A 72089-nucleotide genomic window follows, 5' to 3' on the forward strand; every position below is an offset into this window, starting at 1 on the left:
TCAGCTTTAAATAATAAATCTAATAGATCCCAATTAATAGGGCTTTTATTTTTGGACCAAACTTTACCTTCATCTGTGTGGTACTCACTCTCTCTTCCTCTCGAGAAAAATAAATATTACCTCAGCCATAATACAGACTGATGTATATCCATCTCTCTCCCTCATCATTAGCTTTAATGTGAAAGTTTCATTCAAATTGGAGGAGTGGAAGAGAGCCTGGCAATTGGTACAAACCTGTCCAGGACAATTGTTAAAAACTTAACCCCATTTACCCGTGTCAATTTAAATGTGTCAATATATAATTATATAGCACCAAATCACAACAAAATTCATCTCAAGGCCCTTTTCACATAGAGCAGGTCTATACTGTACTCTTTAATTTAATTTAAAGAGATCCAACATTCCCACATGAGCAGCACTTGGTGACAGCAGCGAGGAAAAACTCCCTTTTAACAAGAGGAAACCTCGTACAGAACTGGGTTCTGGGTGGGTGACAATATGCCTTGGCTGGTTGGGGTTGAAGGAGAGAAAGAGAAAGGGAAAGGGAGAGAAAGAGAAGAGAGAAAAGAGGATAGGGAGAAAAGGAGAAGAGGGAGAGAGGAGAGTGTGGCACAGTGTCATATGCAGATATAATCCAGATATGATTGAATAAATTATGATTCACATTGTTCCACATATATGAATAAATGAATGAATGAATGAAGTTTTTATTACTGTGTCATGCATGCAATTGTATGCCAAGCCCACATGGGTTCACAAGACACCATGCATTCAAATAAGCCAGCACCAGAGCACAGCATATAAACTGTCAAGTATTAAAGGAAGAAAATAAAGAAACAACTGAAGCATCTTTCACTTTCAGATCAAATGACAACTCACACAGGCTACTCTCCTCTGGAATGTCTTTGAATGGACCAACTTCAATGGCCAGATACCAGCTCTCAACTGTGCAACTACAGATCTTTGGCTTTTGGAGACAAGATGGAACAGCCACAGTTCTGTTTGATATGCACATATGTCCTTAATTTTTGATTTGAAAAATGTTAGTTAAAGCTTATTTTTAATGCAGTCAACATTATAGCACAGATTATTCCTGTAGATATACAGCATATCCGCCTCCTTGAAAATTGAGTAAAGCTCATTTGCCCATGGATAACTTGTGTGATTTGTTCCACATAAATACTTTCTTATTTATTTTGTCCTCTGCCATTTTGATTAGATGGTTACACAGTCGGATCATTTCATATTTTCATTCTATGGACCGTGGTACTCATGCCATGTCTCCCTGAATTGCTGGGATCAGAGTAAATCTATGAACCACAAGACAACATCTTATAGCTCTATTCTGTATGGTGTCTATATTTTTAGATTCTTTTAAACCCTACACCCCTGCAGCATAATTCAGTGTGGGGGAAGAGACATGCATTGTAAAGTTGGGATGTAGAACAGCAAGATTACATACTTTCAGTTTGTCAATAACTGATCCCAAAGCTCTACTAGCAGTCAGCAAGGGCCCCAATATCAACCTCATAGATCATGAATTCCTTAAGAAAGAAACCAAAGTATTTATATACACTAAAATATTCTAAAGTTAATGAATCAAAACATTTGTACTTCTTTTCATACCTTTTTTAAGATATACTGTGTTTTGCTCTAATTGCTAATCTCCACTTACACCCCAAACCATCCACATGTAACATTTTGTAGATAAGGCCCAGTCAGTGAAACTATATCTGTGTATAATAAAACACTTAATACTCATCGAAGCATACGCTTATATTAGCTTCCTTTATCTGTGGAGCTAAATCATTTACAAGTAATGCAAACAGAGTTGGAGAAAGGTTATCACCTTGTTTTATTCAAAAGGTGTAAAAAAAAAAAAAAAAAAAAAAAGTCAGTAAACATGTTGATCTCAGGTAAATACACATGGTCTGGATTTGAAAGCATCTACCTCCACTTTAATTCATTTAAAGGCAAGCAGATATCTCTTAATCCAATCAAACGCTTTTTGAAAATCAAGATATGTGAAAGTGTGTTTGCCTTTGGCAATTCTAGTTTCTTTCTCAGACTAAACGGGTGGAGGTAGAAACCCAGTTGTAGCACAAACACCACAGCTAGACTTGGTAATGACCTTTATTGCAAAATGTGGCAAGCATGAAGGATAACAGGGGGAATGAAGCAAGCTACAGCTCGTAAGACAGATATCAGTTTTTAGGGACAGAATGGGAAGTTCACATATGCAATAGTCTAATGGGGGACAATAAGACTGAAGACTGATATGTTGGCCAGGTAAGTCTCTAATGCACAGGGATCCACAGGTGAGATGACAGGGAAACTCAGTGTTAAGTTGTAGTAGCAGAATACCCAACAGCCAAATGGGGACAGGAAAACAGAAAGCAGGAAGTACTGAGGCAGAACACGTGGTCAGGGACAGGCAGCTGAGGTGTTTTACTGGGAAAACATCAAGGCAGAAGGGACAGAGGCTGGCAGGGTCAGCAAAACTATCTGTCCAAGGAAGAGTGCTGGAGCATCCCATGTAGTGCATGAAAAACAATCTGGCAAAGAGTGAGCAGGCAGTGGGAGTATATATACTGGCTTGATTGCAGATGAGGAGCACCTGAGTGCCCAGATGAACAGAGTTGATTGATGAGGTGGGTGTGGCTGACTGGCAGAGTGGAGCAGAGATGAGGTGAGTGGAAAAATACCAGAAGAGCAGGTAAATAGACAAGATACTGCCCCATTTCTAACTATAATGCCTGAGCCTGTTGTTTTATTATATTAGAATACACTTTGTAAACTGTACTAAGGAGGCCACCGCCCCTATAATTGAGGGGTATTCTGGGTTAATTATTCGATGACTGTGGAACAAGCTTAATAATTGATTCATACCATATTCACAGAATATCTTGAAAAGATAAAAGAGGACCTCTAAGACTTGTGGAGATTTTAAAGCTTCATTTGGGATACCTTCAATTCCAGATGCATTTTTCAATTTAGCTTTGTCCATAGCCCTTTTAACTTCTACAGTAATGCTGTGGTTCAGAAATGTAATTGAGCTATATCTGGTATATTCATAGCTATCTCCACCTTACATTTTGAAAATAAATCGTTCTGCCATTTTCCAAGTATCATTTTCGGTATTATTTCTAATGTAATTTAATGTTATTACCTAGTAAATATACTTCTATACTATAATTCCCAATATAGTATAATTCATGTTCAATGTATACGAATGTATACACTGAATTTACATGATATTCATAATATCATAATATGTACTTGATATACTGTAACTTATGTTACAAAAAGTGAGAACACATAATGCCCAAAATGAAAATATTCAAAACTTTTCACAGAATGGAAAAGGTGGAGACAATTCTTCTAGATTGGACAGAACCTAAGTCAATTCAGAGTTTTGGTCAGTGATACTATTCAGAAGCAAACACCTGTGCATGTGCTGACTGACACTGCCCTTGCCACTCATTTGTACCCCTGTCTTGACCCCATTGACAGGTCATCATTTGCTGTTTTCTGATACTTGCTTTTTCTTCTCAGTTCCAATACATACATTTCATGCTGAGTTTGAAAGAATGGAATATTGAGATACTTCAAAGAAGGTTATTATTGCAATGTTATTCTCAATATGCTTTCAACATTACAATGTCAAAATGTTGAACACAAGACTGCAAAGAAGTTAAAAGTATAAATTGAAAATGACCCATGTACAATAAGGGTCAAAACACTTCCAGTTTTGTTGTTGTGTTCACGGTTTTGTTAATGTGTTTCCTGAAATGTTGTGTCTTCAGCTTTTACTGATTCATTCATGTTTTCTGAAAGGTTGCTGTGCTTTTCAGGTTTGTTGTGGTATTAGTTTTCAGTTTTATTTTTGTGTTTTTGGTTAGTTGTGTTTTGCTGTAAAATATGACATTGGCAATATGCAAGTCAATACCTCAGTTTCCTAAGGTTATTACACCACCACCTTAAGTATAACAACACCAGAGAGGCATGACTAAGCTCTGTGTAACAATGCATTAGTATTGTGTGAGAAATCATTATTATGAGCGTCATCAGACTTATTTTATTTTATAATACTGTATAGCAAATGTTCATGCTGGTGAGCCACCAGGTTTAAGAAAGCTGTTTTCAGTGGTTTCAAACTGACACCAATTGCATCAGTTCTATTACACACATACACACTTAACTAGAAGGCCCACCAGCCCTGCTGACAAAGAGGAGTGTCAGAGAGCTGATAGACAGAACGCGCTGTTTTATTAGGGTGTAATTTTAGAAATGACTTGAAATGGCACATAAGCACATGAGTGATGTAAGTGCTGACACACACACACACACACACACACATACACCGAGACTCTCTTCACTGTAGTGGGTTGTGTAAGAAGATAATGGCTAAGCCAAAATCAGCCCACTTCAGTCCATAATCACACACACAATGTGTGTGTTGTGTGTGTGCATGTCAAAGTTGAGGTGAGTAGAGCATAGAATTTCTTATGTAAGCTTGTCTGTTTAAACATACAAACAAACAGACACTTTTATTCCCTCCTTCTAAAACCCAGGTCAACACTTCATCAGAAAGATAGAAAAACATGTTCTAGACCTTCAACCATTTATATTATGTCTGTTATGACTCTCTTTAAGAAGTGGCTAACTGAATTATCGCTTTCTTTTACGTTCTCCTTTAGCCTGTGACTCTTTTCTATTACCTGTTCGAGATTGAGACTAAACTGAATAAACCACCATTCACAACCTACCAAACTGCCTTTACCTATAATCCCCATAGACATCCACCTAACCATTTGTCATTCATTTAATCTAGCCCACTGAATATCCACCCAAGCCTCTGCTCATCACCTATCTGACCTTAGTTCTTACCGTATCTCACCTAATCATCTATCTCTTATCCTCCTATATCTAATCCCCTTAGCGAATCTACTTAACCTGGTTATAATCACGTATGTCACATACCTGATTTACCCACCTGTTAACCACCTTACCTAAAGTCCAGGCTACTAGTACTTGCGCAGAACTGTGCTTTGAACTAAATGCTTCTGGCATTATGGCAACATGCTCAACCTGACAATGCTAACATGCTGATGTTGAGCTGCTAATACCATGGTCATCTTTTTATCTGAGGATGATGGGAATGTCATTAGCTTTGCAGGTATTTGATGACACACCAAAGAAATTGACAACTTTAAAAATGTTGACCAGATGATGGTGCCAGAGTAAAAGTTAAGGGATCACCCAAATCTTACATTTCATCCTGAAGAAGACTTGGATGTATGTACCACATTTACAGCAGTCCATGAAATATTGGGATTAGATTGATTAAGGCAAACCACAAATGTCAACCTGCTGGTGGCACTAGAGGATAAATCAGGGGATCATCAATGTCTGGAGTATACCAATGACATCATGTAATACAACAGCAATCCATCCAATATTTTTTTTATATATTTCAATCTGGAACCACATGGCAGGCAGATCATGTCCTTCTTAGGGCGAAGCCACTGGCACAGCAACAACTCCCAGTGTGTCCAGGTTGTATGCCATTGCAGAGATTAGAACTTATTCTTTAGTAAAGGCCATATAGCATATGGTGTGTATTTCAGTGTTGAAATCTAGACCCATTTTTCAAATGCAATATTGAAAAGCGAGAATAGAGAATGTCTTTGTTCATGGTATGTATAAATTCCACACTTGCAACAAATGTGTCTGGCAGACAGTGTGCAGTAGCAGCTCCTCTCTTTTTGCTAAGCTTCGTTAACACAACCTCAGGCACAACCAGGGGAATCCTCGAAATGTCTCTGTCTCCCTTGTAATTAGGGACAGTACAAAGTGTACTGGAGAGAAAGTAAGTGTGGGAGTTTGCTTTAGAAATGAGGGAGGGTACTAAAAGTTTTTCTTTTTGATGAATGAAGCATAGTCTCACTTGTTTGGTAGAGCAGAAAAGGTCTTTTATTTTTATGTTTTTACCTCTGATTTAGTCTTATCCCTACTCTGTCCACCGACTGCTCTGCTCACCTAAACCTCTAACCATTACCCATCTCACCTAACCACGTACTTTACCTCAGTTATCCATCCCATTATTTCAGTCATTACAACCTATTTAACTTCTCTAATCGACTTCTCAAATCAAATGGATCTATCATGCTTATTCTTACTTAAATCACTTCCCTAGTCTATCTAAACTCTGCAGATTCAGTGAATAGTGCTTCTACTTTAACATGCTAACATGACTGTGTGGAGCTGGTGTAAATGCTGTTAGTATTGTACCATATTCCTGCCCTTATTTTTTGAGTATTTATATATACTGTATATGCACTGATGTTACAGACTCTTATCCCACCTCACCCTGTTTTTCATTCCTCTGCACTTAGTCCTCCTCCTCTCCTAATTGGATTAATTAACATGTTAGCTTTGAAGTGACAGTAACAGTACACAAGAGTCTACTTTGTGTGTGTCTATGTAAATGGAAATATTTCAGCGCAGTGCAGAGTGGAGGCTGAGAGAGAGGGAGTGTGAGATAGAAAGCATCAAGAAGAGTTGAACAAAACAGAAAATGGAAGCCTTCAGGACTTGAGGCAGGTTGTGTAAGGTGTTATGCATTGACATGCTGACAGTTTGATTCATCAACATAATTTAATACTTGAGATAGACAGTTGGCAATATATTGTCAATTTTGAGTACAAAAACTAATGTGATTTAAGCTCATAATTACTATTTTTTCTTAAAGATGGCTATATTTTATCTTGAAAATGCACTAATATGAACATAGGTATAAATCATTAGTATTACAAACACTATGATGAGATGAGACAATAAAGTTTTTTTTAAAGGCAGGTAGAGTACAGTGATGCCCTGAAGGCAGCAATGCTCTTTGATTTCCTCGTGATTTGCTGGCCCTAAAAGGTATTCAGAATGTTTTAATTTTCTACCCAAAAGGCTTTTCAGGCTGTTTCTGTCTCTCACTCACAGAACCATAGAATAAAAGATTTTAAAAAAGAGACAAATGACTAAGAATAACTGAAATGACTGAATAAGACTTTAGTTTTTGGAGAAGGTGTACTATGGCACCGCTGAGTTCCCACTGGCTGGCTTTCAGCCTCTGACCATTAAATCATTTAATATTTTCAAGCCCCGATCCTTGGAGCAAACAGGTTTGGAAAAATGTATTGTCTGTAATTTATACAAAACTGCAACCTAAGTGTGACATCTTACTGAAAAAGAACAAGTCACTTTTAGAGTGGAAGCATTAGAAGTGGCACTGCAGCGTGCATGCTCTAAATTTTTGTACACACTTGAATCAGAATCACTAATATTTGTCTTATTTGTAACCACAGCCATTCAACAATTTTATGGTGTAACAGCATTCATTGCTTTCAACAGATTTTCTCAAAATTGCCTCTCTGCACAATAATTGCAAGTTTAACAACTCCCTGAGAATAAACAAAAATCTGATTAAAATAATTCAAATCAGGGATGCAGCAGTGAGACTGCCTCCCTTAGCTCATTTCCGATGTCCAGCTTTGATCTGTATTTGGTCTTGATCGAGGCAACTGCAGAAAAACCTCACACAGGCAGACTGTGGCAGCTTAATTGTTGAATTAAAGATGACATCAATGAACTGTTGGTCTTCTGCAGTTCTGAAGCATCAGCTGGTGTTAGACTGGAGGGGCCTCGCATCCAGTCATATTTTGCAGTGTGAAATGTTTTTGTAGGGCAGAGATATGAGTTTTCACACATGGAATCACTGTGTTCTGTAGATTGTGTTACCTCAATGAATGATTTCAAGCTATCAAATGATCACTTAATATATATTCCCCTGTTTCACTCCCTGCTCCCATATCTCAAGGTTTCTTGTGAATTATGTGATTTTATCTGCCAGCTGTGGAAAGTGTGTGTTGGTGCCCTGCATCTGCAGGTTTACTTCATTGAGCTTCTGAAACATGTCACAGAGGTATGCAAGTTTCATGAGGAAGTTGTTATTGTTAAAGAATAATTCAAACACCCTAGATAAAACCTTCCCACATGACAGCTGTTGGGACTCACTGTGAAACAAAACATCTGTGTGATCAGCTCCCATTTCCGTGCAGTGTGGAAAAAATCAGGGCTTTCTGGGGTCTTGGTTTTGCTGTGGCAATGATATCTGTTATTACATGGGGATAGTGTTGTTTGAGAGAGGAGTAGTCTTTGGATTACTGGCTGTTGCTTCATCAATCATGATGGAAACCATATCAATTAAAGGAAGCATTAAGTCCTCAGCTATAATATGCAGGTTTTTACACTTAACAGGAGGTAAGTTGAGCATTTGTATGCGCAGATGCTACTTTAGTAAAGCAGCTGTGGCTCAGGAGGTAGAGCAGTCATCCACCAATCAGAAGATTGGTGGATGACTGCTTCGATTCTCGTCTCTTTCAGTCCACATGTCGAAGTCCTTGGGAAAGATACTTAACCCCAAATTGCTCCTGATGGCTGCGCCAATGGTGTATGACCGTGTGTGAATGGTTAGTCTCCACCTGATGAGCAGGTTGGTACCCTGTGTGGTAGCTCCTGTCATCAGTGTATGAATATGGGTGAATGTGACATGTAGTTTAAAAGTGCTTTGAGTTGTCAAAAAGACTAGAAAGGTGCTATATAAGTATAGTCCATTACAGTCCTTTTATAGCGACTATATTGTTCACAACTGTTAAATAGGTTAACCTGCTCAGCTCCATACTATCAGAAGCTAATATTCTGAGACAAACAACATACTGTGGTCTCTTGATTGTTGATTGTTGGTGGTTCAGGCAAGCCCCCAGAAAGTATGCTGGGCTGTGAACCAATTTGACATAGTGGCCAAACTGTAATGGTAATGGGTTGCATTTATAGCTGCTTTCTAGTTGCCTAGGAGCGAAAGGAGAGAGAGTGTGAGAGAAGGAGACACAAACAGAGAGGCACAACAACAACATCGCTAATAGTAATACAATTATGACTAATGATAATAAGAAAAGCACAATGGTCTTCAGGTAGAGGCTGCCAACCTGCTCACCAGGAGGTCTAATGTTCATTCATACACACACACCGATGGCTGGTTGGGAGTAATTTGGGGTTCAGTATCTTGCTCCATCATGTGATGCACACTGGCCCAAAAAGCATTTTTCCCCACACACAATCATTGGAAATTGAGCAGCTGTAAAACATCACAACCCCATAAATTGGCTCATATTATTATCAGAATTTAATCCATTCAGTAATATTTTTTAAGTCTAGCAATGATTTAACAAATGGATCAATAAGGCAGATCAAAAAGTTACCCTACCCTAAATAAAGTTACCCTAAATGATTTTATCCCCATTCAAGTGAATGTGTCACACTGAAAGTATGTTTTATTTGTATTCTTACATTCATATCTTTATGTTTTGTGGTGGTGTTTATTTTACATGATTTTATATATGTTTTATTTGCATGTGTTTAGTTTGAAAATGTAGCTGCTGGACATGTGACCCATGAATACCTGCACCTGATAGACCCACTCCTTTTAAAAGAAAGACAGCTGGTGGGAAAAACAGAGTGACGGAAAAGAGAAGGAGAAGGAGGACAGAAAGCACAAGAGGTGACAGCAGTGTACAAGCTCCAGAGGGGAGCAGCAGAGATGGGGAGCAGCCTTTAGTCCTGGCTGTGGTCCAGGTCAGCAGCAGGTGTAGGCAGCTCTAGTCAAGGATGACTTGGTTTCTCTCTCTCCCTTCATGTACTTTTGGGTGCACAGTGGACGGACCTCTGGGGGAAGAAGGAGAAAGAGGGAAGATCCAGAAGTTGTCCCTCCCTGGCAACTGGGAGCCACAGGTTAGTAAACGCTTTGCTCATAGAGAAACTATGCAAAAAGTATTACAAAGTTAAAAACTCAGCATTGCAAAACCATTCCAAAATCTTTATGGCAACCCCTCATATTAGGGCAATGACATGCAGTTCACTATGGAGGAAAATTTGGGGGGAGAGCATCATTTCCGGTAAATTGTGTCCTTGACAAAATGTGAGGGCCTGCTCTAGTCTCCCCAAAGCATCATTCTCCTCCAGGCTGCCAGTAGCATGTCATTAACGCACAGGAAAACTAACAAGCTGCAGCACTGTAGAGAGGGCCATGGTGACAACAGGACACAAGGAGCCAAGAGCTGCCTGAATGGAAAAGGGAACAGACCACCAAGGATGTTACAACTTCAAGCATTTGTATTGGACTGGTAGTTCCACTGACTGAGGAACACTAATGGTAATGAGCTTGTAGGGGACTTTTAAGCTTGTTTTTTTATTGAATGGACATTTTATCTGATGACTCTATAAACTTGTGCTCAGTCTTACACTCGTACACAAGTTCGCTATGAGACCATGAAAAGGCTGATAAAGGGATGTAATTTTAAAGTTTCATAAGTTTGAAAAGTTTAAACGTGAGTAAAAGTTTCTGATAACAGAGGGGTTGCTAAGTAGTAGTGTCAGGTTCAGGCAACCTAAAACATCATAAATATCAGACAAAGGAAGACAAGACACAGCGTTAGAGTTATTTACTTGCAAGGAGAACGGACAGAGATACGCTCAAGTTACCTCCAAGCCGCTCTGAAGCGTATCTGTCCGAACCCTCTCTTTTTATTCCACAACAAGGGAGTTTCCTAGTTACATTACAGTTGTTGCTCTAACGAGGGGATTTCACACTGAAACAATGTAGTTATGATAATATGTTTGCATAAACACATGAACATTCTAGCCATGACGTTCTCTTTCTCGACATCGCCCTGGAAACCAGTTATTATCTGGTTTCAGTCAATATTGCGGTTAGGCTGCAGTTTCTCTTTTGATATCGTGGTTGGGCTGTAGTTCCTCTTTTGATTTCGTGGTGTGGCTGTAGTTCCTCTTTTGATATCGTGGTTGGGCTGTAGTTCCTATTTTGATATCGTGGTTGGGCTGTAGTTCCTATTTTGATATCGTGGTTGGGCTGTAGTTCCTATTTTGATATCGTGGTTGGGCTGTAGTTCCTCTTTTGATATCGTGGTTGGGCTGTAGTTCCTATTTTGATATCGTGGTTGGGCTGTAGTTCCTATTTTGATATCGTGGTTGGGCTGTAGTTCCTCTTTTGATATCGTGGTTGGGCTGTAGTTCCTCTTTTGATATCGTGGTTGGGCTGTAGTTCCTCTTTTGATATCGTGGTTGGGCTGTAGTTCCTCTTTTGATATCGTGGTTGGGCTGTAGTTCCTCTTTTGACACTTATAGCGGCTGAGTCATCGACCTGCAGTTACATCAGCCAGGTGTAACTTCCTGAAAAACAACTCGAGCATACAACACTCTTGCACAAGATAATAACATGGTTAGAAAGTATAAAGACACAATATGAGATAACATATATACAATTATTCCAACAAGTAGCTATTGGTAAGACTAGTAAATCAAAGATCCACTGACTTGAAAATCCCTTATAATAATGCTCAAGTTTCACTGTGCAATAGATCTATGTATGTTTTGTGGTTTAATTTTTCATAAAAAATATTCCATATGTTTTAAATATTGTCTAATCGGTTGAGATCCTACATCCTAGAGGGACGTCCTCTTCAAATAGAATATGTCATTGGACATTATAGAATTAGTTAAGCAATGCAGTGAGCTTTATCTGGGTTATGAGTGATGAAGGATTTATTATTAATCCTTCATAACATATCTTCTTCTTTTTTTTTTCATTCATGTTTGATATGAGCGGAGCATTATCCATGCTTGTGGGAATACACAGTTTACCACATGAGTTAAGCATCAGTGCTTAACTCATGTGGTAAACTGTGTATTGTGCAGAGCTGCACTCATTGATTTGGAAATACAACAGGAACAAGACCAGATTGGGTAAATTTGCTTTTAAATGTGTTTTTATGTTTGTTATGTACAGTATATGTGTTGTATAGTGCTGTTGAGGTTAAGTAATTTAGAACTGTCAATATTGAATTGTGTGTTAATGTCTTGTATTAACTAAGATACTTAATTTGCTGATGCCATGTTAGAAAGTAGAGCATATAAAGTTGTTATTCTAGACATATAGAATTTATTTTTAAAAATCAGAGCACACACTGTATGTGTAGTAAAGTAGCTAAAGAGGCCTGTTGATGATGATGATGATGATGATGATGATGATGATGATGATGATGATGATGATGATGATGATGATGATGATGATGATGATGATGATGACATATTATGATACATCCCGCTGACAGCCAGGTAACGTCCTGGATGCAGGCACAACTTTCATATTGGAACTATTTTTTACTATTTTGAACCACTGCACTATAGATTCAACCCCTTGCCTACCCTTTACATTTTCATACACATCATTATTTTTAAGGAACTGTACATAATTGTGATGATGATGCTGTGCATGCTCTGTACATGCACCATCATATTCAGAGAGAGGCTGCCAGTTAAGTAAAGAGGACTGCAATTAAATATTTTTTTTGTACTGAATTTTGTGATTTTATTTTAAAAGAATGTTTTCAAGACGATCAGACAATGTTTATCTCCTCAGTTCTTTAAGGAATAAATGAATATGATGGAACAGTAACAGACTACAGTTAAAATACCTGCACTGTAAAGAAATAAATACCCCAAACGACAGATTCTGTTACTAAGGGTTAGCTGAAGAAAATGACATCACAAGTCCCACCAACACACACACACACACACACACACACCCCCCCACCGCCACCCCACCCCCCAACCCGCTCGCTCGCTCGCTCTCTCTCTCTCTCTCTCTCTCTCTCTCTCTCTCTCTCTCTCTCTCTCTCTCTCTCTCTCTCTCTCTCTCTCTCTCTCTCTCTCTCTCGCTTGCTTGCTCGCCTCAATGAACGGAATCCTCTGTGGAGCGCGCGATAGAGAAAACCAGTAGAAGCTGTGCCACCCAGATTGTTCTTTTCGGGGGATTGGATGAGTAATTAAGAAGTATAAGTGATTAGCTGCTGTTGATCTGTCCTGTATTGTTATTATTATTATTATTATTGTTATTGTTGTTGTTGTTGTTGTTTTTTAATATTATTATTATTATTATTATTATTATTATTATTATTATTATTATATATTCATAATGACAAACCGATTTATTATTATAGCATCTATCCCCACAGAGGAAAATTGCGATATACAAATTGGTTAACACCATACGACAAACCATAACAGAAGCAAGATCAACTACATAGGGGAACTCTCATTCTCCGGTAAAACAGCGGAAGACTACGAGAAGAGGGTTAAAAAGGGGGTACAGAATTAAAGAAGGACTATAGAAGGAATTTTGGTGCGACAGCTGGCGGAAAACTTGGGGAAAGGAAAAAAAAAAAGCAAAAGAGAAGAAGCGGAGAGATAACGGGGAAGAGGTCTCAGGTTGGCTGTCGGTGCTCCGCGCGCCATGCAACATGAGTAACGACAGTAACGGAGTTGGGGCGCTTCAGCCCCTCTGGAACTTAAATGGTGAGTGAAAGGCTTCATTCATTTTCTAAAGTGTTGACTTTGACCACATATGAATGCAGGTAGAGTTAAACAAAAGACGGCCGGTTAACTATGACCCTGAATATAACGGTCACTTAATGTAACGGAATAAGCAAAGACCTATTAATTGATTTTTGCAAACAGTTACATAATGTGATCTGCGTGAAGATTCATTTGAGTCGTTGTAATTTATGCCATCCTAAAAAGTGAGTTGGAATTGGTATCTTGGTAACCTTTCACTGCATACATTTTATATATAATATAATATATATACATATCCCAACAGCGTAAGAGAATTTAAAAATAATAAAAACGCGTAATAGAAATGCTTGAGAGAAAATTAACAAATAAAAACATCATTAAGCAACCAGCAAAATTATTTAGATTTTATAAAGCAACCTTGTGAACCAAATAATGGTCAACATGCTCACATCCTATCTAAACTGACAGGTTGAAGGTGTGGGAAAGTGTTGTTTCATTTATTTTGAATTACAGTTAATTCATAATTAAGGGCTGCATTCATTTTCATTTTATCAGGTAAGTGATCATTTGATATTTGCATCATTTGTCAGCATTGTGTTGAAAATATAAAAGGGGTATGGGGTTTTGTTTTTCTCACTACATGAGATGGTAAATGGTGAGGGGTGTATGTTTTTTTAAACACAAACAATGAGAACAGCAGCTTCTCCTCAGAGCAGAGGAGGAAACAATAACATGAGGAAAAGGGGGTGTAGGAAGACTGGAGGTGGTGAAGAAGGTTTTCAGAAATCAAAAAGGCTGAATAAACTTGTCCTTTCCTCCTTCCACTCCACTCCATCCTTCTCTTTTATGCTTTTCATTTTTTCCTCCTTCGTTCATGTATTCACTGGGATGTTAAAGCAACAAGGCATGAAATGCCAGAGTAATATGAGAGACATCAGTGTCACCGTTTATTTAGCAGTTTGTATACAGTATGTGCATGTGTGTGCACTTATGCATGTTGTCAGTAGGCAGTGCATATTTCACATCCCCCTCGGAGCAGTTGATTGACATGTTGTGAGGATCCACAGCGTTGAGTGTGTGTTGTGAGAGACTCAACAGACTGGAAGGGTAAAATAGTGAGAGACAACTAGTAGGTGGGAGGAGGAGAGAAATATGGGAAATCTGGTTTTGTAAAGCATTTGAAGACTCTCAGTGACCAGAGGCCTTTGTTGTTGGTTTTCTACAGTTCATTTTGAGTCTGTATTTAATGCTGTTTTTTGTATTAAATGGCACTGGGTGACATGTCCCCTTATCTATGAAGATAGTGGTCACTATTTTGTTGAGAAATGGTTACAAAAAAACAGTAAAAAGATTGTAGCCATCAGGAGAGAGCTTCCTTGTAGGGCACACAGCGCTGTGCATGTGCAGCATCACAGTTTTGATTTGTTGACAATAGCAACAATATAACTTTGCCAGCCAAATCATTTACATTTGGTCACTTGGTATATATATGCCATAGTATTGGAATTGTACTTAATGAAACATCTTAAACGTTTGAAAATGTACATGTTGTGCCTGTTTATGCTGCCCCAAACTATTTTAACAAAATGCATGTACAACAGAATGATTGACAGCTCTGAGTTCTGGATAAAACATCAGGGGGTTGATGTAACATTCTCCCTTTTCTCCTTTTTTTCTGATTCCTCCCCCTGTCTCCTCCCCTCCCATCAGCAACTTGTCTATTCCCCTCGCCTCCCTCTCTTCAGCTCGTATGTCTCCTCTCATTCCTCTGCTATCTTAATTCTATCCTATTTACATTTTTGCACTTACATTATTGTGTTTGTGTATAAAGAATTCATGATGTGGGTGTGTATTACATGAATATACTGTTTTGTTTGACTGAGCAGCATTGTGTGGAGCATCCAGTTCGTGTATCTATCTACTGTATGAGGTTTTATTTATCATGATCTTACAATGTTCTATATAATTTCACCTCATCTAATATCAGCCATTTAGTATTTTTTTCACTGCACAGCTTCACTCACTATTGACGCAAAATATTTAACTGGCATTTATATTATTTGTATGGCATAGCATGTTGATTTTGATGAGCTCATTTTCCTTGTTACTTGAGTACTACTGTGGTCAGTTTTGTATTTTTGTTTTTATAATGTTGTCTTTTTTTCATTAGACATGGTACAATATGTTTTAATTAATTGTAGCTTATAGTAAATGTTTTACTGTGTCATCCCTGGTGGCCCCCCGCCCAGGGACCACTCAGAACTCTTATTTTGCAGCAAATTCCATTCAGCCTTTCCTGTTCAGGATTGAAGATGCATGTTTAAGTTAAAGGGGTTCATATCAAACAATGCATACATGTAACTGATCACAAAACGATTGCCAGGCAAACCAGCGGAGACTCCAGGAAGTCATTTTTTTCCTGGGCTATAAATAGTCTGACCCATAACCCCCTGTAAAACCACAAATTGTCATTTTTACACTTTTTGTATGGATTTAATGTCTTATTTTTAAAGGATGGTCTTCTCATCTAATTCTTGGCAAAACAAGAAGTAGTTCCCACATGTTAAAATATTCCCATAAGCACTTATAAAACACACCTTTAGTATAAAACAGTCACACAAGCTTGAACTGTTGCTGTAAAAAGGTTGTACTCAGCTTTGTCTGCTGTGATCACTTTACAATCATGTGGGAAGTCCACTGAGAGATTAGCTTTTAGGTGTATATGCAGAGGTTTTGGTTATTGGGTCCACCCTAACCTCCAGCCCCTTTGTACTGTAATCCTCTTGGCAATTCTGTCTAGCCAAACCTTTGTCCGTCTGCTTAGTGTTCATGCTCATCAGTATTAGTGTTAAGTTGGAAATCCTACAGTTTCTTTAAGATAAACACAATTAAATGCAGTCACTGGATCTGCATATCACACATTGCAATAGTGGCTTAAAACAGAGATAAACATCATAGAAATGCATATTTTGTCATGTTCCTGGCACTGCTCCCTATTAAACTTTGTGTCTGAATCTTCTCTCTGAGAGGTTGACATATTCACTCCCATCTGACTGAGTCTGCAGACAGCTGTCAGAATCCATAGGTCAGTGCTCTGGTCATCTCTGGCAGGTTGTTGTCCTGTACCTTTCACATCATTAAGTAGTGTTAACTGGCTTAGGGCTTCCCTGAATTTTTATTTTGTTTCTATCCATAAAGGTTCAGCTTCTACTGTAGTGTGAGGAAGGTCAGCTGCAAAATTCCCCCATTGTTCAGCATGCTGACAAGAAGCACTTGAAACACTGCTGTGCCGATGTGATGTAGATCACATCATCCATTTGCAGCCTGCTAAATTTTAATTTCTTGCAGAAGGCTCCGTATTTAACAAGTCTCTTGTCTCCATCCACATCATTTAATACAGTGATATGTGCTTACAAAAGCAATACTGCATATTGTACAGTACAATGGCACAAATTCATTTGATTTTGTGCTAACCGTCACATGAAATAGATGTGTAAACACATATAAATGTATAACATATGCTTACAACCACATTATATATTGTAAACAATTTGCTAAATGTGTGTATACTCTTAATTAGTGCTTAATGGGGGGAATTAAAGTAAAGTCTTACCACATTACTCATTTAACAATGGCATCAGAAAACATGACTTTTTGGTTGATAAGGTGCTTGTCAGTGACAATTCCCGCATCCATACATCTATGAATCACTCTGGTTGTGAAAGCATACTAGGACGTGGGGCTTACCTTTTTGTACATATGGATTGCGTGTTTAAAGTGTCTTCCAGATTATGAAACATTTAGGAGGCTTCTGGTGCTTCTTTGATGCCTCTGAAAGGATTTACAGTCAAGTTGTGACACTGCTGCTGGCTATTATAATTTTTATTTCAGTCACTACTCTATTCCTTTTACCTCTCTTATTCTTCTTGACGACTACTATTTGATGTATTCACCTGATGGATTCTGATCCTGTGCCTCCATGCTCCTCACTGGCTTTGACATACACCTTGTTTTCTGTTGCTTGTTTCCTTTTTCTTGGGTAGGTTTTTTATTCATGAAAACTACATATATGAATTAATTGACACCTTAATGAAGCCTTTACTGTGCCATCAGTAACCTTTTGCAACCTGTAGTTCTGCCATCATCTTCTACTCTGTTTCCACCCTGTAATGGCCTAGTTTTTGAGGATACTGTTGCACATCGTTTGTGTGTTGTGTGTGTGTGTGTGTGTGGTGTGTGTGTGTGTGTGTGTGTGTGTGTGTGTGTGTGTTTGTGTGTGTGTGTGTGTGTGTGTGTGTGTGTGTGTGTGTGTGTGTGTGTGTGTGTGTGTCTGAATGTGTATGTGTCAGCCCCAGATGTTGTTGCTGGCACTTGCCCTGTGAGCTGGCACCAAACATAGCAACAGAGGGATGTAAAGTCGTGAGGGAGAGGGTAGGATGCAGAGGGGGCGATAGAGGAATTAGGGGGGTAGTTGTTTGATGAGGAGCAAATGAGTTTATGCAATATAACAGTTCAAAGCTAGAGAGAGAAAACTGATTGTGCTTACATGGCTAAAATTGTATTAATTAATTTGAGCCATCATTAATTAAAAAAGACTATGGTGATCCTTTACAGGTCCCACATGTTTACCTGTTGTTTAGATAAACTCATTCCACAACACTGAATTGATCAACCCATCTGATGTGTTAAGTTTTTCTCAGTAACCTTGCAGTGATGAATTGTAATGGAAAAGAGAAGTAAAGGAAACAGTATTTCGACAGGGGAAGCACGACATAATTCTGATACAGATTAGTGCTATGGACATTTACATTGTGCAAATGTTTTCATTCAAAGTAATTGCTGGTCAAATTATCATTGGCATTATTATTTAGATTCATCATTTGTGATATCCTATATTACACCTGTAAATTATTATTATATTTAGATGTTGTGTATGCTTGGATTATAGTTATGTAAAGCATGTTGTTTTCACTCACTCACAACATTCAGGGTTTCTAATCTAGATGCTGGGGAACATAAGATGGTGCTTAAAAGTTTTCCACTGTATAACTCACAGAAATAAAGACAACAGACAACAGACTCGCTGTTTCTTCTGTATGAGTTTTTTGAGGCCACAGACATGTAATACCCAGCATCGTGCTGATGAAATGCAGATAAGGTCAGTTTCATTGGAAAATCATCTGTGCAAATCTCTTAAGTGACAAAGAGGAATTCAGTGCAAGAAATAATGCAACAAATCTAATTCTGTCCTATTAATAATTTGTACTGATGGAATTATTAGCACTGATGTTAATCACAAAGCCAACACATTAAAAGCATTAAGTGTATCCTGTCAGAATGACTCTGTAGGATGTAGGAACAAAACAGCACCATTGTGGAATGTTTTTTAACATTGTGTATCATGTCTGGTGAACAAGTGTAGGTCCAAAAGTCCGAAAGGCAAGTTTCAGCTGCTGAACTTGTATGAGATGTGGCTTAGCTTTGACGGGTAAAGAAGAAACTTGTATGTAGGCACTGGGTGTTTGAGCCTGGGAGGTATACTGCTAGGAGAATGACTCAGTGATAACTGCAGAAATCATGTAGCCTCTGTGTTGACCAGATTACAGTGCAGCAGTTCTGATTAGCATAGTTTAGATGCTCATGACATGCAGATTGTGGAGGTTAAGACAACATTTAGTTTTTTGTCATCAATAGGAGCAAAAGGGTGCAAAGCATACGAGCAAAAAAAACAAGAATAAGTAAAACCTTTCCATAACATTCTCAACACAATAGATATATGGATAGTCAGTGTTGGGAAACTTTCTACATCAACTAGTTCAAAGTTCAGTTCACAAATTTTAAAATGAACTAGTTCAGTTCATAGTTCATAATTAAACATTTTGAACTAAGTTCACAGTTCCAAAAATGAACTAGTTCATAGTTCTTTTTTTTTCAATATGTTGCTGCGAGGTATTATTTTTTTAAATTATTGCCACGGCCCATATAGAACCACAGACAGCAATTATTTGATCAGTTTTAACACTGAAACTATGCGTCAGATTTCAAAATAGTTTTAAGTAATCATACGAAGATGCCATATTAATGGTGGAGGCAGAATTTGCAGCATTTGTTTTTGCCTCCATGCTTTGCATTTTGATGACAAATGCGGCGGTGCGACTCTGTGGTGGCTGGTGTTGCCAGATTGGGTTTTTTCCCGCTATATATTAAGGCCTGTTTACGTTGTGTCTTAGCTGGGTTTTCGCCTGGAAGGCTCTATGGAAATCTGGCACTCTCTTGAATGTAGTCAAACTGTGAGAGAGCGCCGTTCACAAACGCCAGAATGAATGCGTTCACAATAACATTCATCAGGCAAAAATACAGTACGTTCAGTTCACGTTCGCCCAAAATATGAACGAGTTCATGAGTGATCGTTCATTGAACGCGTTCAGGCACAACATTGTGGAGTTGGGTGCAGGTTCAAATGAAGTATGGCTAGTTGGGTAATAGGTGAACATCTACAATCTCTGTCCTCTCTTGGTGTACTAGTGATGGTGGATGAAGGCAGGATGCATAGAAGAATAGCGGATGGAGTTGTTACATTGAGCTTTGGAAACAAAGTGAGTTGTCCTTTGTAGGAGTAGGAACCTTTTTCTTCTTGAAATTATGTTCATTAACTACTAAATTGCAATTACATTTCCAGCAAATTGTAATGCTGGCTCAATGTAATGAGAAAATGTTTAACATATTTGGTGAGTTGCAAAAATGTTGATACTGAATGTATTAGCAAAATGTTCAGTGATAGTGCAGTTCTTTTTTTCTCAAAAATATCTCATCCAGTTCTGATATGGTTTTGACTCTGGTGAGTTCATCCTTTTTGAATCATCATGACTCTGACAGCAGCTGAGGACATGCTTTCATAGAGTCGGTCCAATACACAGTCTTTCTGATGGGTAAGGTTACCTTATTAGTTTTGCAAGCTGGGCAGCAGTGAATGCAGAAGAGAGCTCCAGCCGAGGAATAGAAGACAAAGATGGCACAACATCGCCTCCCAAAAGGGAGGACTTGCAACTCATATATCTCTGAGGTGGCAGTTCGGTCCTTTCCACACCAAAGGAACCTGAAGAGAGACCTATCGTCATGGAGGAGACCAATCTTATTGAACATTGCTTTTATGCCAACATGGGTGTAGGTATGTTCCCTAAGAAGTCCTCCCAGGAGGGATTGTTCTAAAATGGGTCCAGGCAGCAGGTATGCATTTAGTTCTCACACCCTTGGTCTGGAAAGAGCAACTGAAGACAATGTAATGTTTTCCAGATGTTATTTGTCATGGGGTGGGGAATCTACCATGAATGACTGTCCACTTCTGTCTCTGTCTTGAGCATCACCAAATATCCAGCATTGACCAATTTCTGTATTTCTGCATTGATTTGGCTGCCTTGTATTGCTGTCTGGATAGGCACTGCTTGGTACTCCATAACAAGGGGCATAAAAGTACAACAAGCAAACCACGCAAACAGTTTTTACCCGCAGTAGGTGAAGGGCTGCCTGATCCTGTCTGGATCTAATCATGAGCTTCTCATTGAAGCATGACATTATATCCATCTGCCATAGTTTCAATTTCTTGGTGCAGCTTGACATTGAGTGGATCTGTCAATTTGAGGAGGCAATGCTGATTTGGGCCAAGTTGTTTGTCTAGTCTTGAAGGTCCCTGCAGAGTCCATCTAAGCCTTGTCTTAATGACTGCTGGTCCTCCAAGTAGTCTCAAGTTCAATCAGTGTGATATCCTCTTGAAAAGCATTCTCTTCTCTTCTTCTCAGTCATTTTAGCCAACTATTGACCTATATCCAAACTTCCCTTTCTCTTGTTGTGTTTCTTCATACCGTATAAACCGGTGTATAAGATAAGACCCTGTATCATCTGCCGGAGGGCAGAAGTTTGAAGAGGCCTTGGCCGGGGTGAGATGGGTCAGACAGGATCTTCCTTGCCGTGTTAAGCCCCTGAGAGTCTGCAATGTCCTCCAGGGAGGGCAGGGGGCAGCCGATGATTTTTTGTGCCGACTTAAAGACCCCTTGCAGGGCTTTTCTGACTTTGGCTGTGCAGCCGGCATACCACTCCGTGATGCAGTACGCCAGCACGCTTTCTATCGTGGAGCGATAAAAGGTCTGCACCAGATGCCTCCAGGTGGCATTTTTTCAGTAGTGCAGTCTCTGCTGAGCCTTGCCCACCACTGCTGAAGTGTGTAGCATGTTGGGTCATCAGCCATATGCACACCGAGAAACCTGAATGAGCAGACTCTCTCCACACAGACACTGTCTATCTGTAGTGGGGCGGGGTCTACACTCTTCCTCCTCCATTCCATCACCATCTCCTTGGTTTTGCTGGTTTTCAGCAAAACGGTTGATCGTTGAACACCAGGCTACGAGCCTCTGGACCTCTTCCCTGTACACTTTCTCGTCGCCGTTGGAGATGAGACCCACCACTGTAGTGTCGTCTGCGAACTTGACGATGATGTTTGAGTGATGGGAGGGGACACAGTCATGTGTGTATTAAACAAAAAAGGAAGAGCCTGTGCTGAGTGTTTGGGTGGAGGATGTGTGCGACCCAACCCTCACTGTCTGTGGGCGGTCCGTCAGGAAGCTGTTAATCCAGTCGCAGGTGAGGGGTGGTCAGGTCAGTCAGCTTCTTGACGAGAATGTTCGGCAGGATGGTGTTGAACACTGAACTAAAATCCACTAAAAGCATCCTGACAGTTCCCCAACAAAACTGATGCTGGTCAAAGTTCTAAGGGAGGCAGGACTTGAGGTTGTGTAGGATTAGCCTCTCGAAGCACTTCATGACCACAGAGGTCAGTGCCACCAGTCTGTAGTCATTAAGACTGCTTATGGTGTTTTTTTGGGGGACAGGAACGATGGTGGCTGCTTTCAGGCAGGGTGGGAAAAGTGAAAAACTAAAATACAGATAGAGGTTGGATCTGCATAGGATTATAGGTCTGTAAAAGGCCGTCCACACTAAGAATGATAACTATAACTGTAAAGATAACAATGTGAGTGTCCACACTATGAACTATAACGTCCTATAAACAGCAGTGTCAACCTTGCTCTATGCGCTCCAGCTGTTTCAGCAGCTAATGAAAATAGACCAGTATTGATGACCTGTATGTTGTACAGAAAAAGTTCAAAACAAAACCAGGCGGGTTCACCGGCGGGTGCTGATTCAGTGTGTTGATCAGAAGTATTTCAAACAGTAGTTGCTGTGATGTTTCAGTATTTACAGACCAAACTGACCTGACTGACAGCAGCAGATGTTGAAGCGCGATATGTAAAAGTGAACAGCTGAGCAGCTTTTATTGAGCTGTGGCAGAGACACACAGTATGAGCACAGATCTGAAGCCTAAAAGATTCACTAGATTTGTTGTTTTTCCACTGGATGGAACAGAGGATGATGCTTTGTTTGACTCAGGGACTGACACAAAGTCCGGGGACAGTGGGCTAAGCATACAGATACACACTGTATTAAGTATGTGAAGTTACTGTGTTCTTTTAAAAGGTTTAATTGAAATTTAGCCTAATTGAAATTAACCCTGTCTGAATATACTAGTCCAGTTCAGTTAAGCAAACCATTACCCGACCATTAACCATTAACCTGACACACTGATTCAGGTGTAATATGTGTGTTTTGATTTGGTTTCAAATAAAAGTAAATTCAAACATTTTTGTTAATATATGTGTTTATAAATGAACAGCTACTGGTGCATTAAAATAAACCAGTCTTTAATTTTAAAAAAGCGTTTTTCCCAGCATGAGACCCCTCAAAATAAACTGCGCCTAATACACCAGTGTGACTTATACACCGGTTTTTATGGTTACCCTAGTTGGTAACACTTTACTTGAAGGTATCGTCATGAGAGTGACATGACACTGTCATAACTGTTACGTGACACAGTCATGAATGTGTCATAAACATTATGTCATTAAGTGTCATTCGTTTTTGTAATGACAAGTTGACATTGTTTGGGTTGTCTTGATTATGACAACTTGACATTAATCAAAGTGACATGACCAGAAGTTGTCTTTGTAATGACAACTTGACATTCAATTTGTTTGGGATGTCTTTATTATGACAACTTGATTCTTAACGTTCGAAACGTTTATGACATTTGTAGCCCTGTGGCTCTTATTTCATTTATTTACAGAGATTAAAATGTTTTAAGTTGATAATAAATAACAGTTCATTAGGCATAAATATGTTGGATTATAACATGTAAAACATCATTCTATGTACAGTTAAAAAGTCAGAGATACAAGTGTGTTGTTAGTTTAAAAGCAATTCATAGTTGGTTGTTGGCACAGTGAGCAGGAAAGTGTTTATTTTTGGGGCAGTGGAGCATCTTCTCCTTCTCTCATCTTTGTACGCTCAGTCTTTAGCCAATCCTGTCCTCACCTTGATCAGGTAGGAGGTGTTTAGCGTCAACTACGGCGCATCAAAGATAGTTACGGCAGAGCCATTTTATCGGCGTCAAGCGTAAGAGCTAAGCTGTAAGCTGTATATTAAAAAATAAAGTAAAACACTCTAAGCTCCCAAGACTGACGAAGAGTCGTCGCGTTGTGGAAGTGTGTGTACTCTGAGAAGCTGTCAGAGGTAAATACATGTGTTTTATGTACTCACTTTTATGTGAAATGTGTAAATACGAGCTAAAATGCTAATCGCTGCTAGCCGTTAGCTCAACATGCTCATAGCCTTACACTGCTACTTTTGCATTGCGACTAGCAATTGCTAATTTGTGTAGTTTGTATACTTTGGGGTTTCGCCATGAGTTAGCCTGTAGTTTTGATATTAAAAGGAGTTATTTGATTCAGGACTGGACATTTGCCATAAGGGAGAGAGTGAGGACCGGGAAAGCCCTGGACCGTGAGAGAGACTGTAGCTGCTGTACTTGAGCGTGTGGTTTCTGCATCGTGTTGCCGCTAGCTTCACCCTGGCCGCTGAAACCTCGTGCCCTCTGCCCTTTTCCCCCATCCTCCACTCTGACTGTTGGATCTGTAAGTACTTGTGCACGTGCCTTTTAGTTGTCCTGGTTAAACCCAGTGAAGCGGCCTTTCGTTTTTGGCCTCACCGCTCACGAGCATCGACAGGGCCTGCAACGTGTTAACTTAATTTGCATTTATTTTATAAGCCCGGTGTGAATGTGTGTGTGAGTGTGGGCTGTGGACATTTTAGCTTATGGTCATTTTCACCTTCTTGTGGGTTATAACTGATTGATTGAAGGTCACAACTGTGAGATCAGCATATTGTTTTTGAACATTATTACCAATACACATCTAAAGGTCAACAGTGAATCAGTTAATTGTGTAATAAATAATTGTTATTGTTGAAACTACATCTGTGTTTTAATTATAAGGTTTATACTTTGTGGTCATTTAAAATACAGGTTTGTTGTTTACTTTAAAGGGAAGTACCTAAATTTGTGTTACTTTTTACATATTATTGGAGGCACCGCCAAATTATTTCATATTCATATTTAGTTCTTTACAAGCATACTGCGCCAAAACCAGACGAACTCAGGCCCCGTTCCAGTGTACTACAACACCCCAACAATTGTCAAATAATACTCATTAGCTACCTGGGGCTGGGGTTACACATTGACATAATGTTTATGACACGTTCATGACAGTGTCATGTCACTCTTATGAAAATACCTTCAAGTAAAGTGTTACCCAATAGGGTATTTGAGGCTTTTCAGTCAGGATTTAGAGCACATCATGTCACAGAGACAGTATAAGTGAATTATCTTCTAATTGCATTGTCTTGTTAGATCTTAGTGCTGCTTTTGACCATCAGATCTTATTACACAGACTGCAACATTTAATTGTTATTAAAGGAAGTACATTATGCCAGTTTAAGTCCCATTTATCAGATTGATTTCTGTTTATACACATTCACAATGAATCATCCATGCATGCAAAACTTAGAAATGGAGTTCCACAAAATATATATGCTTCATATAGGTAATATTATAAGGAAACACTTAATACATTTTCGTTGTTAGTCAGATGATACCCAATTATATTTTATTATATTATTTACTTTGGCCTCTAGCACCACTGTAAGGAATCTGGGAGATATCTGATCAGGATATGTCTTTCAACTCATACATAAAACGAATTTCAAGGACGGCCTTTTTTCATTTACATAATATTGCAAAAGTCAGGCATATTCTTGTTTCTAAGAGATGCAGAAAAACTAGTCCACACATTTGTTACTTCCAGGCTGGATTATTGTAATCCATTATTATCAGGCTGTCCTAACAAGTCTCTAAAGACTCTCCAGCTGGTCCAGAATGCAGCTGCGTGGGTACTGACAAAAACTAAGACAAGATATCATATTTCTCCCATTTTAGCTTTGCTACATTGGCTTCCTGTAAAATCCAGAATACAATTTAAAATCCTTCTGCTCACCTACAAAGCCTTAAACATCATATCTAAAAGTGCTCATAGTACCCTAATACCCCATTGGGACCCCACAAAATTCAGACTTACTGTACTTGTGATTCTGAAATGGGTGGCAGAGGCTTCAGCTAGATAACAGCCCATACCAGAACCTCTCCTCTGCCTTGCTGGCACCTGACTTGCAGAGATGCCTCGTGTCCATTATTGATCTAGCCCATCTGTCTGGGCTATGAAGAGTCACCTCTGTTCACCTGTCCATAAAACCTAAAGTCTTTCTGCACCCAATCTCAATGTTTCGAGTTTCGAATTTTATTCAGTGGTGGTCATGTTTCAGCCTTTTTTACATTGGCCATGTCTCTGATCACGTGATACCTTGTTCTTCTGGACACTCCAGGTAGGTTGCAGTTCTGAAATATGGTGGCACTGGTGGATAATGGGTCTTTTGCAGTTCATTTGTACCTTTTCTTCTCCATGTATTTTGTGCAACCCTGTTGATTTTGTGCAACCCTGTTGAACAAAATCTTTGATTGTCTGGTGGTCATGCCTCAATATCTTAGCTATTTAAAACGTGTTGCATCTGTCTAAGAGGAATTTTACACTTTTTTTTGGCATTTACAATTTAGTTAATGAAGCTGTCTTGCACACTTTTATTTAAGGTGTTAATCACTTTAAGCCAGACCCTCCCTCATTACACAAATACATCACCTGAAAATGTTTAAATCCAATAAGCGTTAACGTTTTATTGCAGTATGGTTTCGAGTTAGAAAATGTGCATAGAAATAATGATAAGGTCAGGTCAGAATACTCACTTGCATCATAATTGTGCAAAATTACCAATACTATTACTACACTGCACAACAATATTGAATAAATAAAGGAGAGGCTATTGGAAATTATATGCAACTCATGTTATCCTTGATGTCTGCTTAACTACTTGGTTTAATAGCACAGACATTGATGTTTGAAAGACATTACCCCAACATCTTGCCGCAGTGGTGTTATGGCCTATTGTGCTTATTGGTTCCCTTTTCTTTTTCAGGCCTTTGCAACAGGAAACAAAACAGACTTGGATGTTGTTTTCAATTATGACAGAAATATGTGTGTCATGTGAGTTGGACAATGGACATCTAAAAAATTCAAGAATCACCCTTTAGATTTGCTGGTGACTTGAAGTTGTGGTCACTCACGTCCTAAAAGTCAACTACTTCACTTGTGAAAACAAAAGGGATTTTAACAGTGAAGGTGTCAAATAGAATAGGTAATGTTGCTAGTATTCATACACATACACACACACGTCCTCTTGCAAGTGCAAGCACAACCATACCCACACAAAGCAATACTGGCCCTGCACCATGAAGTATGGATTGGCAACGCTATAATATGCTTGGGGCTGTAAAACAAACTCTATCTCCCTCCCTCCCTTCCTCTGTGGCTCTCTCTCTCTCTAACACACACACACACACACACACACCAACGACAACAACAAACACACAACACTTTTAAATTCAAAGTGGAACAAGAACAAACAAGTGGTGAAAAACAGGGCAAAAGAGAGATGCAGTGATGAGATGAAAAAAGGAAGACGAGTGTCAGAGAGAGACAGAAAGAGAGAAAGAGCATATTCTTGACTCACTCACTTGTTAGACTTCTCTGACCTAAGTCTAACTTAATACAATTGATCATGTTTTAATTACTGTTGAAAAATTATATTCTTAAAACAGGCATCCAGGTGGACAAGTTATGTAAGAGTTATTATTTAAATATCCCCATGTGAAAACGTCATCTGCACTTGACCACCCTGACTTTTTAGAAGCAGTGGACATCCACAGGGACGTTCCTTTCGACCAACTCCAGGTCTAAGGGCCGTGACTTGATCAGTGGCAATGGATGGAGTCTTCTTAACGCTTGTATTTGGGTTGCCACTTATCTATCTAGCCATCCACCCAACTTGCCACCTCAAAACATGGACATTTTTACCTTACATAGACGTATTAGATGGTGTCAGTCATTCAAACATGGTGTAGCCATGAAATATACTTACAATTGAAAGACATTAGTTTCAAAGTCGTGCTGAGTGTCATGAAAGAATTGTAAAATTTGTGTCCATGTACATAAATGTACAGATTAGACTTCACAAGCATTTTACAAATTGGGTTGCAGGAAAACGTGCAAACCCGACAGGAAGGCCCCAGTCAGCTCTAGTGGGTCCAAACACTTAGACTGTAGCAAATGTAGCAATTTTATATGTCAGTGTCAAGTAATACCAATGCCAAGCAATGCAGCGCCAGAATATCGCCAATATCGATACCAATACTTCTGATTATTAAAAAGCATCTTATGTACTTTCATGTATTTTGGAGCAGTGTCATGATTTATGAGGTGAATGCATTATCATGGGCTAAATCCTAAAACATTTTCGTTACAATTAAATGATTGGCCCGTGTTTGATTTCTAAAGATTGTGGTTTCTTTTTTATTTATTTATTCCATTAAAATAATTTATTTAGTTAACATGTTTCAATTGGCTGAATATATTATTTGAATGTCTAAATATAGTCTATTATGATGAGCAATTACAGATTTTGTTTTGTTTTTGTTTTTTACTTTCTTTTTCATTTTTAATTTTCATTTTGAAACAACAAAACAAATACTCATCAAGAGGTCAACATATGATCACAGCTTTCTGCTGTCACAAAAAGATAACATATAATACAAGACCATGCACACATTCAAAAACAAAACACAAAACAAGCAATAAACAAATTAATAAATAAAAAAAAACACAAATTGTGTGTGTGTGGGGGGGGGGGGGGGGGGGGGATTCATTCAGTGAATGCTAATTACAATGCAATTACAGTTTTAAAATGTAACAATAACCAATGCTTAACATTCCATTTGACTTAAGTATTAATTTCCCAACTATACACTATATAGTTGGATATTCTTTGCCTCTCTGAAAAGGCTTTGCCAGTGAAGTCTGTCCCTTGCCTTCTTACCTCTTGCAGTTCTTTTTCTCATGGTTTTTCATGTATTTAAATAAATTGCTTGTGTTGCCACAGTAATGAACAGCCTTTGTAGTTTGCAACATTTTCATTGTTAGCTGGAACAAACTACACAATACTCCTCTTTGGTTCAGTCATCACTTCATTCATGTGTTGGATTGGTGCCTGTAGTTAGGGTGTGTACCGTGATACGCTGCACGCTGCATATGTTTGTTGTTTGAGTGCACACACAGTGGAGAGAATGCATGCACTACGATGTATTCATTGTTCGTGATAATAGAATGTTGCACTGACAGTTCTACTCTTTGATGAAATGGGTGTAATGTAGAATAAAGAAACTGAAACTTGCATTGATCCTATTAAGGCCAGAATCTTCATAAAAAAAACGTAGTATCAGTAGTATTGATATTTTGGGATTCATCCACCCACCCCTAGTGGTTACAGAAGGCAGGTAATGGATAAAAATTGGAGTGTTGCCTCTGTATATTTGTTTTACTTTTCAGGTTGTCGAGTGTTAGGTGTTGCACAACCTTTCAGAACACAAGAGTACAGGACACACTTAGATAAGAGAAGATAAGATAAGATATTCCTTTATTAGTCCCACAATGGGGAAATGTGCAGTGTTACAGCAGCAAGTGGACAGTCAAAATAGAAGAGTATCAATAAGAAAGAATAAAGAAGGTTACATGAAGCTGATCAATTATGAAAATTATGTATTTTACTTTACTTACTGTAGACAATAGAAGTGTTTAAATCAATATGCACCTGACGAAGACCTTTCGGGGTCGAACTCTGCCATGTTCCGTCAGGGTTTTTCTTTATTTTTACTATTTTCTACATTGTAGGACAATATAAAAAAGACAGCAAAACTGTGAAATAACACATTAGGAATTATGTAGTAATTTAAAAAGTGCTAAATAAATAAAATTATGTTTCATATTTTAGATTTCTAAAAGTAACCACTTTTTACTTTAATAACAGCTTTGAACACTGTTGACAATATCTTAACCAGCTTGATTAGGTTGTTGCCTGAAATGGTTTTTGTTAACAAGATTGCTCTGTCACAAGTTAATTTTTGGAATTTTTCAATGTATTCAAGACCATCTGTTGCGTTGTGCTAAGGTTGTGTTGGTATACAGCAAATAGCCACATTCTATTACCGTAGCAATCAATATTATGGCAAGAACTGCTTAATGTAGTAAAAAAAAAAAAAACGACTATCGTCTATCATTAAGACATAATGGTCAGTCATTTTGGAAATTTTTAATAACTTTGAAAAAACCATCAGACACTGTGATGAAACTGGTTGTCATGGAAAGAACGACCAAGAGTTACCTTTGCTGCAGAGGATGCATTACCTGTCACTAGAGCCCACATCAGTGCTTTCCAGAGTTCCAGTAGTAGACACATCTCGACATCAACTGTTTGAAGAAGACAGTGTGAATCAGGCCTTCATGGTCAAATTGCTGCAAAGAAACCACTGCTGAAGGACATCAATAAGAAGAAGAGAATTGCTTCAGTCAGGAAACACAAGGAATGGTCAACAGACCGGTGGAAATCTGTAACTTAGTCTGATGAGTCCAAATGTGAGATGTTTTATTCCAACCGCTGTGTCTTTGTGAGATGCAAATAAGGTGAAGGGATGGTATCTGCGTGGTCCCCACTATGAAGCATGGAAGAGGAGGTGTGATGGTGGAGGTGACTTGGTGGTGAAACAGTAAGAGATTTATTCAGAATTCAAGGCACACTTAACCAGCATTGCTACTACAGTATTCTGCAGTGATACGCCATCCTATCTGGTTTGTATTGAGTGGGACCATCGTTTGTTTTTTCAACAGGACAATGGTTGGAAACACACCTCTAGGCTCTCTAAGAGCTATTTGACCAAGAGGAAGAGTGATGGAGTGCTGGATCAGATAGCCTGGACCACTCAGTCACCCAACCTAAACCTATCTGGGATGGTTTGGGATGAGTTAGACTGCAGAGTAAAGGAAAAGCAGCCAACAAGTGCACAGTTTATGTGAGAACTTCCTCATAAAGCTGGTTAAGATATAGCCTATAGTGTGCAAAGCTGGCAAACAGTGGCTATATTGAAGATATATATTTTGATTTAACACTTTTGTTCACTAAATTATTTCATATTTGTGATTTCATAGTTTTGATGATTGAGGAATTAAAGTCACTCCACCACAGATTATCTGTTGGATACTAATATCTATATATAACTATATATAAGCACATTATATATTCTGTCATATCTTGAAGATTAAAACCAGAAAGTCATAACAGGGGCTATTGCTGGGGAATAGTGTCACTACAACCAGCAGCGTTAAATGTTTCACTACATTTCTCAGTGGTGTGGTGGTAACATCACTGTTTTCTGAATCAAATAGCCTTTCAGAAGCGAAGCTCCTTCATTGAACAAGTAGTACGGTTGTAAGCTACTTTTTCATAAGCATTTCTAAAGCTCAATTGCAGTGGAGATTTTTGCTGCAGTCTGAAATAAAACTAAGGATCAGTACTGGTGCCACCACCATGCATGAATGAATTGTGTATGTGTAGTTGACACAAGGTCTTCTGTGTAATAATGACATCACGCACCAATCTTATGACTGATGCCTAGGATGTCTTTGGCACAGGGGAATACTTTATTGTGCCACTGGTGGAAATTAATTTTGCAGGAATGACAGTACACACAGACAGTACAACAATAAAATCAATAAAATATGGATTTTCAATAGGATATAACATACATAACAATACAGTCAGATCTGTAAAAATATATATATATTGATTTTGTATAGATGTTTTCTTAATGGAAAGAACCTGTAACGTTGAGGACAGAGAGATATCAATCACGAAGGAGTAGCCATGGCCATACTTTCATTGAATATATATGATTTAATGGAAATAACAGAACACTTATGTATTTAGGTGTTTACTGTGCACTAATTAAAGAATACATATTTAGGTGATTCCCGAATAAGCTAAGATAACCATCACCAACCAAGCTGTCCATCACAATTCAGTGCAGCCTCCAAACATAGCTACTCGCTTGCTATAATTTTTTCACTGTCTGGCAGAAAAGGCAAAAAACTAACTAAAATAAACCAATGGAGGGGAAGGTTTAGACTACTCTGAAATATTTCCTTTTGTGGTTTTTAACCGTGATCATCAAATGTTCATTAATCACCATTAATGAACATTTGATGATCATTAATCACCATAATGATTAGATATTCTAATTCAATGATCGATTCCCTCAGTGGGTGTTTCACCTAGGACACCAAAATGTCCGGAAATTACCCTGCCTGCCAGGTCTGGACATTTTTCGGAGTTGCCCTTTCACACATGTAGCACACAGCAGGAGACTGTCCCTTTCAGTCATATTCTCACCTACTTGAAATACCTAACCGACGTCAGGTGTGGCAGGGATTAAAACACCTCACCAACTGTAACACCTCTGTGACTGTCAGTGTTGATGTCTCGCTGGCAAAAGAGTAAACCACTTCTTTGCCCGCTTAGAGACAACAAGATCCCACACAGTCCCACTCCAGGAACATCAAGTGAGCTGTGTGTTCAGGTCTGTGAATACAAGGAAAGCCGCTGGGCCTGATGGAGTACCTGGCAGAGTACTTACAGATTGTGCCAATGAGCTCTCAGCAGTCTTCACTAAGATCTTTAATCTCTCCCTGACACATGCCACCTCAGAACAGGCTCCCCACAATGCTGTGTGCTGAGCCCACTCCTGTATGCCATCTATACTAGGTGAAGTGGTTAGCAGAGACTGCATGGTGAGGGTTCCCACTTTCAAATTCCTGGGGACCCACTTCTCAGAGGATATCCCCCGGTCAGCAAACACAACAGCGGTGGTGAGGAAGACCCAGCAGGGACTCCACTTCCTGAGAGTGCTCAGAAGAAACCGACTGGAGGAGATGCTGCCGGTACGCCAGCACGCTACCATCAAGAGCGTGCTGGCGTACTCCATCACTGTGTGTTACGCTAGCTGCACAGCAGCTGACAAAGAGAAAGCAGCAGAGGGTAATAAAATCAGCTGAAAAGATAATTGGCTACCCTCTGCCTTTCCTGGATGACATTGCCAGCTCTCGATGTCTCTCAAGAACAAAGATGATCTGTGACCACCTCCATCCTGGATACCACCCGCTCAGTCTGATGCCCTCTGGAAGGAGGTACAAAAGTATGTTAAAAAGTAAGTAAGTAAAAAAGCCAAGCCAACAGACTAAAAAACAGCTTCTTTCCATGGCTATCAGGATACTCAAAACCCACATGTGCCATTAACATGTCTTCTGCTCTCTGTGCAATATCATGTGCCGATATCTGCAGTATATTTACTGCCTTACCCGTCTTACTTTATTTATTATTTATTACCTGCACCTATTCTGTGATATAGTGTTATATTTTATTCTTATTTTTTAATGTGTTTTTATCTGTAATTCACTGTCAGTTGCAGCACTCCCAGTTTCGTTGTATAGGCGACTGGACAATGAAAATGAATCTTATCTTATCTAATAGAAAAATATTTTACAAGAAATCACTGGAAGTCCTCTCTCGAATCAGCTGGCCTGCTGCATTTATCCAGCACCAGTCATGTGTAAAGCTAGCTCAGCAGATGATTGACAGAGATTTTGTCAAACATCAGGTTTTGTTGCACTCACGGCAACGAGCAGTTGTAGCCCACTTGCTTGCTAAGAATTCTCCAGAGTATTTACTGCTGTATTCACACATGGGCTCCATTAGATTGTGTGCATGTGTGAAATGTGCTTTTCACACCAGATGATAAGACTGGTGCAAATGGTCACATCTATTTAATTTAATTTTTAGGAGTAAACACTAACAGATGATGTAGGCACATGTGATGGTAAAGGTAAATAATAATAAATAATATTCATATTAAATCCCTGTTTTGCAATGTAATGTGGACATTGATTAATTTGGCAATAAGGTTGGCTTTTACTGCACTATTCCTGCTCATGTGGGAATGTTGGGTAGACCATGTGAAAAGTAATCTTCCAAAAAGGAGGAAAAAAGAGACAATTTCATTTCTGCTGTACAGACACCACAACAGTCAGTAACGAGCACCAGTTAATGCTGTGGAGCAATTTTGCTCTGGCAGTTGCTTCCACCTCCATATGCTGTTGGGTTTAAGGTGGCATTCATGGTAAATGGTAAATGGACTGTACTTATATACAGTAGCGTGCAGTGGTGTTTCAGTCAGGGCCAGCACCAAAATCCAACCCCCCTAAATGTACTTCACAAAGAGAGAGAGAGAGAGATATTAGCCCAATAGCAGCGCGAATCTGGTCCAGAGAAAGTAAAAAAAAAAAAAACTAGCACTCACCGATGACTTGTAGATTAAATCCATTCTGCGATCCTTCATGATGAAAAAGGCACCCGAAGCAGGTCCGCAATAATAGCTTTATCTACCGATCTTGCTGTTAAATCAACCGCCATCACCTTTCCAGAATAACAGACAGTGTGTCATCACGCACCTGCCCATGGGCCAATCAGCCAAGCTCATTTGAAGGACGACGCCCAGACCAGCACTAGAAACTCTGCTTGACTTAGGGCGTTCTGTCAATGACACATCAAAATTTGATTGGCTGATGATACGGTCACTCAACGTTACACATCCAATAGCAGCGTCCAGCTCGATCAGAGGCTAGCAATTCAACTACTGCTGGCCCCAGCAGAGGAAAGGAGCTGTGATGCGTTTATAGGACATAGGAGATTTGAGCTCCACAAAATATAACCATTCGTTTTCTGGATAAAGTTGCATACTGAACAAGTAATTGACTCCAGATACATTTCAGATTGACCTTTTAATTATGGAAAAAAAATGAAAAAATACATTTTTGACAGGGCTAGCAGTGCTAGCCTTGCTGCCCCTGACTGAACACCACTGCTTATATAGCGCCTTTCTAGTCTTTACGACCACTCAAAGCGCTTTACATTACATCTCATTCACCCATTCACACACATTCATACACTGATGGCAGGGGCTACCACGCTGGATCCAACCTGCTCATCAGGGGGAATTTAACCATTCATTCTCATTCACACACCGTTGGCACACGGGAGCAATTTGGGGTTAAGTGTCTTGCCCAAGGAAACATCGACACGTGGACTGGAGGAGCTGGGAATCAAACCGCCAATCAATTTCTTTTAGCTGCTAAACGGTCCACTCTGTTCACCAGAGAACGCTGAGAGCAAACCTAAACAGTAAGGAACCGGACAGCTAAACAATGAGCTGTAACTCACTATAAAGCTCAGAGGGGAGCTGGAGAATTCATAAATAAGATAGTAAAAAACATTTTACCTTATTAAAATGCTTAAATGACATGACCTCATTCTCCCTGTGCTGGACAAAATATGTCTACCACTTCACTGAAAAATCCATTCTTAGTGTTTGTGCACTAAGGTTTCAAGTTTCCACATCACACTTATGTAAGTTGCACACTGGACCCCAATTAGCTTCAAACTAGTTGGCACAAATCATGCTCATAGGTACATATCTTAAACTCAGGTTTAAGGTGAGCTCACAAAGACGTTGCTCCCTTACAAGCTTTCTTGTTATATTGAGTTGGCTTCCATTGCTATAAGAAACACACTGTGTTTCTGTAATGAGATCCAGTTAAAGCCTATAAAGAGAAGACATTGCAGCCAGTGGACATCAGAGAAAGTGTGTGTGTGTTGCTGGAATAATCTGATGTTATTCTGTGGATGTTTTTGTATTTTTCTATGTGTTAATGAGGTTTGCTAGCAGTGATACATTATGATGCACCATGTGGGTGGTACATTATTCACAGTACCATCGACTGGGTTCATATTGTGTTGCCCTTTTACATATAATATCACGTCAACACAGGCAGCCCCGTTGTGTTCTCAGTTGGCTTTTGACTTGTTTTGTAATTTACATTTTCTTGCTACTTTTGGGGATAACACAACATGTTAGGGTTAAAACTCAGAATTGCTGCGCAAACCTGCATTAACAGCAGAAATTCCCTTAAGATTTCTTCATGTTACCAAGTCAGCACTGCTTAGCAGTTGGTACAGCAGCACTTTCAGGGATTATGGATGTCAGAACAGTCAAGTGCACTACACAATGCACACAAAGTGAGGCTAACAGAACACACACACACACACACACACACACACACACACACACACACACACACACACACACACACACACACACACACACACACACACACACACACACACACACACACAGAACGATTAACATTAAGAGAGTAACATTTACATGGCATAGAAAACTTGCAAATTAAAGCAAATAACAGACAACTAGAGGAATGGAGAAATGCAAATGACTGCATGCCACATCAGGCAAGCAGGAAGTTCCACAGCTGAGGAGCAATGGTTATCTTTGAATGAATGAAATGAATTATGTACGGTCATGTCTAACCATGACTACTGTAGCAGTACTATGGTGCAGAGTAGAACCTCTGCAAATGGTCCAAAATGCAGCAACAGGAAGCTGATATATATTTAAAACTGTGTGAAAAATAATGCTTTAGTGGATTTCTGGCCCGATGTTGTGTTTGCCCTGAACATAGCGCTTTGGTTGTTTTTAATTTAAGGCTCTTTGCAGCTCTGTTGTAATTGTATTAACTGTTAGTGAGATTTTAATGGCCACAGGGTCCAGATTTGTCTGCCTCCCTCTCTCGCCATCTCACTGGCTTATCTCTTTTTTCATCTGCTTCACCAAAACTTTAAATCAAAGCCACTGTTCCCGCTGCTAGTACTATATCAGCAATAATAAATCAGTTTCACTTTTCATTTGATGAATATTTACCTTCACATAGCAAACAAATGCCAGATCATTACCAAACCATTCATTGCTTTACAAACCAGCAATCATATTTTAAAATCAATTATTTGACAGACAAGGAACCAGAGTAAAGATCTGAGAACTGGATTGATATGATCCACCTACTAGGTCTGACTGAATACTTAGGCAGCAACATTCTGAATCAGCTGCAATCAGCTGCAACCCTAACCCTAACCCGACTAATAAGGAAAACCTGAAAAGACAGCATTACAGTTGTCAAGTCTAAACCAGCACCTTGGAGAGTCCTAACAACTGTATGGGTTAAAATGATTAAAACTACTTTTTGAACATTATTTAACACATATTCTTGAGATTGCATTGATCAGGTTTCCATTCTTTTTGCAATTAAAACCCTGCCGAGTTTACCTGTTACTCCATGACTGAACAAAACGATTTTAAAGAGAACCAAAACTGTAACAAAAAGATAAACCAACAAAAACAAAGCATCACAATGTCTGTGTGGTGCAGCTGCATGCACGCTGACCTGACGGGAGAAGAAGCGAAACTATGCAGCACAGAGTGAGTTGTTGGTGTTTTTGTTAAGAATGGATCTCAGATCCACGTCTGCTTCTGGAGGAAAGACGCTCCGCTGCCACAAACAGCTTTTTCAATGACTTTACTTAAAAACAGGAGGTTTGATATGGGCCTGTATTTGTGTCTAGATTGTTCTTTTTTAATATTGGCTTGATGTCAGAACTTTTCAGGACCGCTGGGAAGAAACCTGAAACAAGATATGTTTATGTATCTCTTATTGGCTAGGGCATCTGCATCTCCCTAAATTGAGCAATCTTGCCAGAGATGCTTTAAATGCTGATGCAACTACTCAAGAGATTGTGGATGCCATAAAATAATTCCCCAGTGGCAAGGTCCCTGGCCCAGATGGTTCTGGAATTGAATTGTATACAAAATATTCTTGAAAGGTGGCTCCATTCTTTTGAGGATGTTCACCCATTCATTTGAAACTCTGAAATTCCCCTGCACATTTTATGAAACCGATATTTCATTGGTACTAAAAGAAGATGAGACTGATCCTTCATCTTTTCATCCTATTGCATTACTGAACATGACATTTTTCACAAAGTTAGCAAACAAGTTAAATACATATATCTAGTCCATCATTCATGCTGATCAAACTGGCGTTGTCCCAATATGTTTTTATTTTTTAATATAAGAAGACTGATGGATATAATGTTCCATGAGTATAGGAAGGGTTCTAAGGTGGTTGCCCTCTGCCTAGACTCCATATCTGGGCATTTGATCTGATGGAGTGAGCCTTTATGGTGATGATACTGGAGGAGTTTGGGTTTAGTTGCCAATTTGCCGTGTGGATTAGGTTAGTTTAGGAATATTAGGAATCTCCTTTGTATTGAACCTATTCTATTGAGGAATATGGATTATCATCTTCCTATAAACAGATGATATTGTTCATTTCTTATCATAACCTAAGCAGTCTGTTCTGCTGGTGAATTTACATCACTTGGTGCTGATCTTAACACTGAATTGCATAATCTCCCTTTTATGAAAAATGGAGAACCCTTCCTCTTTGTACAGCGGGTCATATAAATCAATCAATCATCAAAATGATCTCCCTCTCAAGATTGGGTTGCCATTTCTGCTAGTATTAGCATCTTAGCTCTTTAGTTGCTAGTCTTCCTCTAATTGACCCACACCATTCATTACACATGCTTTTCACTGAATGGCTGGTGATGCATATTGGCGTGGCTTCTTTGATGTTTGTGATGGTGTGTGAGCAGTGAACTTGTGAAGTGTATAAGTCAGATGCCAATAGCACCTGAATTGTTCCACTGGACCACCATGTGTTCATAGTAGGTCCCTGTGTGGCCTAGTTTCCCCCGCTGTCCAAATTGTTTTGCATGCATAGTGTCACCATACACTCAGTAAAAGGAGTATATAAACGTTGTTTACTTTCATTTATTTGCCTTAAATTTGTTTTCCCTCTAGGTGTGTAAATAATTATTGCAATGGTTTGTTTGTGTGCCAAAATAATAATCATTTGTTTGTGATCTTGACATTATAGGCTTTGTTAGGCTTTCTGTACCTTAGTAAGGTCTGCACATTAAAAAAACCCACAATAGACCAATTATGAGGATGATGCTGTGGGCTGTGAAATGGGACCTCATAGATTTAGTGTAGGTTTGCTCTAGTCCACACTTGCTACAAAAACAAACAATGGCCCCACAGGGGCTTGTTTACTGGAAAACTGCTAGACCAGCTTCCTTCCCATAGGACCATTTTTGATTTCTTCCTCATTTTGAGCTTTTTCCCCTCAAATCTGAACATGCATATTTTGCTTTCAGCATTGAGATCTAAATTCCCCTCATTGTTCACCTGTTCTTTCTCTGGGGATATCCTGGAGAGGAGTTAAGGAAAAGAAAATGAGACTTAGAAAGACCATACAGCATAAATATTCCAAGCACCTCAAACCATGTCCAATCCAAGACAACCACAGCTTCAAACAATAACACACTTTTTAATCAACCTTGCTCTTATGCAGTGTTAAAAATAAAAAGTGTGCCCATTATATATTACTAGATTCATGCATCGTTATAGGTTTTCTATTTTTATACATTCAACTTAAGAGCCATGCTTTGTTATTGAGTATACATTAATTTACTTATATTTCTTTTTCCAGATCTAAAGCTGTAGTATATAAATGAGAGAAACAGATGAACATACAGTTTATTTCAAGAGTGCTAGCTACTAGTTATCTGTTGACTGTGTGTGTGTGTGTGTGTGTGTTTGTGTGTGTGTGTGTGTGTGTGTGTGTTTGTGTGTGTGTGTGTGTGTGTGTGTGTGCGTGTGTGCGTGTGTGCGTGCGTGCGTGTGTGTGTGCGTTAGCATGTGTTTGTGCGTTAGCATGTGTGTGTGTCTGTGTTTGAAACATAAATCTTGCAGCAGTGTGCTTGTTTGAGCCTTGTTGCTGGAATGCTGTTGGTGTACTGTATAGGGGAGATATGTGAGATGATGGTGATGAAATCAATGGTAATGTGCCTCTCATCTGCCTTTGTTGTATATTTCATAGACGATCTGAGCCAGTTCTTGTGAGTGCATCGGTGTGTCCTTGAGATAAAATTAAAATGTATTCCTATTTTTGGCAAGAGCTATTTTACACAGAAACATGCACATAAAGATCCTCGAAATTGTGAGACTTTGTGCGGTCTATTAAGCTAAATACTGTTTTGTGTGAACATTCAATACCTGGACTATATGCTGCACCACAAACTATTATGACATTAGCATCAAACAGACACTCTTTTACATTCAATAATCAATCATCAGGAAAGAAAACAACTAATTGTGTACTTACTGTACTTACTGTAATTTTGAACTATTTTGGCAGCTGGTAAGTGAAATGAAACAAGATATGAACTGGCAACCAGAAATGAAAGCTGCTTCCTCATGTGGTTGTCACTGCTGTTTGTGTAGAGCAGTTAAGAGGCATCTTGTGAGTTGGGGTGGAATTTTACTTCTGTGTACATCAGAGGAAATACTTTTATTTATAGCACAATGCAGAAAATTCTCTTAATGTCCAAAATTATTGAAACTAAAGGAGGAAATTGCATTTGTCAGTGTAATATTATGAAAGCAGGATTATTATATTATATTTGTCTTATGAATTGTGTTAATGATTTCAGTGGTTCTGTAGCTGCAGACTATAAGATTTAAAGCTATAGGATCTCTAAAGCAGCCCCTCTGAATATATCATTGTCAAAGAGCAGTGCGCCTTCCAGAAGCAGGATTCACATACATGATTCAAACACTGCAGATATATTACATACATGTTTAAACACAGTATAGCTGCACTCATTCTCTCAACTGATGCATTAGTATGGTTGCACTCAGGGGGGCTGTGTGTGATATATGTGTGCGTGCATGTGATATATGTGCTGGTCAGCTCCTGAACTGTATGTGTAAATGTGTTTATTTTTGCACTGATGTTGCATTTTTAAATATGAGGCATGCATGTATAAATGAAATTACAGACAATATGAGGTCTATTCAAAATGACAAATACATACATTTTGCTGCATACGGAATTTTTTTGTGTGAATCTATCAAAGAATGAATCAAAGGATTTGATCTTCAACTTTTCCTCTTCCTACATTTACTACTTTTGAGTTGTATTTGTAAGACATAAAACTTGTTGAATTTCATTGATTTACTACTTGTTTGTTAAGTTTCACCACTTGCATATTCCATCTCTGTAGCCATGCCGAACATTGGATATAGAAAGTTTTTATATATCAGGTAACAGAAAAAAAATAAAATAAAAATTCCACCAATAACAAGCAGGCAGAAACAGAATACTGAGATTTAGACTTTAGATTTAGAAGTGTTGGTTAGTGGTTGAAGTACACTATGAATCCTTTTCACAGCCCTGATATTCCTTCCTGAGGCTTTCTCTAAAAATCCTCTTAATATAAAATATACTAGTTTATTCACATTTAATACGATACAATATAAATAAAATACAACTCTGAGTCCTGCCACATCCAGAAATACTCGGACGACACTGCTATTGTGGCGTGTATCAGGAATGGACAGGAATCTGAATATAGGGATCTGATAAAAGCCTTCAGTGACTGGAGTCACAAGAACTATCTCCTACTGAACACCTCAAAGACTAAGGAAATGATCATAGATTTCCGTAGGTTCAAGCCCCCTCTTCAGCCAGTGAAGACTTGTTGGGTGGACATCGAGGTGGTGCCAAGTTATAAGTATCTAGGTATATAACTGGATAATAAGTTGGACTGGTCCCTAAACACAGACACAAAAAGGGGCAGAGCCGCCTCTTTTTCTTAAGGAAGCTCAGATCTTTTTGACATCTGTAGTAAGATGCTGCAGATGTTTTATCAGTCTGTGGTGGCAAGTGTGTTGTTTTATGCTGCAGTCTGCTGGGGAGGCAGCATCAGACACATAGATGCAAGGCGGTTAGACAAACTAGTCAAAAGAGCTGGCTGTGTGATTGGAGCCAGGTAGGACACACTGGAGGAGGTGGTTTGAGAGATGCACTGTCAAGATGTTCGAGGCCAACTTGAAATACCCGGATCATCTGCTACACAACACCTTTATGGACCAAAAAAACAGCAGTGGACGGCTCCTCTCTTCAAAAGATCCTTCGCTCCTACAGCCATCAGGCTGTCTAATTTCTTCAATAATTTACAGAAGAGCTAACAGACTAATTGAATAAATTTTTATTTGAATAAAGTAATTTTGAATTTGAATTTTGAATTTTGAATTTTGAATTTTGAATTTTTAATTTTTTTAATTTGAGTTGTCACCATAGGGAAATTTGTCTTGAACTTAATGCTGCGCATATAAATGTCTCCACAGTTACAGTAAAACAAACTACATATGAGCAAAACATCACCAGCTGTTTCTATCACAACAATAAATTACATATAACAAAATATTGCACTCACCCCATGGTAAAAACACATTGCACATAACACAGATTGCACTCACCCCATAATAAAACACCATGAGACCATTGCACAACCTCTACAGCTCAAGCAGCATATTTAAAAGTTTGATAGAGGTAGGCACAAATGAGTTATTAAAATTGTTGAGTTAGCAGTTGGGGACTCTGTATCGTCTGCCAGAGGGCAAGAGCTCATATTCTGTGTAGAGGATATGTGATGGGTCGGTCATTATCTTCTGAGCTCGCCGAAATATAGTCTCTGCTGTAGATGAGAACAGGCTTCATCTAACATTCTTTTGTCATTTTTTAATTTGACTTTTCCACATTTCTACCCTTTGTTGTCTTTTTGCATAAATTGTTGCACTTGCAGTGATATATTTGAAAAGGTTTCTAATTGTTCATTGCATCAATATTGTTTTTCATACAATAAGAGAAGCACACAAATGTTGCTGGTCCATTATAAAAATGTCACATATCAGCATGTCCTTAAATAACATGACAATATGTCATTTGTAGAACCATTTTTATTGCTTCTTTTTTATTCCAGTGATGTGCTTTGATTTTGTATCCAACAATTTGCACTAAGTCAAATAAGACTTCTCACCATGTCAGTGGCCTAATTTACATTTGTTCGCTTATTAACTTTGCATCTTTTAGATGGAGAAGCTTGTAGCTGCCTTGGACAACCTTAGAAAAGTATCTGCTTTAATAAGCTTTATTATACACTTTCTGCTCATCTAAAATCTACAATTCTGGGTTTAGTATAACCAGATAGTGTAATAAAAATAGGATATGACTCTTGCTGTGGGACTCCTTTCTCTTAAAACATGCACTTTTTGTGCACTAAAAGGTACTCCTTAAAGGTTTTAGTAATTAATTAAGGCAAAAATTGACTTATTTATGTAGGAAAATCTGATTGAATGGAAAAGTTTGTCCACACTTTTGACTGGTACTGTATGTGTGCCAGCATGTTCATATTTATTATTTTAGATGAGAAAGTGAAAAGGAATTCAAAACAGCAGTGTGTTGAGCTTGTGCCCTACTCTATCTAATTTAGCAATTCCTTATCAAAAAATGGGTAAAACACACCTTATCTATCTTCACGTAACAGTACACTACAAGACGCTTCCTTTTTATCCTGTTTGTTCATTTTTCTTCGACTGAACCAAATTAAGCAAACTACTGTCAAAATGAATACAACACCTGTCATCATCCAACTAAAAATTACCTGTCTCAAGATAATTCATAGTTATACTAACTACTGCATACATGTAATTGAATAGTCAGTAGAATGAGTAATCATCAATATACTGAAAAAATCAATGCAAATTAATGTTGAATGGTTGAAAATTATGTTCTGCTTTAACATTTAAAAAATGAAGCTGCTTTATTCCCCTCTGTACTCCATCCACCATACTTAATACAGCATTGAATGTTATCAGAGCCAGCCAGTCTCTCCATGTTAATCTAGTTTGAATAACAGAATAACTGTGTTGACTCAGCGTCGTTTTGAAAGGACAATACACTGTATATTTAAACCATGGCCTAAATTGAATTCACTGAACAGATTGGTTAGAGTATGCATTAATTATCAATTCACTGCTTTGAAGTAGGGCGAGCAAAAATGCACATGAAAATATGTGTGATTATCATTAATGTATTAATGTATTAATATATTAGACAGATTTGAGCCTGTTTGTTTTGGGTTGTCTGCCTTCAGTTGGCTTCAGTCCATTTCACATTGCTGCTGGTCCTCCCCATGTTCAAACACCATTATCAAGGAATTTATTGCCCTTTGATCATAAAGTGTGAAATTTCTCGATTAATTTTATATTTCCAAGAATATGTGGCTGAGGATGTTTAATATGAAATCATCTTTCTTTAAACACAGAATCTCCTCAATTGATATTGAGACACGTCATCCAATAAAGCACTCCATGGTGTGAGTGTGTGTGTGTGTGCGTGCGTGCGTGCGTGCGTGCGTGCGTGCGTGCGTGCGTGCGTGCGTGCGTGCGTGCGTTCATCAAATCTTGTACCATGGCCATATAAACGGAATGAAGACAGGGTTATCAAACTGGATTTTACATTTCATATCCCTCATTTAATCCCTGCACTAGTCACTTTAACCTTCGTGTCGTCCTCCCGGGTCAAATTGACCCTGTCTCTTTTGACTGTTCCTTCTTTCCTTCCTTCCTCCTTTCCGTCAGTCCTTCCTCCCTCCCTCCTTCTGTCTTTCATCAAACTGGACTTTACATTGTGCATTGCATTCAACCTCCACTGTTACATGATTTAATTGTTTATGCACATGTCACATTTAAAGCTATAATATATAACTATTACACATTAAAATGTCTAAAAAAGACATATGTTATATATTTTGTTGAGTTGTTTACTTACATTTTCCCAGCAATTTTCAAGCCCAGAGATAATTTTAATCAAAGTATTTCATTTGGATGCCTGTCAGTGGTGTCATACTCCTTCTACTAAAGACTACATAGCTACACACAAAAGTAACAGGCTGAGCAAATGTTAGCAGCAGCTCCTCCAGATGTCCTGTGTCTGCTGAACAGCTTCAGAGAAACACTGATTTTTAACATGAAATTGCTTTATTCACTTACTTGGTTTAATCACTGGGTCTATTTGTTTAGGAGAGGAGGAGACTTCTGTGGTTAACCATGAACACTGAAAGAATCCTTACTGGATCTCCAACTACTTCACAACATCAAACTCGAAATTACAAAGTGTGCATTTAATTTTGCTCTTGTCCATAGCACAGTCCATATTTCCTTTTTACAGTCAGTATTTCATTTCAAGTTTTATATCCAATTTGAAAAAATATGACGATTCAATTATGTAAGAAAATTCCATTTAATTTGAACCCATTTTGCTGTATTTTGCTCATACAAACAGTATAGCAACATGTCCACAGATAGAAGGTGGACAGTGCTGTGTGTACAACTGATTGAATGAGACAGACAAAACTGCTAATAAACTGAATATTACTACAACTTTCACACTGTTGATGCACGGGGCTGCCATCATGGATTTTGAGATCGGGGCTGGTGGGGTAACTTTCCAAGTTGGAGATCCGACTTCAGCGGGCGATCCAGTTGAAATTCCTGACTGGGAACTCAGAAATTCCGACTTCCGAGTACAACTGGAACGCACCATAAAATTCTGCACGGATTGTACGATAGGTAGGAATGAGCTAGTAGCGACGAAAATGCAAGATCAATGAGCTGATTTCACTGTTGCTGAAAAGAGGATGTGGCAAGACGCTGCTTAACTGTCTTGTGCCTTTTGAGTTTACTGGACTGATTATTGTCTCTTGACCAAAACATTTCTCTTTTCTGAAAAACTGTCTCCCTTTCACCATGAGAAAATTATATATTTTGTTCTGTTGGCCTCATCTTGTGCAGTCTCTTTTTTTCTGTTCTGAACATTGACCATATACTCTTTTTTGAATATAAGACAACACAGAGATTAAGATGAAGCTGAGGGCCTGAGGTGTAACCATCACCCTTAAATCAACATAGTTGATCTGTAAATGCACCGAAATGCCTTGATTTGCACCATTGTTTGTGGTATGGAGGGTTGTGACTGTCAGACTAATGACCTCAGAATCTCTAAGGAACTCTGTTGAAGGAATGTTGAGCTGAAGCTTATTTTATACTGAGTCAGCAAAGCTGAAATCATCAGCACAAATACATGAGTCATGACGAGGAACTTCAGTCAGGCTTAAACAGTGGTACAAACTCCAGTATGAAAAACACTTTCATGACTCTTACGATTTTATTATCATTGTCATTTTTATTAACATTAGGATTCTAATGCCTTCAAGTTTCTTGAAGGAACTCTGTTGAGTGAGTGTTGAGCTGAAGCTTATTTTATACAGAGTAAGCAAAGCTGAAATCATCAGTGCACATTCCTGAGTCATGACGAGGAACTGAAGTCAGGCTTATCCAGTGGTAAAAACTCAAGTATGTAAAGCATTTTCAGACATGATACAGTACATTGTCACACACCATCATATTGCACCAAATCAAAGATTCATTGGTGTTTTGTTGATGATGATGGTTGAAGAATCAATATAATATCAGTTTATCAGTGATTGTTCGTTGTGTGCATGTGTGCATGTGTGCGTGCGTGTGTGTGTGTGTGTGTGTGTGCGTGTGTGTGTGTGTGTGTGTGTGTGTGTGTGTGTGTGTGCTTCCTCAAAAAATATAATCTCTGAAAGCCACCTTTAACATTTTGGAAACATTGCCTTTTCACTGAGGATTACAGTGCCAAGAGATGTAAACTTGTCCACATGCTCAGTTGGTAGTTTTCCATCCTCTATCACCATTTCTTTTCATTTTTATAGTTCCTTATGTTTCCCAATATTTTCCAACAGATTAGAAACCTCCTTGGCATACGCATGTCAATTTGTTGGTTTCTGTTACTAACCTGACCACTGTAGTCCATTAGCAAATAACTGTTAAATGTTTTAACCAATTTCAGTTGTTTCAAAGCTTTCCAAGTATTACGTTACAGTACATCAACCAACATCATTACTTTTGTTGCATACCCTATATTTCTTTGTCTTTGTCCTTAACTCCTTCTTTTTCTTTCTTCCTTTAGGCTCCTCAGTCAACCAGTCAGCTGACTTGTTCTCCAATGCCTCATGTAACATGTCCACCAATGACTCAATGTCATGCTCTTCAATGGACGATGGAGTCGGGACAGGAAGTCCATATAAGACCGTGGAGATGTTTTTTATTGCTTTGGTTACTGGATCTCTGAGCTTTGTGACTGTCACAGGAAATATTTTAGTCATGCTGTCCATCAAAGTAAACCGCCACCTACAAACTGTCAATAATTACTTCTTATTTTCATTAGCATGTGCTGACTTGATCATCGGTGCTTTCAGCATGAATTTGTACACTGTTTACATCATTGTTGGCTACTGGCCACTTGGTCCGGTGATCTGTGACTTGTGGCTAGCTTTAGATTATGTTGTCTCAAATGCCTCAGTGATGAACTTATTGATCATCAGTTTTGATCGTTATTTCTGCGTGACCAAACCCCTCACATATCCAGCAAGAAGGACAACTAAGATGGCTGGGTTAATGATTGCAGCTGCATGGATCCTGTCGTTCATCCTTTGGGCTCCTGCCATCTTGTTCTGGCAGTTCATCGCTGGACAGCGAACAGTGCCACCTGGAGAGTGTTATATACAGGTACAGTTTACTGACAGATGTAGGAAAATACAGCAGAGAAATAGGAAAAACCTATACTGCCAAATTACTTAGCAAAATGTCCCCTCCCACTTCTCCAGTAATAAAAGTTAAAGGTATAAAAGGGAAGATTGAAACTGGCTGTGTTGATGTCTGGCAAATTTATCTCAATCTCATTTATCTCATTTAACTCAAGGTCACCTTGCTAGCTTGTTGTAGCTTTCCATTAGGGCTGAAAATGGTTTGGAATCCTACTGTTTAATTCCATTCTGGTTCTTAATTCAAAACCAACTCTGATTTGAATAACTAGAATGGGGAGACTACATTTATGGTCTTACTCCAGTTCATGGTGTGCCAAACCATTCACACTGTCCTTTGTCGACTGAAATGCAAAGTCAACCATCATGGAAAAAGCAGAGTGAAGTGTGTGAGTGTACATAGAATAAAGAAAAAGAATGTAGGAATCATCTTTACTTTTCTGCCTGTATGAGAGGTTAAATGTGAAAATTATGAATATGAAATGAAAGTTTAATTTACTAACCAACACCACTGCTTAAACAGACGTTCAAGTGTGTTTAATGGAATAAGGGGGAGGGGGAGTTATTTTGTGTACCTATGCATAAATTGGGTTTGGATTTAATGTCAGATAGATCAGTGATTGGCAGTAACAGGGCTGTAAACTGTTACAGGTATATTTTGTGTTGCTACTGGTCTGTAAATCTCCTCTCTTTCCTCCAAAGCCACCCCCTACCAGTGTGAGCAATAAGTGAAAATGTTACTGCCCCTCTCGACCACACACGTCTGATCAGCCACAGAAACACATTTTTGGAATAAACCAGAAAAACCCTTCTTCGTAAAGATTAATTGTAAAAAAACAGGCTCAAGTTTTAAGTAGTGAGGTCTATTTTCTAATGTCTTTTTATAATATTTGATATCAGACAGCAATAGCCCCTTTGTGTCTCTCTTAATGAAGCTGTCCATGGATCAATCTGACATCTTCTATGACAAATCAGAAAAACCTCGCCTGAAACCACATTCCTATTTGAACACTACTCAAAGATTACCAGTTGCAATGTCAGCAAAAATAAATATTATACATTTTGTAAAGATAGGGTTAATTTCAGATGTAGTATTGGGTTGTACCTGAAAAACTGGTCAATCAGTTGATGTATAAACATTCTCTGTTGTTTAAGGAAGGGCTATTTGCTTGTCTACTCAACTCTAATTTTTTCTTTCTTTCTACAGTTCCTATCCAACCCTGCGATTACATTTGGGACAGCAATAGCAGCGTTCTATCTTCCAGTCATTATTATGACAGTCCTGTACATCCATATTTCCCTGGCGTCCAGGAGCAGGGTCTCCAAACACAAACCAGAGAAGAAAGAGAAGAAGGGAATAAAGTAAGGGATAAAATAAATGATAGATGGTTTGGGGAAAAGAAATTGAAATCTCCCATGTACTGGCCTTTTCTTAATCAAGCACTCTTCATATGCACGATTCAAACCTGTTTAGTGTAGCATATTTTAATTGAATATTTTTAGTTTTGTCTTAAGTTTCCAAGTCAATAATGTTTCATTTGACTGGTGTGATCACCAAATGACATCGTATTGGGCTTAGCCAGAACCCAATAGAAATTGAAATTGAAAAAAAAATTGTTCTTCTCAAAAATCTGCTGAAAGTTGTTTGTAAAAGGTTTTATCTCCACTGAATAGGATAAGCAACTACACTGAGCCTTACTTTGGTTAGTTGCAATGTATTTTTATGATGATCTATTTTCACTCCAGAAGAAAGTATCAAATGCACATGGAAACTTCCCAAACCAATCCTACTGCATATTCCAGTTCCTGTTATCTATACAAATGTTTCAGTGAAAAAATACTCGATACCTGATTACTGTAGAACAGAGTTGTTTGGACTTTTCTAAATGTATGTGCAGATGATCAAGACATTTTACAACATTTTGTAAATCTTTTCCAGTTTGCTACTAACCTGAATTTTTTTATATCAGCACTTACATTAAACTTTAAAACATCTAGAGCTGTGTTGGAACAAAAGAGTTAACAAGGTAGTCAGAATAAATCACAAACTGGCAAAAGATGCATTTTACTAAGGCTATTAACATTAATTAATCATATTGTGCATATTTGTTGCACAATATGCGTCCAATTAATGATTCATATCCATTTGGATTTTATAATGTGCACATCTGATTGTCAAGTCCGGTCTGTATTATTTATATAGCACCAAATCAAACAGAAGTTACCTTGGGACTTTTTTCACATAAAGCCGGTCTAGACCCAACATTCTTCCATGATCAAGCACTTGGCAATAGCAGCAAGGAAAACTCATTTAACAGGAAGTAACTTCTTCTACAAACTCGAGGATGTTTCCACAGGAGAGGAACCTGATAACTGAAGGCCCTGTCTACCGTCCTACTTATGGAGATTCCAGGAAACCAAAATTAACCTTGCATTCTGGGAGCATAGTATTCTAGTTAAGTTGAGTTTACTTAGGTTGGTTTTATATGGCTTTGATAAATATATATAGGTATCATCTGCATAAAAATGAACATTTTCTGGAATGTTTCTGAATATTATCTAGAGGACACATATATAAGGTGGATAGTATTGGTCCAAGCACAGAACCTTGTTGAACTCCACGTCTAACTTTTATGTGCATGGAGAATTCATCGTTAGCATGTACAAACTGAAATAGATCTGATAAATAGAACTTAAACCAGCTTAATGCAGTTTCTTTAATGTTGATTAAATGTTTCACTCTCTGTAATAGGATGTCTCAAATAGGACAAAGAACGAGACAAGTACAGAGAGAAGTCCCTTGTCTGATGCAATTAGGAAGTCATTTGTACTTTAATGTTGTATTGTGAAAAAATAATGGCCATTCTAATTATTTTCCCAGAACTCCCAGTTTGATAAAGAGTCACCTGCTAAAGCAGAACAATAATAATGAGACCAGCCCTCAGGTCAGTCCCCGCTCCACTCCCAAACTCAGTCTGGACTCAACGACCACTGCACTGGAAGCTGTGAAGAATGGCAGAGTGGAGGAACCAAATCCAGTACAGCCACGGGGTCCAGCACAGCCCAGTCCAGGACTCACACAGGTACTTATTTTTACACTATTAACATCACTGCTTAAGTCTTTCCATCATACGCTATTCAGCAGTGTGACAGCTCCATTGCTACAATGTCCACTGCTAATTATTATTTTTTTCTATCTATCTATCTATCAATCTATCTATCTATCTATCTATCAATCTATCAATCTATCAATCTATCAATCTATCAATCTATCTATCTATCTATCTATCTATCTATCTATCTATCTATCTATCTAGGAAGAAAAAGAGAGCTCCAATGACTCCTCAACAGCTTTTATCCCCCCTACAGAACCAAAGAAGACCAACAATGAGGTGATATCTGAGGTTTGTATTTGAAAGTTGGACCATTTTTTTAGATTTATGCACAGAAACTGAGAGCTGCCGGGAAATTAAAAATTAAGATAATTATTTTATAATAGATACTGAATATTATTTTGATATTTGTATCCTGTAAGCATGCATAAGTGTTGAGATATACTTTAAAGCAACAGCTGATTAGAGCTTGACTGTCAGTTGAAGAAAATAATTTTCTCAACTTTTTAATTTCTTACAAATAAAAGGTGCTGTTGCACTGTGCTTAATGCATAGGACATAGTGGAGGACACCATACACCCAGGTCAAAACATGAAAATAGGGTGGAATCAGGGAGAATGGGATGATAGTGTGTGTTTTGTCAAAGCTGTTACTGGACTAAAAAGTCTGAATTTAACTTTTTAATTTACAATGCATGCTATATTTTCCTGGACAGAACTTATAGTTCACCCGAAGAAAAAACTGATATGGACTCCCTGCCCCAGTAAACTGTTATGGTTAGGAGAGTATAGCCAGTATGATTGGCTGCTTGCTTACTCATTATATAGTTTCCCAAAGACACCGCCCATGAAAATGTCAACAACATCACTGAAATACATTAAAAAGGTCCAGTAAAAGTTCCAAACGAAACTCTCTTGTTTCTTTTTTCCAGGCTGCAAAAAATCCAGACCCAGTAGAGGAGACAGCAGCCAATCCTTCAGTGTCCAAGATCAACCCTTCCTCGAAGTGGTCCAAGATAAAGATTGTAACAAAGCAGGCCGGTGATGAATGCATCACAGCTATAGAGATTGTCCCACCTGTACAGGGAGCAGAGACCCGCTCAATCCCAATCAGCCGCCCCAGGACTGTGGCAAGAAAGTTTGCAAGCATTGCTAGAAGCCAAGTGAAGCGGAAAAGACAGATGGCTGCCAGAGAAAAGAAAGTATGTATTTTTCTTACTTAAATAACTATTGGCAAGAGATTTTCAACATTGAATAATAACAGTAACAACAAATTGTTATGGGAAAAACATTCACATGAAGTCCTGTTGAAGGATTAATTTGTAGCTTTGTTCCAATGTCACCATTTGAGAGTTGTTCACTGTCCAGTTTTCTCGTTTTTTTTCCAATTGTGCTGTTTGTAGTCCCTATGTATGTGTGTCGGTTTGTTTCATTAACTAGCTATCAGTCCTGTTTCTGTGGAGCTGTTTTCCCCAAACTTTCAATTTTATTTACCATTAATATTATTTTAACCAATTATTTATTGCTTCCCATCACACTTCCTTTAGAGAAATTACTCGTACGTAACACACAACTCATAGTGACTTTATATCATCACATTATTTTTGATTGTAGTTTATATACCATTTCCCAAAACTATGTGACTTCTATCCATCCATCCATCCATCCATTTTCTGCTGCTTATCCGGGGCCGGGTCAGGCTAAGCAATGTGACCCAGAAATCCTTCTCCCCAGCAACGTTCGTCAGCTCCTCCGGGGGAATTCTAAAGCGTTCCCAGGCCAGAAGGGATATATAATCCCTCCAGCGTTTTCTGGGTCTACCCTGGGGTCTCTTCCCAGTTGGACGTGCCTGGAACACCTCCAGAGGGAGGAGTCCAGGAGGCATCCTGACCAGATGCCCGAACCACCTCAGCTGGCTCCTTTTGATGCGGAGGAAACTCATTTCAGCCACTTGTATCCACAATCTTATTCTTTCAGTCACTACCCAAAGCGCGTGACCATAGGTAAGGGTTGGAACGTAGACCGACCGGTAAATCGCCTTCAGGCTCAGCTCCTTCCTCACCAGGACAGTCCGGTGCAACGCCCGCATCCACTTGGGGCAGTGACTCCCTGAAGGGGCAATCCACCTTTTTCCGGCAGAGCACCATGGCCTCCGATTTGGAGGTGCTGACCGCTTCACACTCGGCTGCAAACCGTCCCAGTGCCTGTTAGAGGTCCTGATATGTTGAGGCCAACAAAACCACATCATCCGCAAACAGCAGAGAAGCAATTGTAAGGTCCCCAAACTGGACACTCTCCTCCCCCCGGCTTTGCCTTGAGATCCTGTCCATGAAAATCACGAACAGGATCGACGACAAGGGGCAGCCCTGGCGGAGCCCGACACCCACTGAGAACAGGTCTGACTTACTGCCAAGGATGCGGACATAGCTCTCACAGCGGTCGTATAGAGACCGAATGGCTCGCAGCAGCGACCCTGGTACCCCATACTCCCGCAACACCTCCCACAGGATGCCCCAAGGGACACGGTCGTACATGTAGACTGGATGAGCAACTCCCATGCCCCCCGCCCAATAGCCCTGCAAGAGTGAAGGGCTGGTCTACTGTTCCACGGCCAGGATGGAATCTGCATTGTTCCTCCTGCATCAAAGGTTGGCAATCGGCTGGAGCCTCCTTTACAGCACCGTGGCATAAGCTTTTCCCGGGAGGCTGAGTAGTGTAATCCCCAGATAGTTGGAACGCACCCTCCAGTCCCCCTTTTTAAAAATGGGGACCACCATCCCAGTCTGCCAGTCCATGGGCACTGTCCCCGACCTCCATGCGACATTAAAGAGGCGTGCCAACCATGACAACCCCACAATGTCCAGAGCCTTCAGCATCTCAGGGCGAATCTCATCTGTCCCCGGCGCCTTGCCACTGAGGAGCTGTTTAACTACCTCAGTGACCTCTGCCAGGGATATGAATGAAGAAGTTGGCTGGGTTTAGGAGTTCCTCAAAGTGCTCCTTCCACCTACCGACAATATCCCCAGTCGAGATCAGCAGAGAACAGCCTGAGCTAAGCCCTGCTTCCCCCTCCCGAGTCGCCTGATGGTTTGCCAGAACTTCTTCGAGGCCGTCCGATAGTCCTTCTCCATGGTCCCACCAAACTCCTCCCACACCCGGGCTTTTGCTTCCGCAACTGCCTGAGCCACTGCCTTCTTGGCCATCCTGTACCTGTCTGCTGCTTCCAGAGACCCCTGGGCCAGCCAGGACCCAGAGGCCTCCTTCTTCAGCTTAACGGCCTCCTTTATCACTGTTGTCCACCAGCGGGTTCACCGGTTTGCACACCGACGACCTTCAGGCCGCAACTCTGAGCAGCCGCATCCACAACTGAGGTTGATCATGGTCCACTCGGACTCTATGTTCTCACCCTCCCGAGGAATGCAGGAGAAGTTCCTCCGGAGGTGGGAGTTGAATACATCACATACGGGGGGCCTCCGCCAGACGTTCCCAGTTCACCCTCACTACTCGTTTAGGCTTCCCAGGTCTGTCCGACAGTCTTCCCCGCCACCTAATCCAACTCACCACCAGGTGTTGATCAGTTGAAGTTTCCCAGCAGAACTATGGACTCGCCGGGCCGCACCCCTTCCAGGGCACCTCCCAACGAGTCCAAGAAGGCCGGGTACTCCGAATTGCCATTCGGTGCATTTGGACAAACAACAGTCAGAGCCTTCCCCCCAGCAACATGAAGTCGCAGGGAGGCGACCCTCTCGCTCCGCGGGGAGAATTCTAACACAAAGGTGCTCAGCCGGGGACTCGTGAGTATCCTCACACCTGGCCGGTGCCTTTTCCCTTGGGCAACTCCGGAGAAGAAGAGAGTCCAGCCCCTCTCGAGGAGTTTGGTTCAAGAGCCGGTGCTGTGTGTAGAGGTCAGTCCAACTATGTCTAGCTGGTACCGCTCCACCTCCCTCACTAGCTCCAGCTCCTTCCCCGCCAGCAAGATGACGTTCCACGTTCCCAGAGTCACCTTGCGACACTGAAGATCTGCACGCCTAGGCCCACGCCTCTGCCCAATGCCTGATTGGCATTGCACCCGACCCCTGACTTCATCCCTGCAGGTGGTGGGTCCACAGGGTGCTGTGATTTATGTACATCAAATTACACAATCTCTTGAACATATCTGACATGTTTGTAACTGCTTACTTTAAACCCTGGTTGCAACAGATAAAGGAATCAGATTTTTACAGGAGAATTCTCACCATGTCCTTGAATTATCTGAAACCCAAGATAATGAGTGGGGTTTCAGATAATCAAATAATATTCATGTAGCACACCACAGACATGAATGAATAAGTAAGGATGATCTAGGTGAGGAAAGTGAAAAAGCAGCGCTGAAGAAGTGAGGGGCCCTTAATCAACACTCTTAGCTCAAAACTGCTCAAGTAGAGCTGCTCAGTGTCCAACATGTCACTGTGGTTACTGGGCACCTTCCTGCAAAGGAGAGGCATCAGTAGCTAAAACTTCCCTGAATAAATAAAAGTAAAAAACAAACAAAAACAACAATAAAAACAGAGGTATTATAAATATGAGGTAGTGTGATATGAAGTTTGTGCCAATCCATCAAGTAGATTTTGAGATAGTTCACATAATAAGTAGGGCCGGGACTTTAACGCGTTAATTAAGATTAATTAATTACACAATAATTACCGCGTTAAAAAAATTGACACATTTTAATCACACTTATTTTTGCACCGCGGAACGTTTCTCACTGGATGAGTTTCAGGCGGACCGATTATACTGGAGCACCAACTAGCGTTAAAAAGGAGATAGTGGGGGTCTCCAGAAAGTTAACTGGTTTAGAGTGGCAAGGTATGGTGAGTGTGTCCCGATTAAAGAACACGGATACAGATGTACGGAGTTATCTGCTTTATTACAGCTGTGGTCCTTATACATTCACACACAGCAGGAAATCAGGGCAATAAGGATGCAAGATGCAAAAAGGCAAGGGAAAAAACGTCAGCTCTCTAGCGCATGGAGAAGGAGAATTGCACAGGTGTGGTGCGTTCAAGAACGTCGGTAAAACTCAGCTGCATTCAATAACGTAGGACAAATGAGACCTACAATGCAAACAGACTATAAACAGGTAAATATCACTCAAAACAATGTGGGCTTTCTAACTAGCGTAGTTCAGACAACAACAAACCACAGTGAACATGAAAGTAGCTGATGAGACCGCTTTGGTTGGCCCCGTGGATGGGAGTGTGGATAAGAGCATGGTTGTGTGCAAGCTATGCCACAAGGAATTCACATATCACCGCAGCACATCGAGCCTCAAGTATCACCTCAATGCAAAACATATAGCAGCTAGCATGGAAGCTAGTGTGGTAGCTAGCTAATTTCTGAAATTTACTATATTTCTAAATATGCTATTGCTACACTTAATGGCAAAAATTGCACTGGTCTGTGGGACTTGAACAAAAATAAACAATATTTGTGTTGCTTAAGCTTATGTATTCAGTCATTATTCAATGGTATACTAAAAATCCATGTGAAAAAAATTACTTCTCACTATTCTCAAGGCCAAATATTTATATGCGGTTAAAATACGATTAATTTCGATTAATTAATTATAAAGCCTCTAATTAATTAGATTAATTTTTTTAATCGAGTCCCGGCCCTAATAATAAGTGAAAACTTTGGCCTGCTGGTTGCAATAGAAGAAAATTCAGGGGGTTACCAAAGTCATTGGAGTTTATCCTTAAATCTCCATGAATGTCTGTGCCAAAGTTCATGGCAATGCATCTAATAGTTGAGATATTTCAGTCTGTATTAAGGTGGTGACCAACTAACCAGCCCATCCCTACACATATGCCATTAGCATGGTTAAAAATGTTTTAAACTGAGAAGCCTTGTCAACGGGCAGAGAAAATGTGGCCTCTCATAATTCATGCAAATGGTGTTTGACACACTATTTGTGTGTATTCGCCCAAAACAACTAATGTACCAGCACTAACCCAGCTGTGGGAGTGCGCCTCTGTGTTGGTCTGTGTGCAGTTCAGCCTCTGAAACTGGGCTATTTCTGCTATTCCTCCAGTTGCTTTCCTTTTACCTCTTGCCTCTGTATGTTAATGAAGCAGGGCATCATTTCCTGATTATCATTGATCTTAGAAGAGTGCTTCCCAAACACTCATATTTCTACACATTTCTAAAAGCAGTACTTATAAGTGAGTGCATTAGAACTTCTTAATGTTGGTGCTGAATGTTTTGCTGAATGCAGTCTAGAGTCAGAACAGATAATGGGCTCTATTTTCCCAAAATAGGGCACAGGCACAGATCCAAGTCTCAATTCCTTGCGCATAGCATATGTGGGTGTGGCCAACACATTTTGGCAAATTTCCCAACACTGGATCAGCACTGGTGCACTCTACGCTCAGCCAGGTGCAACCAGGCACAATGTGGAGGAGAGACTGAATGCATTATTAGTATGAGGAATACAGAATTACCAGGCGAGCTTCAGTAATGACCAATCACATGAGCACCTCTTATCCCCTTTAACCACAACAACGGGTGAAACAGGGGAGAGAGGCTGAGTGAGAGAGAAATTTGTTTATCTCTGTGAAGAAACTTCAGGACACCCTATTAATATACATCAATCTCAATATGCTGAGAATGGAATGAAAGTAAATCTGATGTGTTCTCATGTGCTGTAGGTGCTGGCATACCACTGCTGGGGCTTATTTTATGCAAATAATTTATTAAGGATAATTAATCCATTTAAACTCCACAGTTCTACTCCTCCACTCCTCCACCTCCACTTATGCTTTTAAGTACACACAATATCATGAAATTGACTACAAGGAACTTTTAACTAGTCATGGAACAGTCTCATGATGCATCTCTATGAGCCACATAAATAAAGACCTTCAGCTACAGGATTGGCTATATTGTTATTCTAAATGCCTACCCTCAGGTCAGATTATCAATATCAGACAATGCCATTATGTCATGCCCACTGGAAAAGCGTATGATTATAGTACATGTAACATTATAGCATGAGAGAGGACAAAGACATTTCTAGGATGAGGGAAGGATGTTTCTCTTCATTTGATAATGTTTAAAGTAAAGTTAGACTACTTGTCTACTTCCTGACTCATCTTAAAAATGAGAGAGTTATTGAAGAGAGTAAGTGACAGTATAGCAGGAAAAAAGGAGTGAATCTGAGAAATAAAATATAGCATTATAAATGTTTCATGCTGCATTTCATGTAACCTAGTATAACCTAGTCTATAAATGGTACTAAAAGAAAGTTTACTTTACGTCACCATTGTCACATTACAATTATTAATCTTACATAGCTACAAAGAAATACATTGCTTCATCACTATGCATCCTGCGAACAGCTTTGTTTAAACAAAAAGAAAAATAGTATTTAAAAAAGTAGCAATCACTTGCTTCCAAGTAGGAGTCACCTGCTTCCAAAACAAATGCATAAGCTAGCCAAGATATTTATGACACAAGGCGGTGGGACTCATGTGCAAATGCATGTCGAAATAAAAGTTCCTTATTGTAACTTTAAATAAACAGATAGAAAATCAGGTTTGGAAAGGTCAGTATTTGAAAAGTGTGCAAGTTATAACACTGTTCTGTCAACCTGTTTAAATGATGAATGAAGGTATCCAGGCCCCACGCTGTGCCAGCTGTGTGTAGAGTGAACAGGATTTTGTTTAAAACCTGTTTTAAAATTTTTTCACAAACATGATTTATATGTTCATGGCAGAATGTTGATGTGGGCCTATTCTTTTTAGGCAGAGGCCCTTCAGTTGTCAGAGGGTATTTTATACACTGATTATATGTACAGTATACACGTCTATGTACAGAAGTAATTACCGTAAATATTCTGACATGACTGGAAGTAGAAAACTGAAAACTCACTGTAATAATCCTTGTGATATGACAGAATATTTTGATTCTCTAAACTGAGTTTGAAGATTTATGTAATACCAGACAGATTTGATGGAGCTCCTATATTAAGTCCTATATGCCCAGGATATACCAGCATTTTTTACTCCAGTGGAAACATTTCTAGTTCTCACAGATGTGTCTTAACAGCAATTCACATTGCCAAATTTGCTTCTAATCCCATCTTTCCATTGACACAATAAAACACTTTTACACAACACAACAACACAATTCATAGTTGAGTTCTGGATGTTTTTCAGAAATTTTTAGTCATAAAGAAATAGATACTGTCAGTCAAAGATGATAAATAACTAGTCTGCAGCCCAACTCGTAATGAAAGAAAAGAGAATACATAGAAAATGGAAGCAAAGCATTAGGAAAAACAGGTGAAATGAATAAATTATAGGTGTAGCCAAATATCCTTTTCTTTGATGCTACCAAAAAATAATTATTGTAATTGTTGCTGTCTGGAAGATGAAGAGAGGAAGTTAAGGAGGATGATGGTGATATACACCAGTCAATGAATGCTCAACATATGGCTAGTTTGGTGCAAATCAATAATTGGTCAATTGATTTATTGTACTTTTCTTTTCTTTTTTAAAGAGTTATTTTTACCATTAATTTGATAGTAGGTGGCATTGAGGCCAGTAGGAAAGAGTGGAATGACCTGAAGCATAGGTCCCCTGCCAGAATCGAACCAGGGATGTTGCCATTATGTGGCATGCGCAGTAACCACTCAGCTATCGAGGCGCTCCATGTTAATCCATTTTTATTTAACTTTAAAATGACAAAATGTCAAAATTCACAATCATTGCCACCAACAATCCATCAGGTCTGCTTGTATTTTGTCAGGGTAACATCATTGTTGCATGGTTACTTTTAAAATCAGCCTGTACTTACAACCACCATAGAAAAGATCAGGAGATAGTTGTTCTTCTTCTAGTCTCTCTTGTTCATTTCACTCTTCTCTCCTGTCTCTCCTCTCTCTATAGGTGACCAAGACTATCTTTGCCATCTTGCTGGCTTTCATCATTACATGGACGCCATATAACGTCATGGTATTGATCTCAACGTTCTGCCATTCGTGTGTCCCTGACACTGTGTGGGCAATTGGCTACTGGCTGTGTTATGTCAACTCTACTATCAACCCAGCTTGTTATGCCCTGTGCAACGCTACATTCAAAAAGACTTTCAAAAACCTGCTGGTGTGCCAGTATAAAAACATAGGTACAAGATAAGATGAAAAGAGAAGACTGAGGGTGGGATGGATGGGGGAGGGGTATACTACTGCAAGAATGGGGGGACAGAGGAAAAGAGAGAGGAAGTGTCATTAAAATTCGAGTGAAGGAGCTGGAGCTGAAGATGAAGGATGGAGGAATTTAGGTGAGGGGTTCCTTTGAAAGATAAGAGACGTCTGCAGGGGAAGTGGGGATAACTGTTCTTTATCCTGCGAATGAATGCCAGTCATCCCAGTTGGTACATAGACATGGAGCAATATATGACTGCAAAAACAAGGAGTCCTTAACCTACCCAGGTTCCCTTAAGACAGGATAAATCACACACTGAGTGGAAACATGGTTTAAAACACAGAATGAATAATCCGCAGTGGTGGAACAGGGATTGATATGAGCAGAAATGATAGCAGTGAATGTAGGGGAATGGGGAGATAGAGGAAACAGCAAATGAATACAGGTATGAATTGAGTGATATATTTGAATGACAGTATTAATAACAGTGTATAATACTGAGGGACAATAGTGCAGCATGTATGGCTAAGGAAGTGGTCTGGCCAAGTAGATGGGACACAAGTTCAAATGGGACACATGAAGGAAAAGCAGTGGACAGACCAGGGGGCTGACTAATGATGTTTTTATGGTGGCCACTAATTAATTTTACAGGCAGGATAAAAAAGGTTTCTCTCTGTTGCCAGAGTAAATCTAACCACATAGATTACAAATAGACCACATTATCTATATCTTTTACATTTAGATGAATGTTGTTTCTGGCCCAATATTGCCTAGTTGGTGGGTTCAAAGCATGGTTACCATGGATTTGTCACAGCCATAGGAACTATAACAACCAAAGCTGTAGGTATGGTTACAGCTATAATCACAGCTATCTGTCACAATCACAGCAACGATAGCAGGCAGTCATAACACAGTGTAGGGAACTCATGTCCCCAAATAGTGATGTGGTCAAACAACTTTAACTTATACTTAATATTATATATCATAATATATACCTTCTGTATACTACTGCCTTCCTTTGTGGATCAGAGGAAATGCAAAGTATTGAGATGTAAAAACTAGGTAAAATAATTCTGAAAATGTCCACCTCAACCTTTTAGAAACTCAGCAGAAATGACCAACAGATTGTGATTGTGATTATGATTGATAAGCCAAATTATGTAACTGGTCCTAATTGCTAATAATAGGAGACACTATAACATAGAAGTAGGGATTAGTGACTGAAGAGAAGGCAAAGGTGGAGCAGGAGGACAGAGTAGAGAGAAGCAGCAGTACAACAAGAAAATGAAAGTATTTTAGACAGCATACCACACAGCAGCCATTTGGCAGCCATGGAGGCCACTGGAGGTCTTCAGCTCATGGACAATATTGCATCGAGTAACTATTTGTACTTCTTAAAACAATACAACTTTCTTACAACTGAACCTCCTCAATAATGTAGTGGGAGAGGATTTTCCCTATTTGGTGATCAATTTGATTTGCACAATCAACTTCGAATGAGTTGATATGCATACTACTTGCATACCATAGAATGATAGAAGTTAGACATGGTAGTAGCTTCTATCTCTTCACAAAGGCTACTTAACATCAGTCTACTCCATTTTTTTGCCCAGCCGTTGTTTATTTAGTTTAAAGTTTAAATGATCATATCAAAACATGATTTAAGGTCAAGTTCCACTAGCAGCCATGTATGCTGAAACAATATAATGATGTTCTGCTGTATCAAAACAAAAAATAATTTAAAAAAACAAATCCCATTGGAAGCATAATCATGTTCAGAAAAAAATTGTTTTTTGTGAAGATTACATCTTCTGTCTAAAAAACATTAAGAATGAGCTTAAATAGCATACTCAAATCCAATGTCACGTAAACTGTTCCAAGAGTTGGCTTTCAAATACACATACATAATTACCAATTTGTGATAATGACGTATTATTCATTAATATATAATATTTATTAATAATTTGTGATAATACAATAACAACAGTATTTTTTAAATGTGTGACGAGTTCCAATTCACAATTTGGCCTATATGTGTGTGTGTGTGTGTGTGTGTGTGTGTGTGTGTGTGTGTGTGTGTGTGTGTGTGTGTGTGTGTGTGTGTGTGTGTGTGTGAGTGTGTGTGTGTGTGTGTGTGTGTGTGTGTGTGTGTGTGTGTGTGTGCGTGCGTTTGCGTGTGTGGGTGTTTGTGTGTGCATTTTTCATTGTTGTTGTTGCAGTACATTTCATGGAAAAGATCTGTTCTTGATATACTGTATGAAGCAAAAACTGTTTGCCATTTAATATTTACAACAGGAGAAATCACACCAAAGTCATTGGAAATAACATTCTAGGGACCATGAAAAACCCATATTAAGTTTCATGACAGTCGTAAGACCAAAAGACACTAATGGACCACTGCCATATATATTCTTCTTTATGTCAGAAAAAAAACATCATCTTTGACTTTCCATGACTTTCTTCACTTTTCCTTTCTATTTTGTGCCAATAGCTGTTCTGTTATTGTAGTTTCACTCCTTAAGCACTTTTAATGTTTCCACTCCTGCCAGTACAGACGATAAAAGGGAACATAGATGCAGCTTGATTATCTAGAAGTAGCATATTTTTGAGAAAGGCAAGAGTAAATAGTTTTGTAATAGAATTGCTCTCTCTGTTTCTTGTCTTTGAAAATCAATTTATTCACATCAGGTTCAGGTTGGAATGGCATTGGGTCCAAAATGTTGTATCTGTGAAGACCTCTACTGTATACTGTTTATATGTCATATAACTCTTTTTATAGTCTACCAGCCAATCTTTTACAGTAACTGTGTTGGTTTGGTTGGCATTGTAGCCGAAGCAGTGACTTCTAATGCATTTCCAGCTTACTGGATGATACAATCTCTCTTGCAGCTTCTACTTCAATTCTATAAATAGAACACTGGGATAAGTATTTTGAAAATATGAAAATATTCTTGCTGTCAAGACAAGAGTCACCAAATCCACCTAAACATACATTTAACACTTTACTGAACTGTTTGTGTATGTCTCTTCAAATCACAGTTATATGGTAGAATTAGCCGATTGTGAGGACTGAGAAAATAAAGAGCATGTTTCTTTAGAAAGCAGTACAGTTTCTAGCCCGAGGGAAAGAAGTACAGACAAGATATAAGAGGTTGGGAGAGAGCACAGGTAGGCAGAGTGAAGAAAATAGATGAATGAAACAGAAGAAAAAAAATGTCGAATAGAAAACATCTGGATGGGAGGAAATTATAAAGGCATAGGGGAAGATGGAATTGGGAAGAGGGACTTGGGGAAAACGAATGATGAGCTTGTGGAAGAAAAGTAGGTCATGATGGGAGGAGAACAGAGGAAGAACAGGAATTCCTCATTTAGTCATGGTCTCCCATCCCTAATTCTCATGCTGAAATGCAGTCAGACAGGCAATTAGATAAAAGGGCTAAAAACACAATAATGAGGATAAAATCCTGTCCTTCAGAACCATCGTTTCAGCATAAAGAATTATTCAGTTATTAAATGCTCAATTGGCTTAGTGATACTGCTGTTGTACAGCAGTTTGGTCCCAGTTTACAGAAACAGATTAACTTGAGAGGAAAAATGATGCAGTTAGTTATTAAAGATTTTGAATGATATGGGGATGTTAGGTGCGATTTAATGGAAAGTTTAGGTTTTGTTAAGGCCACAGACATAATTCATGCCCAATAAGGATTCGTAGCAAGCCCATTCCAAATCCAGCAATACAATCTGAGAATAAAATGTCTACCAGTCAAGTAAAGTCCCAAAAAAGCCTCCATGGCTCACCAGGACTTCTGTTTGCTTAGAATGTGACAGTGTCAGCTTAGTATGGCTCAGGAGCTTGTCAACACCTAGTCAAGCACCAATAACTCTGGAACTGAGGACGATATACTTAAAGATAGCACTCAGGATGACTTCTTATATTAAACTGCACAAAGGCCTTAGTGAGTGTGTACATAGAGTATATGCTAAATATTTGAATTGTAAGTATGGCTTAATAGTTGATTGTCATCCTTGTCATCCAAATGTACAGTCAGTCACAAATGTGCAGTGAGGAGGCTAGTGGTTCTTACAAAGTAGATTTTATGGAGTCATTGCAACCAGAATTCCTTCATTATTAATTGTAAACATGCCCTTACTCTGGTCTTTTACGTCATCTTGCCTTCAACACTTTTTTCTAATTTTTAGATATTTATTTTCAATTTAATTCATTTATATAGCACCAAATCACAACAAACTTATCTCAAGGTACTTTTCACATTGAGCAGTTTTCCTCTAGACTATACTCTTTAATTTGATTTAAAGAAACCCAACATTCCCCCATGACCAAGCACTTTGATACAGTGGCAAGAGGGAGGAGGAGAGAGGAGCTTAGTGCATCGAGTGAAGTCTTCTGGCAGTCTAAGCCTATAGCAGCATATCTATGGGCTCCAAGTCAAGCTTGGGCTGCCCCTAATTATAAGCTTCATCAAAAAGGAAAGTTTTAAGCCTACTCTTAAATTTAGAGAGGATGTCTGCCCCTGGACCGAGACTGGAAGATGGTTCCACAGGAGAAGAGCCTGATAACTGATGTCTCTGCCTCCTATTCTACTTTTGGAAACTCTAGCGCTGCGTTCACACTGCAAGCCAAAATCCGATTTTTAGCCAATCTAGTTGGAACCAGATGGCTCTTATGAAATCTGAACAGTCATAAATCACATGAAATCCGATTTTTGCAAACCAGATCGAAACCACCTTTGGGAGGTAGTTTGAAATCGCATTTGGACAGATGTGTCTGAGTCTGAACAGCTCCAAACACTCAAATCAGTTTTGACTGTCCGTGACGTCTCTCTACGTCTCTACACTACGTCATTCTATGCAACACCAGACCCACGCTTATTCGAGTTGTTGTTGCTAGCTGATATCAATGGAGGCAATGGAGGACGTGGAAAACATCAGTCCTTGGACAGAGGACGAAACCAAATTCTTAATCTTTGGGGAGATGGCTCCGTTCAAGCAAAGCTCGAGGGTTTGTTGTTGCTATTGCTGTGTATGACATCACAAAATACATGCTAGATGACGCCTCCGCTCCGACAACGTTGTCACAGCAACCTGTCAGATTGGTCATTAATGTGGCCCAGTCTGAACAGAGCCAAATCCGATTTGGACACTTGCTAAAAGCAGTGTGGACAGTCAGGCCTTAAAAAGATTTGAGAAGGAATCTGATTTGAATCAGATTTCCCTGCAGTCTGAACGCAGCCTAGGAACCAAAAGTAACCCTGCATTTTGGCAGCTCAGTGTTCTAGTGAGGTAATAGGGTATCTCGAAGGATTTTAAGTTATATTCTGGATTTTACAGGAAGCCAATGCAGCAAAGCTAAGATGAGAGTAATATGATCTCTCTTTTTCTAGTTTTTATCCAGCTGCATTCTGGACCAGATGGAGAGTCTGTAACGACTTGTAAGAGCAGACTGATAATAATGAGTAACAATAATCCAGCCTAGAAGTAACAAATACGTGGACTAGTTTTTCTGCATTATTTTGAGAGATAGATAGGCCTGATTTGTGCAATGTTACATAGGTGAAAAAAGGCAGTCTTTAAGGGCATATCCTCATCATAGATAACGCCCAGATTCCTTATCACTAGTAAGGAGCTGTACTCTAGATCTCTGAATGGATAGCCATCCAGAGTAGCTACGTATGTAGCGTATGTTAACTTTTTTGTCTTTTTCACTTTACAGTTTTTTCTGAGTTTAGTAGTCCATTGAGAGATATAATTCGGTACCAATGGCATAACAATGGAAATTTATGGAGTGTCTCCAAATAATATTACTGAAAAAGAAGTGTCTTCCAAAGAGACATTGTGAAGTGAAAACTTCAGTCATCAGAGAGACAATGGAAACTTTGTAGGAACATTTCAAAAGCTTCTGTTGATTCATTCAGTTGTCTTATTGTCTTTTTTATGTTCTTTTTCACCTCATCTCATCTTCATTTGCACTCACTGTGTTCCTCTCTCTTGCAATGTTTTTTTTGCAAATGACATTGTTATGGAACATTATGAAACAACATGGCACAACAATTTACATGGCAGATAAGAGTCATAATTCTAAAAAAAAAAAAAAAAAAACTTTTTTTAAATGTCTGATGTTAAAATGAGATATCGTCATGCCTTGACCTAACTATTGGGGACTACTCAGGAAAGGTATTATCTGTCTTTCCAGGTTCCAAAAACATTCAGTGTAGATAATGATGTTTACACACTATAACACTTGTTCTATGAGATCCATTTTGGGGGGCACTGTAGGTTTGGCCAATCTACTGTAGACTGAAATCTGTTCTTCCAGTGAACAGATTGATGGAAACAGATCTCTGTCTTTATATCATGCATTCTCAACCTCCTGGATATTTCCTCAGCCTAACTTCAACATGTACTTATTCTTCTTTTGCTTATACAGTTTCTTCTTCAGTACCAATTTTTTAAACCTTCAGACTCAATTTCAATATTATAAGCCAGAGTCTGTGAAGGTGTTTATATCATGATGAAGCCTGTATTGAGCTAGAACAACTTGATAATGGCTGCCTGGTGTAATTTGAAAATAGAACAGTTTTGACAGAGAAAAGAAGAGAGTCAAGAGACATTGTATTGTGCTTTGATATTAAAGAACTGCACAAGGACAAATATCACCAACAGACTTCTGTGTTGATTTGTAAAATGAATCAAAGGCTGGTTAGACGACATCCTGAATCTGGGTTTATAGAAAATTGGACTGACTGCCTAATTGCTTTACTGACTGAAGGAATGAAAGCTTCCCTAGGCATGATATGTATGATAAAGTCCATCTTATGAAACTAAATTACAGAACTGAGCTTTAACAGAGTGTCTCCTTTTAACTAATTCAGATACCAAACTACTTTTGCAAATTAAATTTGGTCCTCTGTATTAAAACTGATGGAAAATAAATATCCTCAATCTCACACTCAGTCCATTTCAGAATCTATTTGAGATAAGCCACATTGTTTCTCATTGCCGGATGTGATGCACCAATCAGCGGGACAACATTGTTTTCATCAGTGTCTTCCAAAACTTTTACAGATTACCTTTTAAAAAATGATTAATACAAGCAATTTATGACCTACTCCCTTTGGTTAGGTTTAGACACAAAAACTACTTTGTTAAGTTAGAGAACCTTTGTTGTCAGGATTTTTTTTTTTTAAAGAACAACTTGATTATGGCTGTGGACTTATCATGGTCATGGTTAAAAAACAAAACCCTGGGTAGCGTCCCTCTGTAAGAGTCAAGTCACGGAGCCTTGTTACATGTCACCCCCTGTTCTCTGCCCTTATTTTTCATTAGCTCCATGTCTGCTACAGTAGTGATGTAGTGCTCCATTCAGAGAAAGCTGAGCTCTTTAACCTAAGATTATTTTTGATTTATCCCTCTGAGCCCCAGGAGAGAGAGCAGAGGTGTGTGTGGTGGAGAAGTGAAGACAAATCAGGGCAGAGTCTAAGCCAAAGGGACATGTGGTGCTTTAAGGCTGTGGGCTTACAGAAGGTGTAACTACTATGATCGAGGTTTCTTCAGCTCCTGTCACAATTGAACAAATTGCCTCCCACTTTCAAAGAGTACTCTCCAACTCTACATTGATTGGTTTTCCATTTTACACCTCTACCAACACTTCTTGCTAATGGCCATGGCTGGGTATGGAACCTATTTTCTGAGTAGCAAACAAATCACTTCCATTAAACCAAATATTGAGAATTCTTTGATCAGATGTTACCTGATATATACTGCATTTTTGTGTTTATGTCAGACAAATGAAACAATGATACATTTGTTATGTTTGGTTTATTTAGTGAAGACTCAAAAGTAATCATTTTTCAATACCACTACCAAAACTTGGGTATTGCAGTAGTTGGAAAACAAAGTCAACCAAAGTATTTTGGTGAGAACAGTGTAACTAACAGAACTGATGAGCCAGAGCTACCAAGTTAAATCCAAATTTTAATAGATCGATGTGCTGTTCTGGAGGAGCACACCTGTCTTTAACATGTCCACCAATTCAAAATGTCTCCTCCATCAGCAGCAATGAAAATGAATCGTGCGTGTGTGTGTGTGTGTGTGTGTGTGTGTGTGTGTGTGTGTGTGTGTGTGTTTTTTATCTGTGCTATGAACACCATTTTGCTCCAACATCTATAAAACAACATTTTAAAATCATTGATAATCTTTGTCAGCCGATGGAGAATCAGGATCACTTGGTTGAACATGTGGTTTCCAAAGTTACAAGCAGTGGTCTGGTGCTCCTGTATACATTGTCTCTGATGACCAGATAGTGCAGTACATCTTATTTCAGTAGATGTTTGAACTGATGATAGCAGCTTTATCTTCTGAACAGAGGATGCAAAAGCCTGGAGAAAAGTTAATGAAGATAAACAACTTGATGTTTCCTTTTATTTGGTTGTTTATTTTAAACACTGTCCAAATCTTAAATACAGTACACACTAGTCACAAATACACAACTGTACTGTATCAATTTGAATCACATTGCTGTAAATACACAACACATTAGTTCTGAATAATTGAGTTTAATATATCACATACTGAATCAATACAAAGAGAGGAGACACGGTCCTTGTGTTCTTTCAAAGTATATTAAATATATATTACCTCCCAGTGTACAGAGCATGTACTTTATAGTGATCTAAAGACATTGTGAATTGTAGTCTTATTTTGTGTCAGAGTATGGCTATTAAAAGTTTCAATGGCATCAGTTAAGTGACAGCAAAATATGTTCACCATTTTGAAAAACAACTGATTCATTCATTTCTTTATATCAAGAGTGTATCCCTGCATTAAGATGACATATATTCCATATTCGGAGCTGGGAATCTGTAATATAATATGCCAAACTAAAGGAAACACCCAAATATAACATCTTAGTAATGTTTCCTTTAAGTTGGCAACCATCTGTATATGTACTGTATATGCTTTGTATTTAATCTGCTATTCAGCTAGCGCTGGCTTTCCAACAGCATTAAAAAAGATGCAGAATGACACTTTAAAGGGTAAATCAACATTAAATGAAGTAACTGTTTTGACAGTTGATGGAATTGGGGTGCCCACAGTATGGAGTTATACTTTCTTATGTACAAGGAACCTCTCTCCTGAGAGTTACAATCGTATCACTCTTTAAACAAGCTTCAGTAGCCACTGTCTTCAGGGATGAAGGAGCATGTCACCCAATGCAGTAATGTGGCTCACTGATGTGTTTCTAATCGTTTTTGGACAACAACGGAGCACTATAGCACAGAGGCATAAGATAGATCAGGCTTTGGATAAACACACAACTTGTTAATAAATCAGTTCATTATCGGTTTGGATCCAATCATGAGATTTGTTGATGATAATAAGAATACATGAAATAGGCAGCCTTATTGTTCAAGCACAAAAAAAGGACTCTAGTACACAGAGGTAAATAACAATAAACAGTGTATGTATTGCATCAACACAGCACAGTTGTACATATTTAATGTGCATACCTAAATCTCAACGGATTTAAAACAGATGGCTGCTGCAGGAGGCTTCTCTTGTAATCGAACAGAAGCACAGTTCTAAGTAGAAAAAAAAAAAGAAAATTCATATTTTCATATTTTCAAATGCTGTAATGTGGTAAAACTACTTTGCATAGCTGAAGCCTCCACATTCATATAGTTATATTATAGATATAAGTAATGGTACTGTAACACCAGGCTGAAAAGCAGTGTTTTACCATCTCTGAATGAAAGTTTCAAGTTGGACATTGTGGTTGGATGTAGTAGAAGTGTGCTCTACATCACTGCAGAAAGGAGCAGTATTAAACCACTGTAAAGATTAGTAAACAAGATCTTCAGAAATACAATGTGTAAAACTCAAAGTAACTCAGGAGTGGTTTTAAATGTAGTGCAGTAATAACTAAATGTAAAATAGTACAAGTTGTATACATAATAGTTAAAGTCTCTACAATAGAGATACTCCAATTAAGTAAAAGTACCTCAAAATTGTACAATACTTCATTAAAAGAACTTGGGTACCTTTGTGAATCAAGGTTGATTTACTCTTTAAAAACTCTGACTGCCATTACAGTCGGACCCTTTCTTTACTTTCTTTTACAGTGGTGGCTTTTGGGAAAACACCTTTGATGATTTTTTTTATTGATTTATTTATTTTTTGTCTGTATAATGCTTTAATGCTGTTTGTACTTTCCCTTTTACTTTTTCATGTCAAACACTATTTGAATAGAAACATCATTTTCAAAGAAACATCTAGCATCGCCTGGCACAATACACACCTTGTATTACTTTTTAAATAACATGTACTAAATGACATGTACTAAAGATATACCAGAAGCAACTTGTGTTGATACAAAACCGTAATGCTAATAAACACTTGCTGTTGAATAATGTGTGTTGCATCAAACTTTATACACTGAAAATTACTGACAGTTTGAATATGAACAAGGATTACACTGCATTATTAGCATTATTATTCATGAGAGAATTTCAAACTTTCAATATCACCACCAGACATGTTTTAAAGCATGTAAAGATACTCTGCTTGAAATAATGGTCTGTGTGTTGTTCTTTCCATTCTTAAATGTGCTCCTTATTCCTTAATTGAAGAATCCTGGACCTGTGAATAAGTAAATATTTTTCATTTCAATGGTTTGAGTACTGTTTCCTTACGTCCCTGAAAAATCAATTTTCAGTGTATGTGAACTGGACGTTTCATGTTTCCACATCACTTTGTCACATACTGGACCATGACTGGCTTCTAAATAAGCTGTGATCTCACAAACTCTTGCCCAAGTATCCATGTGTTAAACTGAGATTCCAGGTGAGCACAGTAAAACTTACCCTGTTCAGCAGATGAATGAGAAAACAGTCAGCATCATCCTCCAAAGTGGAGGTCAAACATCCAATGGGGTGCAAGAAAACACATTTTTAATGAAGACTTTGAATGCTGTGGTCAAGGGAAAGAAAGAGCACAATGAGACACCATTTGTGTAATTTCATTATTCATTTAAATATTTTTTTTCCTTTAATGTATTTAAGCAAGAATCAGTGTTGGACACCAGAGATAGCCCCACCCACCCACACTGAAATGCCGTCATGCTGAAACCATGGCAACACAGATAGAAACAACACACATCATTTATTCCAGACTTGAATCCAATGAAATGGAATACAGAGATCAAAACATCAGAGCTGACCTAGATTGGGAGGAGCAGGTCGTTAGGAATCAGAATCAGAGAAATTACTAATCGACAAAAAGTTCACATATATTCACATATCAGTTCTAGTTTATACAATAAAATATTACGAAATTGCTATTCTAGAAAGCATTTAAGCATTCAATGAAGCTTTAAAAAAACATGGATTGTATATTAACTTTACAGATGGTGTGTTTCACCATTTCAGTCCATAACCTGACTGACACTGAGAGGAACAGTTGGAAAGGAACATAATGTTAAACCAACCCTTTGTATTTCATCCACAATTATTATATAAAACAAAACAATAGAAATCACTGGTCTTTACCAGTCATGTAGCTGCTCACATAGAAAACAGAGAGAAGTGGAGAGGTGGTGTGTTGCCATGGTGAAGGTGTGATCATCATCATCATAGTCAGCTAGAACAACTCTGTCTCATTATAAGAATGAATATCATCACCAGCAATGTGAAATGGTAACTCTTAGGCATCACACACACACACACACACACACACACACATACAGATACAGACAGAGAGATAGAGATACCAGTGTGTGAGTATGTACATGTGTGTAATTTGTGTTTAATTATCAGCTTTTCAGTAATAAACACATAAACACATATGTGAACTTGTAAGCTCCTGTTGGTTTGTTAGCTCCAGTTGGCTTGCTATGTCAAATATGATGTAGCTTTTTCCTAGCGTTTCTTTCCATGTTTCCATCTGCCAGGTCTCATATGATCCCGGTAATTAGAATCATCAAGTTGTCATGCAAATTTGGTATCATTATATTGAGAGAACTCTCAATTAGTTAAAATATTTATACCACATTTATCTCCAATTTAAAATGACTATTATGGTGTTGAGTCGGTCCCTATTTAGTGAACGTAAGCTAAGTATTGTATTGCTCAAAAACAGCAAGAAGGGCCTCGTGTTACAAGATAGCAAATTTCAATTAAAATTCTCCTCAGTATACAGAACGTCACCTCAAATAAACAACCAGGTGTTCTGCTTTGTTTCCCTTTATTAGACACAGTATATATACGAGGAGGGAAAAGAAAGACAGTGCTGATAAAGTATGT

General features: G+C 38.9%; 1 protein-coding gene across 1 annotated transcript; it reads left to right on the top strand.

The window, feature by feature from the left end:
• Positions 1-13430: 13430 nt before the first annotated feature.
• chrm4a (cholinergic receptor, muscarinic 4a) lies at positions 13431-59763 on the top strand. The gene is made up of 7 exons (XM_062414613.1): positions 13431-13485; positions 46845-47443; positions 48686-48840; positions 50360-50561; positions 50796-50882; positions 51523-51792; positions 59518-59763. Exons 1-7 carry the CDS (start codon positions 13431-13433, stop codon positions 59761-59763), a joined length of 1614 nt encoding a protein of 537 aa, XP_062270597.1.
• Positions 59764-72089: the final 12326 nt, after the last annotated feature.

The sequence above is a fragment of the Scomber scombrus genome, chromosome 24 (genome assembly GCF_963691925.1).
Source record: "Scomber scombrus chromosome 24, fScoSco1.1, whole genome shotgun sequence".
Classification (NCBI taxonomy): domain Eukaryota; kingdom Metazoa; phylum Chordata; class Actinopteri; order Scombriformes; family Scombridae; genus Scomber; species Scomber scombrus.

What these genes read in the sequence shown, in the direction of transcription:
- chrm4a (XM_062414613.1), top strand. Translation starts at nt 13,431, where the DNA reads ATGAGTAACGACAGTAACGGAGTTGGGGCGCTTCAGCCCCTCTGGAAC. An exon ending in GCCCCTCTGGAACTTAAATG is followed by an intron (nt 13,486 to 46,844) that starts GTGAGTGAAAGG and finishes TTCTTCCTTTAG; the next exon opens with GCTCCTCAGTCAACCAGTCA. An exon ending in ACAATGAGGTGATATCTGAG is followed by an intron (nt 50,883 to 51,522) that starts GTTTGTATTTGA and finishes TCTTTTTTCCAG; the next exon opens with GCTGCAAAAAATCCAGACCC.